Below are 72,089 nucleotides of genomic sequence, written 5' to 3' on the forward strand. Positions count from 1 at the left end.
ATATTCAGAAGCTGGTAACTTGTGCAAACAAAAGCGAAATCGAACTCTTCCAAAAACTGGCGGAAAAACTTCACCACAACTTATTTATTTCTTCAACACAACTTGAAAAAACAAGAATAGGTTTCTTTGCAGCTTAATGGCATTGATATAAGTAAATTACTTACTTTTGTAAGTGTAAACCAGGGTTTCCCGAAAAGATAAGTTTGGGGCCAATAACTAGTAAAGGGGCGAAAGGGGGGCAATTTTATAATTTTGGGCGGTCATAAATTTTTTACTTGCTATTTTACTAACTGTAGCTTGCTATTGAATATTTGACCCTGAGGTAAAATTTTAACAAAAATTGTCCATAAAATAACTAAGTGCTTAGGACTACTATTTATAAGAAAATTACATATTTTTATTCATATATTTCCTCATTTTACAACTACATAGGTCATAGATAAATGGAATCCCTCTCACCATTTCATAATGTGACATATATGCTATTTGAGATCATAAATTGTTTGTAAAAATCTATGTTATCTATTATAAACTATCACCTTATGATGTTTACAATTGTTTTTTGAAAAGTCACTTAGTTAGATTAAAAAGTATAACTTTATTAAAGTCAATTTTTCAATAGAATAAAAAAGTTGTTGTAATTAGTTAAGACATATTTTGTAAGTTATGTTTAGAAATTACTTTTTTTTTTGAGCTTGCACTAATAAATTTAAAAATGTAACTTTTGAATATTTATATTATTAATATATTACTTTGTGTTCATATGGTAATCAGATATTTTAAGTATAGGTAGGTAGTGTATATGCAAATTATTTATTATTATAAGTATTTGATAATCACAATAGTTTAAGTATACTGTGCGGCTTAAATAAGTTACTTAGCATTAACTACTAAATGTCTGAAATTCGTTGTATCAGAGATTATTATAATGTCAGGTTTCAGTTAAGATATCAGATGGGTATCGTACGGTCCAGATCCAGTCAAATTTCGGCCCGCTAAGTAACTTGAAAACTTCTTGTGCAAAACAAACAAAATTTAGTTTTTTGATACTTAATAGTTTGAAATACGTTTTCAATTTGGTTTTCAGTTCACAATAGCACTTCCTAGATCACAATAATACTAGGTTATTTTATTACAAATTTGCTCGAGTTTTTTTAAATTTCTTTTATGTTAGTTTTTTAAATACCGCAGCCCGCAAGTATATCTTTTTAAGAAGTCGACACGATAAAGAATTTTTTAATAAATATGACCTGCTGAATAAAAAAGTTGTCCACCACTAACCTAAAGGGTTAATTAGTTTCAGAACAATTCATATTTTAACAGAATTGATTACAGAATACATACGGCTTTTTAATAATTAAGTATTTTAAAACACTTACAAGGCTTGTAATAAAATAACTGCAAGCTATTTTCTCAAGCCCAGTAAATTGTTTTGAATACAGTCCAAAAAAGCGTGCCTAAGAAGTACCAGTCTAAATTACATTTCAAACACAATTTTTTTGGCTCAACAGTGCGTACTCAAGAGGAAAATTACTGTATAAAATCATAGAGACGATATTTTTTTAATTTCTGAAAAGGGGGCGATTTAGTAAATGAGTTTGGAAAACTCTGGTGTAAACAGTTGCTAAAGATGTCATTGTTCATCTTATAGTTCAAAATTTTGTAAATAACAGTATAATGTTAAGCTTATCGTAAAAAGAAAATTAAGTTCGTATTTTTAAAGCATTGTTACATTTAATTTTCTTTTACGTCATACAAGGTACAAAATTAAAGTTTAGTCATATAAGTGGCTTGAAATTTAACACTTTAACTGAGATTTTGTATAGGTAGTTTTTTTTTTTTTTTTTTCCTAGTGTTCAAATAAAATATTTAGACAATAAAATTGTGTTTTTACTAACTATTACTACAACTTTTACTAACTAATGGTATTATAATAATTAAATTTATAGGTTTGTTCTCTGTTGAAACTACATAAAACCTAAAATTAAAAACCCTGATCCGGCTATAAATTGTCATATATAGTTGATCCGGTCGATCAGTAGACTTAACATCACGAAAAAAAAAGAAACAAAATCATAGAATAGCTTAAGATTAAGGAAAACTCTATAATAGCCGGAGGTATGCAAAAACCTAAACTTAATACAAGCCTCGTTTTATATAAAATTTAAACTGACCTGAGAGATTTTAATATGATTGTATTTTAAAAGAGTTCAAGTCAGTAAGGTAAAAAAACTCGATTTAAGAAAAACTAAACATGTGTTTGTTTCTAAACAAAAATCTGACTAAACTATTTAAACTATAGATTTTTTACATTAAAAAATTATACTTTTTGAAGGCTTCTGGAATTTTATTTAATCAAAGAATTTGGTACAATAATTTTTGATGTCTCATTATTTCTTTTAAAACTTTAGTACTGTTGAAAAATAGTTTCGTAAAAACTGAATGATAGCTATTTTTAAATTCTTTAGCAAGATTTGGCAAGCTTAGCGTACAAAATTGCACGAAGAAACTTTTGCACTAGCAGACTATTTTGCATGGGTTTAATTTTTAATTACTTTCATTTTTTTTTTTTTACTATCACTGTTGCTCCTAACCCTCGGTCGGTAATTGTTTTTTTTACTATCACTGTTACCCTTAACCCTCAGTCGGTAGCTTTTTTTTCTTTTTAAGTAACTTGTTCTTTTTTTCTTATAATATTTTTTTTATTTTAACTATTACTGTTACCCCTAACCCTCAGTCAGTAATTTTTTTTCATTAATTTATCTTTTTTTTCTGTTTTTTTACTCTTGCGCAAAAATGACCACCCGTGCAAAATTGTCTTCGTGGATTTTTGCGCCCTCGTGCAATTTTGACCCGTACCCATGATTTTTAGCTATAAAAAATGTAAAAGAAAGTTAAACATTTCAAATAAAAGAATTTTACAGTTATGTTTTACAGTGGTACTTAATATATAATTATTACACACTTGCTCGTATAATTTTTTTTGTCTTAAGTAAAACTTTTCTAAAATAATATGATTTGCGAGTGATTCTTTATTTATGCAGCCAGCGAAGAACGCTTCTAAGTACATATTGCTAATTTATACCAATCGACCTGTTTTTGAAACTCAGAAGATTAATAGCAAAAAATTTCAGTTAGAAAAGGCGGAGACGTTTTATACTTTGTAAAAACTATTTTTTTATAGTTTTGTTGTAATCCAATTATATTTAGTCATAATTGATATGCTGAACAATTAAGTAGGTATATACATGTGTCTATTAAAAATAATTGCTTAGATTTTTATAGGTTAATAACAGATAAAATACTTAATGTTACATCCGACTGTTAAAAAACTATATAATATTTGTATTTATTAAGTCTAAATTAAAGTACAAAATAAAATAACAGATTATAATATAATTTATTACATGAAAATGAAGGACGTACTATTTCTAAATACTTACTGGTTACTAATCTTTGAAAAAAATATATCTAATAATTGCGTCACTATACATATGAACATTAGGAATAGCTAGTTAATTTATCCTACAAAGTTAGATAACTAATTCTTTATGTTTGGAAAAAGTAGTAGAGCGCTTTAATTTAAATAAGTAATATGTAACCTACTGTGAATAAAAAGTAAAACACTAATTATTAAATAAACAAATTAAACGATAGTAAAGGCAATAAAAGCCACAGAAACTTGGTATAATGTATATTTTATTTGTTGACTGTTTATAATGGTTAAATCTAAATTATAACAAGACTAAAGTTAGATACAATTAGAAAGCAGATTGAATTTAAAATAAAAAAACAAAGCACAAAAATAAAACTTGTTATTAAGCTTCCAAAGCCCTGACCAATAATTAAGTTACAGCGATATACATAAAACCACCACCACTTAAACTACATATACATTATATAATAAATAAAATAATTAATTATTGTTTTAGAAAGAAGCAGTCGGGTAAATAAACTAAAGATCTTATACAGATGTTTTAAATGGGTGGGTGTCACTTTTTCACGCAGGGTCATTTTTGCACGAGCGTCACTTTAGCACAAGGGGACACTTTTGCACGAGGGGACACTTTTGTACGCAGGGTCATTTTTGCACGGCGTCACTTTTTCACGATGACTTTTTCGCACGGAACATCAATTTTTGTAAAAAGATTTTTTAGTTAGTACCAAATCTGTAACATAAAAAGAAACAGAAAACTAAAATTACATAACATACTTATATTTAAGGCAAAAAATAAAAGATTTAAAATCTTAAAAAATTAAAGTTAAAAACAAACTAACGAAAACATAAAATTATTTACAAAAGATTCATACCAGGGACAAAAAATTAAATTTATTCAGAAACTAGGATAAAAAAATATTTTGAGTGTAAGTAAATTGTTCTAGTTTATTTTGAATTTAATATATTCATCAACAACTATGCCTTTTTATATATTTTACTATACGGTTATACAAGTTTATTGTCCATATGATGGACCTAGGCATCAAAACCTAGACCACTTAAAGTGAAAGACACATAAAGAAAAAATAAACTTAAATAGTTTATTTATTAAAACAAAGATAAAAAAGTAATTTGATATAAAATTTATAGGTTAACATAAAAAGCAAAATTTTTACCACAAACTTATATTTATTTACGCTTTGATGTAGAACGATCAACATCAAATATTTAAGAGCATTGACTAACAACAAAAATAAAAACCTAACGCTGCAAGGACATTAACAATAGACTGGCCAGATGAATAATCATTAAATACATTGAAAATTGACTCATCATTAATAGAGTAAAGGTGCTGCTAATAAAATTGAACTATAAACTAAGCTTAATCTTAAAATTAAATTCAACGGTCGATAAAAATTACTTATTATTAACTTTATACTTTTTATTAACTTATTAGTTATTAACTTTACTAACACAAATACAATTCAGACAAATTTTTTTAAATTTTAATCGAAATTCTTATAACTTTTGCAAGAAACTAATTCATTTGGTAGTTTGTTCCATATTTCAACTGACCGATAAAAAAAAAGAATTCTGCCAAGACTCATTATTGAAATATTGCAGCGGTTGAAGACTAATATTGTATAATTTTTTTGAACATAAGTTCAAACTTCAAAATGTTACTCTTTCATTGGCTTATCATGCAACATTATAGTAATGAAACAATCCAAGTTTAAATCATGAAACATGCGCTATTTTATTGCTCTTTTTATTTTCACGCTAAATAAAAAAAAACTAAAAATAAACATCAAGTAAAACTTGAAATACCTTTACACTTCATAAATTAATTTTATCTTTTTATTTAATCTTTTTTTTTATTTAACAACTGTTTGACATTAAAATAAATTAAAAATATTTTTTAACAACTATATAATGCTAATTTTAACATCAGATATAAGTAAAAAATAATACTCAAGATTCGTGTTTTAAAGCCTTACTAAATTAATTTTGTCTTTCTGTTTAAAAATTAACGAGATTAAGATTATTTTCATTTTAAGTATTCAACATTGTTTTTATTTAAAATAAAAAAATGTGTATTCATCTAGTTTATTTAAATTAAGATTATAAGTATGAATTAATAAACTGTGGTACGTTATTATGTTGTTCTACGTAAAACTTCAAATAAAAACTTTTATTTTAGAACTTTATTTAAGCACTTACGAGGTCTTTGACCGAAACATAGTTTTTAAAAAAAATTTTTTGAAAGAATAAATTTATGAAAACTTTACATTAAAATTTCATTAAAAAATTACCACATTTTATTCATTCCAAACAAATTTCGTTTAAAAGCGAATAATATTAAAGTTGGTAGAAAAAAATATTTAAATTTTTATTTGAGAAAATAAAAATTAGAAGCGTGCAAAAGTAAAGTTCCGTTCAAAATTGACTGATTGTTTAAAATTTTCGCAGTTCATAAGTATTTCCGTGAAAATATAACGCCGTGCTAAAGTTTTTACGTGTAAAAATGTCGCTGTGCAAAAGTGACGCCGTGCAAAAATGACCCTGCGTTCAAATTAATATCAAAATGAACAACTCAAACTCTTAATACATATATGTAAAAAATATATACGAAATTAATTTTAATCAATTATGTAACATCGATTATAAAAATAATCTTAAGAAAGTATCAATTTTATAAACTTATCTAACATCTTTGAAAAAAAAGTTATAAACATGAATTCACTAAGTTTATTTTTATTGTTCTTTGTTTATTTTACCTGAAATTTTTATAGTAGAACAAAACCTATCTGCTGAGCGTATTATGTGTAAGTTTAATTGATAAGACTTCTTTAAAGTTTAGTTGCTAATTTCTTGATTCTAAGAATTTAGTTAGTAATTTATTTAGAATTACCTTAATTACTTATATAACACTAAATGTTTTTGAGTGTGTAAATTTTTGGTATTTAGGCTAAGAAATTTTCAGCTTTTATTATACATTAAAATACAAGTATATCATCAAAAGAAATTTAATTAAACTACGAATTTTATTAATGCACATATCTTTGTAAACTCTTTATATTGTTTATAAATTAAAGATTAGTTTTTTCCTTTTCAAAATAAATTTTAAAAATGTTTTTAAATATTAAATAGCAGTAATGTAAACAACTATAAGTGTTAAAAATAGTTCAAAGTTATAAAAATAAGGCAAATTTCTGAACGAATACTTTTTTAGATAAACTAGATAAAATACACTAATTATATTGATCAAAATCATATTTAACGTAGGTACGATTTTAAAGTATACTTTTAAATTATAAATTTGTGGTATTTTTCTCAAACCATTCGTAAAAAAAAACCAATACTTTCAAATTTCAAGCTAAATACAGTTTTAAATTGAAAAATCCTTGTTAAGTTTATTACTTTTTGTTTGCTTTTCTGATAAGAGCCATGCGTTGTTTATGGGCTTCTGTCGATTGGAATTTCTGTTTTTGCTTAGAATCGTCACCTCCAAAGCCTGGCACATAGATATTGTGTTGCCTTTCTGAAAAAATATTTTTTGATTAAATTAAATAGCAAACAATTCATATTTTTTAATTTGAAAGATTCATCTTTTTGACGACAGAAAAACGTAAACTATACTTCCAAGGTTGAACAAAAACGTACATGTTAGAGACCTTTGGTGATTTAGGACTTTAAATTAAACAATTAATACTGATTTATTACTTTACAGATTTACTTTAATATCTAAGACGAAGATCTACAAAATTAAAGATCAGTATGTAAGGAATTAGGTGGTTCTTGTTCATCGTTATTACAATATGCATGGCTAACTTATTTTCAGTTTTAAAAACTAAATATTTACCTGTATTCTTTTAAATTATTTTAAAGTTTCAGATTCTTTTAATAACTAGAGTTAGAAACTTAAAAACTTTTTATATTTCTGTATAAAACTAACTAACTGAAAAAACCATTAGTTAAAAACAATAACAAAGCAAATTTTGATACTTCAACAAAAATTTAGGAGAGATATATAATATGACTCAGTTGAATCAATACATGCAGATAAAGTTTAGCGCATGAAATAACTTTTACTATTATGAAATATTATAAAAAATAAATAACTTCATAAGTATACTTAATTAAATTTTCAATAGACTTTTAAAGTGGTTCTGCAACATCATTTTAAATAACACAGTAGCAACATATATAGAAATTTAAAATAATAAATAAAAACAAATTGTAAAGTAATCTTCCTTTATTGTACCAACATATGTTTCTGTGTGTTAACGAATCAACACACTTCAACTGGGTTGTTAATGGTAAGAAATTTAAAATATAAATTTTAGAACGTCACAAAACTTATTTTTATTAAGTGTTTTTATCAAGTAAAAACGAACCTAAATGCAACTTAAGGTCTTTGACTTCGAGAGTGTTTGATTTTCTATGTTGAGCAAGAGAACACCCTGAAGAAACTGCCTCATCTACAAAATCTTCCATAACTTTTATTAATTGCTGCAATAATAGATATTATTAAAAATTTTTAGTATACTATTTGTTTAGAAGAAACGAATTATGAACTTGTAAAATAATTTTATTGATTAAAGAATTTCTCCAGCACGTGTAGTAGTATATTAGGATAAAAAAATATCCCTAGTACTTCTAAAATAAAGTGGTCACTTAGTATTGTTGTGCTTATTAAAATATTTAAAAAAACACGATTTAAAAAACTAACTATAAGTATTTTGTAGGTTTCAAATAATTGAAAAATTGTTATTATACTTAAACTTAATTTGATATATATTGTTTTCCTACAAAAACAACATATTGTATAGTTAATTTGTTATACAAAAACATCTACAAAATATTTGATATATTTTAATAAAAATATATCCATATTAACTTTCTATATAAAAGTTTATGATAAGCATGCATTAGCTTAGTTAAAAAATTATATACAATTATCACGAGATTTTCGTTATTAAAAGTAAATCACCCAATGCAGTATAAAAACTATAAAAAGTTTTAAGAAGATAGAACAAAAAAAAAGGTATCTAAAAAAACACAATAAAAAAATAACTTATTTCCCAATGTAGAACAAGTTATAGTATCTTTTCAAGTATGAAGCCAATTAAACCATTATGCACAAAAAACAATAAAACTAAAAAAATCTTAACAAGTTTTATAAAAAAACTAAATTAACCCCTATAAAAAACGGCTATCAAAGCTAATAGACATAGGTACAATTTTAATTTTTTTGAATTAAAGTATAAAACTTCGAATTTCTAATTTTGGCAAAATAAGTTTATTAAGCTAAATAAAAACTTTATCTAGAAATAACTAAAATATAAATTTTACAAACAGAACTCCTTTTATTGCAATTAATCAGTTCGTATCCATACATAAATTATGTATGTATTTTACAGTTAAGTCAAAACAACAGTTTTTTGTATGTATAAACCGAAGTTAACTAATGGTTTTACGCTCTAAAATATAAGTAGTTTACGAAGTCTGAAAACAATAACACAAGTTAGAAAAATTATGGAAAAAAGTGTATACAACGTGTAAATATCTTTAAATATGTATATTTACAATTACAATCAGAACACAATAACATTTCTAAAACCAATAGTCTAAACTAACAACAAAATCAAAATAATAACAACTTTAAAAAGTTGCATAATATTATAACTTAAATTTTTTAATGAAGTTTTAAACTAGATGAGTTTTAACTTAATTATGTATTAAAACTAAAAACTTAATACTCGTAGTAGCATAATAAATCAATTTTAAAATACTCACATCATTATCAAGTTTTAGGACACTTTTAAATGAAACAAGTTCTAAAAGACTTTTTGATTAAAAGTTACATCATAATACTACATTGACTTACTTTACATAACTAAATAAGCTACTTCTACTTTTATACGCTTGTTAAAACTCAAAATAACTTTTGAGATATAAGCGATCAAAGTTAATGCGTTCAATAAGTTCTTTAGGGGAGGGCAAAAATAGAATATTTAACTAAAAATCTATTTTCTCCTTCAGTTTTTGAGCAATTTCATAAAAACCTTTTCAGAGTAACCTTTGATAAATTTTTCTTTTATAAAAAATAAATATAAATTTTTATTTTATTTTAATTTTGATCATAATTTTTTTAATGGTTGTTTTTCAGAAACCCGCTTCTTTCAAGTTGTTTTTCATATTTAAAAGTACATTTGCAGAAAGTTTGAATAAAATTGCTTTAAAAATGAAGGAGAAGGCAGATTTTTAGTAAATTTTTGATTCCATATGGTTGTATAGTATTTTTTTTACAAAACTTATCATATCTCTAAAGTTAATTGCAATTTTTATGATCTAAAAAAATATCATTTAGTATATAATATAAGCTTAGAAATAAGAGCCAATGTTAATTTATAAAAAAAAAGAACTGGTTTACCTTAAAAATTAATCAATATTTGCATTTTATACCTTCTAAAATGGAAACTATTATGTCACTTTAAATTAAAACATTTGGCATAGAAAGTAAAAAATATTTTCCAACTTAAACTAAAAAAATATTATGATTCTAATTTTACCTCTTCTAGTTCTTCTTCCAGTTGAAGGTTGGGGTCAATTTCTTTTACTAAATCTTCTAATCTTTTTTTGGAAATCAACTGTTAATATAAATATTCAAAAATCAAGGAAACTTTTATTATATAAAAAACAATACCATCTTGTCAATAAAAAAAAAATTTTAAACTTGGAAAAAATTTATATATGTTTACAATTTCTATTCAATCTTCCTAAAATAAAAAAAATAGTTATGGTCAAACAGTGGGCCTAAATAGTGTAACTAGAAAAAGGGTATGAAGTTATGAACAAAATCACTGTTTGCAAATCTTTTCATTACAAACTCTTATTTATCAAAGAGAAAAAATGCAAAAACATATTAAGATAAATATTATAGAAAAAAAAAGATTTAAAAATATAAATATATCAATTCATTAAAAAAGACTCAGCAGAAAACCTTATTTGATGGAGGGGTGAAGTTATTCAACGGGGGATTGCCTAACTGAACTCTGACTGGGTTGCTAATACCAGTTGTGGTTCGATTTATTATCAGCTGTTGCTGTGGTCGATTTATATGTGGGGTTATGACTTTATTTGTTGGGTATTGAGTCAACATTACTTTTTGCTGAGGGTTTCTTATTATAGAACCTAGAAGTATAAAAAAATCATTAGGGAAACTATAAAAAAAACTTAGACTATAAGTACTTGAGTTTTTGCTAGTTTTTTAACAAAAAAAATTTATTTCAAAAAACTATTTAAAAAACAAATCTTAAAACATTAAGCATTTTAGCTTATCAAAGATAAATTGTAGCAGTCTAGTCATTCAATTACCAACCAATTATACAAGTTACAGTATATAAATAGAGTAATCTTCCTCTTGAGTACACTTTACACAGCCCCAAAAAGTTTACTCATCAGGAAGTGCGTAGCTAAGAAGTGCAAACTCAAGAGAAAATTACTGAAATAATTTGTTACTTACAATTAAGTGTTCCTGCATACTTGATAAAAATTACATCTCAATAGAAAATGAAAAACTTTATCCACATATTTAAAGTAAATTTAAGACTCACAGGGTTGCCACTCGTTTTTTCAATTTTTTTTACAGGTTTTCTAAATTTATTCCAGATTTTTAAAAGAAAACATTTTTGGTCTATTTTCAGTTTTAAGTTAATTACTATAAAAGAAACTGTGATAAATAGTACAAAAATATTCAAAAGATGCTGTAAAGTTACTTTAAATGTGTTTTTTAGTAAAAAAAATTTTGATGATGACAATAAAATCTTATTTATATGATGGATTTTTTGTGTCAAATTGAAATTTTAGTACTGAAAATGTTAAAATTATCAAAAATACCAGGTTTTTCCAGGTTTTTTGATCAAAATTCCAGGTTTTTCCAGGTTATTTTTGCCTAAAATGTCGAATTCCAGGTTTTTCAAGGTTTTTCCAGGTAAAGTGGTAACCCTGGACTTATCTATAAAAAGACACATCAATATTTGAAAACATATAGTTATCATTCTATGAAAATAAAATTAGGTAAGCTTTAAACTTAAACTTATAACAATAGGGGTCCAATCTAATTTTATTACAAACTATTTCAAGAACGGGTCTAAATTGCACAAGAAGAAAATTGCATGAAACCAAATTTGCACGAAGACAATTTTGAACTTAGTGTCAATTTTTCACAAGAGTATAAAATACAGAAAAAAATAAAAATTAAAAATAAAGAGAAAAACAAACTAAAAATTTATTTACTAAAAAAAAAGTTACTGACCGAGGGTAAGGGTTAGGGGTAACAGTGATAGAAAAAAAAAATAATAAAATAATTTACCGGCTGAGGGTAAGGGGTAATAATGATAGTCGAAAAACTAACTAAAAAAAAAAAAAAAAGTTAATTAAAAAAAAAAAATAATCTGTGCAAAATTGTCTGCTTGTGCAAAAGTGACCCTTTGTGCAATTTTGAGCACTTGTGCAATTTAGACAGCTACCCAACTATTTCATTATTTAGGGTTGCTACAGGTTTTTTTTGAAAATTTTTCCAGGTTTTTTGAAAGTACAAGTTTTTTAGTCCATTTTTCGAAAAGAATTAAACAAAAGCCCTTAAATGGTATAAAATTTTTGAAAAGATACTGTAATGCTAATTAAATTTAAAAAAAACTGTAAATAACACAAAAATAAATTTTTTATATAATAAATTTTTCTTATTTAGTTTGAACTTTGTTATTTTACATATAAAAATGGGTAGCTGTCAAATTTGCACAAGTTGAACTTTTTATTTTTATTATTATTTTTTTTTATCACTGTTACCCCTAGCCCTTACCCTAGGTGGGTATTTATTTTTTCTTTTAAATTAATTATGTTTTTTTTTACTATCACTGTTAACCCTAGATATTTACCCTTGATTGGTAGCTTTTTTTTTCTTTTTAATTAATTTATTCATTTTTTTATTAACGACTTTTATTAGTTATTTTTTTATATTTATTTCTACTATTACTGTTACCCCTAACCCTTGGTCAATAACTTTTGTTCTTTTTATTTTTTATTAATTTATCTTTTAGTTTTTTTTTCCAGATTTTTTTACTCTTGTGCAAAAATGACCCTCCGTGCAAAATTGTAACTTGTGCAAATTTGTCTTTGTGAAAAAATATCTTTGTGCAATTTTGACTCACTCCCATAAAAATTGTTAAAATTTGCATGTTTTTAGCAACCCTGATTATTTCGTGCCAGCTACTACATATTAATATTTATTTAAATATTAAGTATTAACTATACTTAGAATATCTAAAATAAAAACTGAAAAACTCTACTTATACAGATTAATGGTGTCTTCTTTTAAGTTTTTTTTTTTTTTTAAACATTGCAAATAATTATTTTAAGTACTTTTAAGAATTTATTTTAAGTACTTTTAAGTTTAGAGCAAAAAATTCAGGTATCTAGCTTTTAAAAATTGTGATTGATATAATTTTAGTTTTATACATTAATGCTTTATACTTTGTAGAAAATTGACAATGAAAAACTATTTTTAATTGTTATTTAAAAAAGTTCACAAATTAAATATATTGAAAGTAAAATAAGACACTTAAACTTTATAAAAAAATCATTTTATCCTTTTTTTTTAATTATCATATATTTAAACAAGTACAAGATAATGTTCGGTTTTGTAAATAGTTGCTTGGCCGGCTTACAGTAAAAAATAACACTTATAGTCATAATACAGATGGTTTAAGGCCATAGGGGGGGGGGGGGGGTAGGCCATGTTTTTTACAAGCTGATCTTATTTTATAGAGTTTTTACTAAGCTTCAAGTTGCTTTTTACCGTTTTTAAAAATTCGAATTAGTTTTTGAGATATGACCGGCCAAAGTTGGGCCGCATAACAGGTTCTTTATGGGGAAGGAAAAACTAAAACGGCGAAAAAAGACTAAATGCAATCAAAATCTATATCCTCCTTCATTTTTTAAGCAATCTTCTTCAAACTTTCACAGTCTATTCTTTATACAATAACAAAAAAACGTTTTTTGTGACTTTAAAAAATTTCAAGTAAAAATACATTTTTTTAAATTTTTGTCATAATTTTTTTTTTTTTAAATTATTAAAATTCACAAATAACGTTTTTTTCTCATAATGTAAGGAACATTTCCTGAAAATTTGAAGAAGATTGCTTGAAAAATGAAGGAGAAGATAGATTTTAAAGCCCGTTTTAAAAAACTTGAGAAAAACGGCTTTAAAGTTATCCTTTATATACCCTTTATATAACCGGTCATAAAAAAAAGTTACTTAATATTTTTAAAATCTAAAAAAAGCATCTGAAAGATTATGAAATTTACTATAATATAAGTCTATATGTTATTTTTGGTCAAAAAATGGCTTCTACCCCCCCTATGGCCTTAACTGTAAATAAAGTGAACTATTTTGTGAATTACACAAAATGTTTATTAAAACTTACTTAAAAAATTATTTATTTTATAACAATTTACTCAAATTATTTATGGCTTTTTTATCTTTTAAGTACTTACTTACTTTATTTTAAATAACTTGATCTTAATTATAAAAAAACTTTAAAATAATTTGTAAGAAAATTACAATTAATTAAATAATTTATAAAATGAAATTAGTAAAAAATACAAAATCAAAGATTTTTTGCAATAAAATTAGTAACTAAAATTTTTGTTTATTAAAACTTTAAGGGGCAGTAGTTGTTCAACACAACTTTTCACAAGATCTTTTTAGTATTATACTGCTTTATTTTCTATACCAGGGCTATAAACTTTTATTTTTGTTGTTAATGATGTCTATTTAAATGTTATTGCTAATGTCTTTTTAAGTTTAATGAAAAAATTTTAATGTAATAACTTACCTGAAGTTTTAAAATTAAACTTAGAACTAAAGATAAGTATACAACTTGTTCAAAAACTAGTTAGAAAAAGCAGCAGCTTCAAGGGCAGAGGGGTTACATCACTTTTATCACAATTTGATCTTATTTTATATAGTTTTTATCAAGGTACAAAATGCTTTTCACAGATTTTGAAAATTCAAAATAGTTTTTGAGATATAGCCAGTCAAAGTCGGAGGCAACAATAGTTGCCTTATGGGAAGCGTAAACTAAAACAATCTCCAAAAAAATACATTTTTTTCAATATAAAATTCATCACTTTCATCAAGCTCCATACTTCTTAAAACTTACATTTTGAAACATGTTAAGGGCATAGGGAACGTTAAATCATCTTTTTAACATTTAGTCTTATTTTATTGAGTTTTAACTAAGTAAAAAATTTATCTTACAGATTTTTAAAACTCAAAATAATGTTTGAGATATAGCTCACCAAAGTAGGAGACTACAATAGGCTTCTTATGTGAGCGGAAAACTGAAACCTTAAATAAGTAGAAATCACTAAAAATCTATCTCCTACGTTTTTTGAGATAAACTATTAGATTAACTTTTAGAAAGTGTTCCTTGCAATACTTAAAAAATTCTGTCAAAAAGAGATTGAAAAAAAAAATTATATAAAACTTTTAAGACTAAAAGACAAATAAAAAAATTCTTTTTTTTTTAATGAAATTTTTGTTTTTTAAATTTTGTTTTGACAGAATTTTCTAAATATTGCAAGGAAAACTTCCTGAAAGTTTGAGGTAGTTATCTCAAAAAAAAAAAAGGAGATAGATTTTTAGTGAAATAGTCTTATTTATGCTTTTTTAGTTTGTGCTTCCCATAAGGAACCTATTGTAGTATCTGACTTTGACCGGCTATATCTCAAAAATTATTTGGAACTTATAAAATTAGTAAAAAGCAACTTCAGGGTTCGTGCGCGAAATTCCTTTTCATTTAGACTGACAGAGACCTATTTAGCCTGACATTTTTTCAAAGTAGAAAAAATCACTTTCAGAAGGCATTTTGGGTATTAGGGGGTCTTAAATAGCAAATTAACACAATAAAAGTATTCACAAAACTACTTTTAAAGAAAATAAAAATATAAATGAATTATTTTTCAACATCTATCAATCCCTCACCCAGCAACTTGAATATTTTTAACTGGTCATTATAATTTCTGCTTCAATGAATTCATACCTTTATTAAATTTTGGGGCTTAGTTACATCCACCACTTATCACCCATATACAAGGTTCGTGTCAATTAGTACTTGAATTCGTCAATTATAAGTTACATGACTGGACCAAAAGCTTTTATTAATTAAAACAGAAATGTGAATAAGTCTGTAAAAGAAAAACAAAATGTAATTAAACACATCTCTCAAAAACTTTAATTAAAGCATCTTAATTTTTAAAACAACTAATTAAAATAACCATGATATTACAAAAGTAATTTTTTAGTCTTGTGAATATCTCTAATAACTTTGAATAAACAGAAAATAAAATATATGAACAAACTGCTAAGAGTATTAATCTATAAAGTATTTGGTATAAAGCCTTTATATTAGAAATTAAAACAGTTTAACCAAATAAGCTCTGAAAAACAAAGCTCATGTAAACAAATTCAAACAAACAGTCAAGTTGTTGAACTAAACTGTAATGTTTAAACTGTACTTTTTTATGAATTTTTATAATTATGACGTATATAATCTACTAAAAACAAAATAATGAAGATTCTTAAAATTATTTTAGAGATTCAACAAAAGGTTTTAAGCACTTATTTTTACAAATACTGACTGATTTTGTCTTTAATAACTAAATCTTTATTTAGAAATAAATTCACATCTCAATTTGATCTTAATTAAAAAAAATTCATACATTTGAACTGACAAAAACTGAGATTCTCAAATTTTTAAACACAAAAACTGATTTAGCCTGACGTTTTTCAACTTTTTTCAAAAAAACTGATTTAGCCTGACGCGCACGAACCCTGCAACTTGTTGCTCAGTTAAAACTCAACAAAATTAGTTCAAACTTTGAAAAAAGTGATACCCCCTATCAGAGTTGGTAAAATGCTAATAGTTACTATGGTAATTCAGCAATGAAGCGTATAAAATTTGGTTTGTTTTAAGTTAGTAATTTCACGCTCGAGTAAACAAAGCAGAGCTTTTTAACATGTCTGCCCCCTATGTACTTAATTTTGTTATTTTAAGTTTCAGAAAAAGAAAGACAAAATATTTTTCATTACTTTAGTTGTTAAAAACAGTCTTGTTTGTAAAAAATAACTATTTTATCACAACTATAAAATAACACATATAAAAAATAATTATGACAGTAAAAAAAATAGCTTGATTTGAAACCTTTTTTGAAAACACTAAAAGTAATAAAACAAAACAAAAAAAGTTAAAAAATTCGAATTTAATTAGTACTTTATTTCAGTTACATGACAATTCAAATTCCACCAATATAAATTCTTTAAGAAAAAATTAAAGGGACATAACTCAAAAAGTAATATATATTATGGAAAAAGAATAAGTATGTATGTATTATTATCAACAAGCCATTTTATTCTTTTTGTATAATTTGACATAACTCAAAAAGTAATATATATTATGGAAAAAGAATAAGTATGTATGTATTATTATCAACAAGCCATTTTATTCTTTTTGTATAATTTAAACTACTTTTAGAGATGTTTAAACATTACTAAAAATTACTATATTTTCAAACTTATTTTAATAATATCCAAAAAATATTAAAGTTTTGCAAAAAAAAAAAAGGTTTGAATATATTGATAAATTCTACACATGTATTTTTCCTTTTTTTTATAAAATATACCACTTTTTGAGTTAAGGCCATAGGGGGGGGTCCGACTTTTTTTTTTACAAAAAATAACTTTGGCTTTTATATGAAAGCTTTAAATACAAACTACAAGCCTGTTTTTATAGAATTAAAAAATATAATTTAACTTTTGAGATATTTTATTTTTTGTAAAAAGTTTCCAATACAAACGTATAGACCGCAAATTTTTTGGGGTCAATTTTCTCGGAAATTTAAAAATTCACTAAAAACCTATCTCCTCCTTCATTTTTTGACCTAGAGACTTCAAATTTTCAGGAAATGTTCCTTTTAATATTTTGAAGAATCTGAACGTTGGAATTTTTGAAATTTTGAAAAATAAAAATTTTATCCACAAAAAACTTAAAAAAAGGGTAGTTTTTTGACAAATTTTTTTTTTTTACTCAAAATTAAAAAAAATCCTACAATAGATCTCTTTAAAGTTTAATGATACACATTATGTAAAAATTTGAGAAAGATTACTCAAAAAATGAAGGAGGAGATAGATTTTTAGTGAAATAGTCTTTTTTTGCATTTTTAGTTTTTGCCTTCCATAAGGAACCTATTGAACGCCCTTTCTTTGATCGCTTATATCTCAAAAGTTACTTTGAGTTTTTTTAAGCAGTTAAAACTTTCTGATAGCTCAGATTAAATTATACAAAATAAGATCAAGTTGTAAAAAACAAAGTGGACCCCCCTATGGCCTTAAGCCCCTTTTTTCTTTTTTTTTTAAAATTTGAACTGTTGGAATTTGAATTGTCCGAATTTGAAGTGTCGTCCACCCCTTTATTTCAACTAAAGTCATACTAGACCAGTGCTTCTGAAATGTAAAATTAAAATTAGGGGTTCCGCAGAAAAGTTGAACTTTGGAAAAGGGTTCCGCCACTAGAAAAAGGTTCAGAAGCACTGTACTAGACATTCAAATTACTATAATTTACAACTTTATAAAACAAATGGTGAGATTGTGCTTACTTAATTTTGCTTTTATGGTGTTTTTGGAGGATAAAAGTCTCTTCACTTCTTCAGCCTGAGAAGGTGTATGAGGTCCACGACCAAGCTCATTTATTTTTGATTCTACATGCTTCAGAGTTGATTGCATGGATACAATTTGAGAATCAGACATATTAGAACTTGGTGTAAAATTGTTAACCTAAATTTTTTTAGTTCTAATGTTCACATGTATATGACAATCTAGGAAGTCAATAAAACGCTAAGTAATTAGCTGAGTAGTTGATAGTAGTACTAGGCTGTTAAGTTTACTAAAAATCAATTCTATGTACTCTTAAAAAAATTTTTTTTAATACTTAAGAAAAACAAATTATAAATTTGTAAGACTTACAATTAAACAAATACTATCAGAAATTTTTCCAATTAAATCTTCAAAATATTCATTACCAAACTAACAACAGTTGAAGTACTATTTCCACTTAGCTATATAAAATTAGCTAAACATATAAATTTTACAATAAAACAAAATTTATAAATGATAAAGTTGAAAACCAAACATTAAGCATTATGTTAGTAAATATCATTTATCCAAAAATATTTATATGTTTTGACTAAAAAAATATTTCTGAAGTTGCTAGTTTTATACTTTATGTTAACAGATCAAAAAAAACTAAAACTGGACATATTAACTATCAGCATATCACTATATAAAACTAAATTAAGGTTTAAAACATAAAGTTTCTTTTTATAACAAGTGATTAAAATATCTTTAAAATTCAGCAAATATTCAGTTATATACTTTAATTTAACATAAAAGCTAAGAAATAATTTGAATAGTAAATCTAACACTCGCACAAAGGTTTGAGCTTGTACAAAGTATTGAAATCGGACCTATTGCCCACCAAGCAAGAGCATGGAGAGGCAAAGCTTTTTTTTTACATTATGATCCCACTTTAAAGATCTTTAACTTAGCTAGCAGTTGCTTTTTTAATATTTAGCAAAATTAAAATTAGTTTTTAGATATGAGGGTATAAGGTTGTATAGTTCAATAGGTTCATTATGATGAAAAGGAAAAAAAAAGAGTATTTTATCAAAATTCTATATTGACCTACAGATTTTAAGCAATCATATTTATTTCACCTGCAGATTTTAAGCAATAATATTTATTTCACCTACAGATTTTAAAAAACAATTGAGAAACTTTCTTAGTTTAATCTTGATCAATAATAAACAATACTATTGTAGGATTTTTTATTTAATTTAAGCTTTTTTTTCTTAAATAATTATTTTTTATTATTTTTATTTTAGTCATTCTAACTTTTTTAATCCTTACACAGTAATTTCAACTATCAATGCAAGGAGTATTTCTTAAAAATTTTTGGTAAATTGACTAAAAAATGAGGAAGAAATAGATTTTTAGGTATTTTTTTAATTTCAAGAAAACCAGCAATGAAAAAAAAAAGAATTAAAATACTTTAACACTATGGTAAATAACTTTTAACACTGTTGCCAAGTGTTTTTTGTAAATTTCCTCCAGGAATTCTGAGTTTCTTCAAGGTTTTTAAAAACGCAATTTTTTGGTATTTTTTTAGTATAAAATTAAACTTAAGGTAAACTGTCTTAAATAGTATAATAATAGTGAAAAGATGCTGTAAAGCTACTTTAAATGTGTTATTTAATGAAAAATAAATTTGTTAGTTTTTTTTGTATACATTTTTTGTATCTAATCAAAATTTTATTAATTTACATATCAAATAGTTTAAATTCTTGGTTTTTTATTGATTTTGGTTAGAAACTTCATGTTTTTTTATTTTATTTTTTAAATTCCAAGTTTTTTTAATGTTTTTATAGTTAGCTGAATATTTGCAGCCTTACATTGTTAAATTTTTATCCTGGTGCATAAAACCTTCAGATAACGTTGTATAGTTTTAATACTCTTTATATGTATTCTTATAAGTCGTTTTTTAAACTTCAATGATATGTTTAGAGGACTTATAAGAATACATATACAAAGTATCAAAACTATACAATGTTAATTGAAGGTTTGGTGCACCAGGATAAAAATATAAGAATGTAAGGTTGCAAATGTTCAGCTAACTATAGAAACATGTTTTTTTGTCGCCTAAATTGTCAAACTCCAGGTTTTTCCGGGCTTCTAAGTTTTTTGGCAACCCTTGCTTAAAGACAAAAAAACAAGTTATATACATCTTATCGTTTGTAAATTTTTAGGTAGCAAGATCTGATGAATAGCAATTCTAGAAACAAGAGTTTGTATGTATTTTTTGCTCTAAATAAAAATTTAAATTTGCTATCTATACAATTCTCTGTACAGTTAGGATAAATGAAGAAGTGTTTGTGGGTGGATGATTGTTCTCCTTTATTCCACTTTTTAATAATAAATGAGTGATTTATGTAACAAATATTTTGACAAAATTAGTATCAACACAAAACTAATCAAAGGTATAAAAAAGAAATTAATAGTTGATGTAAAATCACAAAAAAATAAATAGTGTAAAAATATCAGTAAATAGTTAAAACTTCCTACTTTTTGTTTTATGTTTACTAAAATGATTCACAAAATTCAAAGGAAAAACTATTTGCACTTAAAAACTCTTTATTATGCATAACATAATATCTTACCTTAAAATGAACAACTACATCTGTTTTTATTTTTGATTTATTCAATTTTATATACCTTTCTGGTTAATTTTTTTATAAATTATGGTTGATGTAGGTACTTGTTTTGATTTTTTTTTATGTTATATATTTTTTTAATTCAACAATAATTATTTCAATGTGTTGCCTAAAAACAAAGGGGTAAGAATGAAGCTTTTGAAAACTCTCTTGTAAGATCAAAACCTAGTGCTTGACACATACATTAAAAAAAATATGTTATGGAAAGTAACAACCTAAAGTTTTAAAATATACACTAACATAAATAAAAGTGAGCTTTTTAAACTTTTTTTTTGAAAAGCTACATGCTTGTTGAATATTGACACTAGTTACCTTGTGGTCAACATATTAAATGATGTGTGTTTTACAAACTGCAATTGACAATTTAAATATTCTGTTCTGTATTAATAATATTATTTAGCACTTTGTTAAATTCAGTATTCACATATCACATATTCCAAATCGAAGCATAAACTTTATTATAGTTTATTGAATGACAAAAAAAAGATGCTCAAAAAATTTAGTCCTAGGACCAAGTGTACAAAGAACCTTTCGGTTATCGAGTCTTACACTACGGATGCCTTTTAATGTCTTTTCCAGGACAACATTGAGGCTTGATGTCATTTATGTCAGGTTTGATGAGTAAACATTTGTCAGTACTTAAATCTGAGATTTAATTAGAAAAATCTTTAAATTTTATAATTGTTCGTAGCTTAAAGAGTACTAAATTTCTTTAAAACACACATTTCAAACAAAAAACTGTCCTATTTTTATTTACATTAACTTTATATATAATAATAAGCTAATTGAAATGCAAACAAAAACTAAGATACTTAAAAATAATGTTGTCAAAGGATCTGGGTGCACTAAGCGATTTCTCGGTCATCAAGTCACAAACCTTACTTAAATCAAAATTATGATATGTTAAAAACAAATACAACATTTAAAACTTCAACTTTAAAACGAAAAACTACATAAAACTATCGAAAATTAGACTACGAAACTTAATATTTTTAAATACTTTATAAAACAAAAAAAAAAGTTTATCAAAAACTATTAATTTAATTTACAAAAAAAAAAAGAAAGCCTTGTTCAGCAAGGTTCTTTATTCAAAATCAGCCAATAAAAGTGTTTCAAACAAGTATTTTTAAATGATTATCTTAGAGAATAAAATTTTTTCACTAAAACTTAATGTAAAAATAACTCAGCGTTTTTTACTAACGTAATTTTAGTAAAAGAAACTAAGTTTAGCTTTGTTTTAGTAAGATATGTTAAATTTCTAATTTTTTTGTCTAAACAATCTTCTTTACTTTCTATTTAGTTAGCGTTTTCTATACATCTGCGAGTCCAAAACTGGGGTAAATTTACCTCTGGGGGTGAATTCTCTTCTTTTAAGGGGTAAATTTTCTGTATTACATCTTATGTAAATTAATGTTTATTAATTGTATTTGTAGTTTAATAGTTAGTGTTTAACTGTAACTTTTTAAAATAATTAAATTCTCTAATTTTTATAACTTTTTATATTTAATAAGCTTAAAGTTCAAAAAATATAGTTTTTTTCAACAAAATTAAAATTTATTTTGTAAGTTGGGGGTAAATTTGGTAATAATCTTCCAAAAGTAAGTGAAAAATGAAAAAATGTTTAAGAACCGCTGATCTAAGTACTTAAGAACCATTTAAACTTTTTTCACATTAACTTCTACAATTGTAATTTAGAGCTTAGATATTTTTTTTAACCTACCCGACATAAAGGTATTAATATTAAGTATACTTCAGATTCTAATTAAAAAACACGTATAAAATTTTTTAAGAAGGACACATTTTTGTCACATATCTAAATCTAAAAAGAAACGAAACTTTTACAATTCAAAAGTAAGTAATATAAAAGAGTAAGTAAAAAGATTTTAAAATTAATGTTTATCATGAATACAATAACTATCACATTAAGTGTGTTTTTTACAAATTCAAAGCAGAGTTTGCGATGATTCTTAAATAAAGACCTCCGAATACTGAATAAATATTTGTTTGCTCTAAATTTATAGTCGTATCTAAGTAATTGTGTGGCGATTTTTTAAGAGAATTCTTGCAAAATTTCTTCAAAATTGCGTTGTTGAAACGTGATGGGCAGAGGAGTCCTAACAAACAAAATAGTATTGATTCTTTTAATAGCAACAGTTGATATTTTAAAATTTATAATACTATGGCTGAAAACAAAATAAAATTAAAAACAAACTACCTATTTTTGTTGCAGAAGTATTTATTTATGATGTATCACTAAAACTAATTAACCTGCCGAAGGAAATTACTAGTTTAGTAAACTTTAAATTTGTGTAAGGTTTATACTACAACTGATAAAGTTCTTTTGAAATTTAAGTCTTATTTTAGATTTTGAGGTCAATTTACGTAAAAATGTATTGTATTTTTTTAGTAAAACTTTGATTAAAATAACAAAATACAAAACTTTAACTGAACAAATTGTAATTTTTTATCTTTTAATTCTCTTGGTTATGAATAAAAAAAACTACTTCAATGTATAATAGTCTCTTTTTTATTTTGTTGTTCTAAAACTTCTATGTAATATAAGCCTAAAAAATAAACGAATTTGTTAATACTAAAGTTACTGGTTTAATTCTAACCTACAAAATTAAACATACTAAGTTGATACTATAAATCAAAGTTATAAGTATGAAAAACTGTTTTAAGAGTTTTAAATTTGTATCTGACTTATTATAATTATTAACTAGTTAGGATGAATTTTACAACAACTATATTAGGACCATAGTAAATTATTTGACTTTTTCTTAACTTAAAACAAAACCAAACAGTCAATATTATTAAACATTTCTGATTAGTCAATATTTGTTATTTTTTTAAAAGCTTAATCTTAAAATATTTTGAAAATAAAACTTAAAGTAGCTTCATATTGATTTCGTCTACAAAACATACTCATTATAAAAATGTTATGCCAAGACACTAAAAATTAACTTAAGTGTTTTCGACAGCCTTAAATAAGTTTTTGTTTGTTTTTTAAGTTTATATAACGTTTTTAATTATTTCGACGCAAAGTAGAGTTATTAAGATTTTGAAATTCTAGTTATTTTAAAAGCATTTTAGTTATTTAAAAAAAAGCGTAATACAACTAAAAAAAAAAGTTTTTTCAAATATTTTTTTTTACAACTTAGATTATGAGTATAGCAGCGGTTCTTAAACTTTTATTCATTTTTTACCGTTTTTTGGAAGATTATTACTAAATTAACCCCAACTTACAAAATATTTTTTAATTTTGAGGAAAAAATCTAGATTTTTTGAACTTTAAGCTTATTAAATATAAAAAAATCATAAAAATTAAAAAGTTTATTTATTAAAAAAAAGTTACAGTTAAACACTAACTAATAAACTACAAATAAAATCATTAATGATTAATTTACATAACATGTAACAAAGAAAATTTAGCCCTTAAAAGAATCCCTTAAGTTTACCCCCTAAACTGGGATAAATTTAACTGAGTTTAAGAACTGCTGATTTAGGTATACAAAAACAATGATAACAAGTACTTGCTTTGTTTAACTTACGCGTGTTTCTAAGAGTTAGAAAACTTAACACAGTTTCAAAGAGTTCTGAAAAAAAATTACAAAACGAATAGAAGAAAGATTGTTTTAGATTAACTAAATCGCATCCAAATTTAAATCTAATGTGCTCAAAATAAACAATTTTATATTAAGTCAACTGCTAAAAAAACAATACTTGCGTTTAGCTATCATAAAAGATATATTCAAAAAAAAAAAAACTGATATTTCAGGCATTTGAACTGACAATTTGCCATTTTTTCCAAAAAAAAAAACTGATATAGTCTGATGTGTACGAACCTTGTAATACTTATTTTAAAAATGTTCAATTTAATGACTTTAAGTAGCTTGTAATTAAAATTTGTATTATTAGACATAAATATTTTTTTCCAAAACATTAAGCATCAAACAGTTTTGAGTGACATCTGTTACGATTAAGAAATTTTGCCTGACAATCAAAAAACTTCAAGATAAACTTTTATTTAATTGTGCTCAGCTAGCTCGCTGTGCAGCAACGGAAATCGCTCTCTCCCCAGGCACAAATTGTGTAGTAGAAAGAGGCATATAAGAAGATTGAAGAAGTACAAAAAACAATAATGAAATTTTCTTGTGTTTTGGTCATTTTATTCGTTTATGATCTACCTATATTATTGCTTCGTAACTATTGCAGATTAGTCCTACAGAAGTAAAGCTGTTATTAAGCATAAAAAACATTATTAAACTTTTACATAATAAAACTTGACAACATTTATAGTTCATATGCTGATACTTATAAAGATATTGTATAAAATTATTAAAGTCACTTAAGTTTGTTGAAAGTAGTAATTCGAGGGTAGTTCCCGTTAGCTTAAATCAAGTTCATTAACAGAAGCACAAAACGTTTAAAATAAAGCTATTATATAATTTTTGAAATATATTTTCAAAGACATCTGTATTTATCATTGGAAATAAAATAATTATTATTCGTTAAGCTTGCTTACAAATCCGATGACACATCAAACACTCAACTGCTGTTTGATAAAGGTTTTACAATATTTAGATGTATAAAAACTTATGTGTATTATAGCCTATAGTTATTCATCAAACTGTACAATGTACTGTACACCAACTAAAAATTTGACTCTTTTATACAGGCAGTTATCTTATATACAAAAAACATACCCAGTAGAAAAAAAAAACGTTGCAAACTCTTATCTGTACAACTTTAAGAAACAAAAGCTTTCCGTTTATATATATCAAAATCGCTTTTGAAACATCATATGGTTTGTTAAGCTAAATAATTCAAGGGTTACCTTTCTTCTAAACAAATAATTAGCTTGAGTTTATTTAATTCTCAGTCTACTTTTAGTCTAGGCTTCTAGTTACCTGTACTGTAGAGTTACTATGAGCATGACTTTATTTTCGGACATTTAATCTAAAACTAAAATTTTATTTACTTAACTTTTTTGAGCAAAATATTCATTATTGAAGTATTTTTTATTCTGTATAAAAAGTAAATGTTAAATAAAATGGTTGACAATTATTTTGCGTGAAACATAACGACCATATTCAAATGTTGCATTTTGAAATCTTACTCATACATGTATATATATATATATATATATGGGGCCTAAGCAGTTTATAACAAAAAAAAACACATATTATATTAAAAACACAAAAATTAACTTATGTTCGATCTATTTACTAGTTTTTACGCTTTAAGCGTTTGATCAGAACAATAATTAAGTTAAGAACATTTTTTTAAACAATTACAAAAATACACGTTATGACGTTTCAAATAAACTTGAATAATTTTAGTTAGCCAATCTTAAAAACAGTTTCTGTACAAGTTAACTTATGTTTTGTTTTTAGTTTTCTATTGTTGCTATTTTAGTTACTGTTCAATATTTTTTATTCTTTTAAAATACATATTTTAGATGTGAAGACAGAATTGCTGTCTTTCTTATCTTTTATTTAGCGATGACTCTTTTTTAAATTTTAAATTTCGTATTTTTTAAAGCTACATAAACTACATGTTTTGTTGTTTTGTTTTAGTTCTGCAGAGTATTTCCAATTTTAATTTATAGTGTTTGTTTGCGTCTTTTAGTTCCCATATGTAGTTTGATAACTGAGTGTTATTGTGAACTTTAATGTATACACATCTAGATAGATTAAAACTTACATTATATTTAAAAACTATGATAATAAAAAAACCTAAATATATTATTTGAATAAGACACATTTTAAATTCTCGATAATTTTTATTATCGAAACAAGAAAAGTATAAAACGAATCTAGATAACAACATTAAAAGTACAATAAAATTTCTATATATATTTTAAGTAATTTAAGAAGCGAATTTAAGCTGTAAATGGTTAAATATTTAAACGTATATAAATACGGCTTTAAAAATTTTTAACAAAAAATTTGTGAAATGATCATTGTAATTACATACAATAAAAAAACAATCATTATAACAACGATCTTTTATTTATGATAACAAACGTTCAAAGCTAAATTTATAAAGTAATTAACATCGTAAACTTTTTTATAACCTAAACAGACAAATTTTAATACAAAAAACATTTATCTCAAAAAATAAATTTTGAATGTTTCTCTTTTAAATTAAACTTTCAAACGTAATCAACAAAAAAATTTAGTCTAAAATATTTTTAGCTATATACTTCAGTAAAATATAAAGCAGTAGAAAGATAACAAACATGTAGTAAATTTGTAAGCGTAAATGTACTTCCAACCCTTTTAATATAAGCTTCTTATACTCTATTTATTAAATCTCGTAGAAAAGTTGGGACTCATAGGTTTTGTAAGAGACTTCTCACTCTTTGCTACTCTTATTGGTTTGTATTTGCGGATATCTAAATTAGTAAAAATAATTAACTAATAAATGAATTACATAAAACTAATACAACCGAAACTTGAAAAAAAAGTTAAACTTTTGTATACAAGAACTTAATAATTGATAATAAAATTTGAAAAGGTAGATAAATCTATTCTTATTTTTTTAACGTAAATCGAGAAATTTTAAATAATTTAAACCCTCTTTGGACACTACTTAGATAATTAAAATTAAGAAACACAGCTATTTAAAACTGATATTTAATTTTAACTAAATAAAAATTATTGCTATAAATTTTTTACGTAATGCTGTATCTACTAACAGCTAAAACTGTTTTCTAAATTTTGATTTTACTTTATATTCAACACAGGTATTAGGTTTATTACCATAATTGTGTATAAATTCATCATTTCAATTAAATAAACGTAATTTGCTAGTGATAATGAAATAAAAATAAAAACATTTAGGCTTGCCAAAAGTTTATTGATTTTTACTTAGGCTTACTGAATTTCTTCCAGGTTTTCAAAAGTTCAAGTATTTTTGTCCATTGTAAGTATAAAACAAAATTAAGGTAAGTAAATGTGTTAAACAGAATAAAAACATTGAAAAGATACTATAATGCTATTTTAAATATGTTTTATAACAAAAACATAATTGATAATATATAAAAATTGCATACATCAATATGATAAACTTTTGGTAGCTAAACTAAATTTTATTATTTTTATGTAAAACTTGTTTAAGAATCAATGTATATTAGTGATTCTGTTTCAAAATTCCATGTTTTTAATAAAGTTTCTCAAAATGTTAGATTTCCAGGTTTTTTCGGCAACCCTGACCCATAGATAAACCTATAGTGAAAACAAAACCAACAACTAATTTTTTGTAATATATTTCTTAATCAAACCTAGTGCTTTTAATAATTTAAAAATGTTCAAGCTTGACAAAATTTGCGTATACTGTTAGACATTTAAAGTTTTACAAAATTATTTGCATCTGAGGTAAAAACATCTAAAAATTAACTATTTGGAAAAACTTCAAGCACTAGACTGCACCTGAACGACCATCAACAACAACGCTATTTGATGATGCTAGGTGAAGTATGGTGCTTATTGTATGATGCCATAAACACCTCAGCTTTAATTAAGATAGCTGAAATATTGCTGTTAGTAATAAAAAGTTAGTTCATTAAACAGACTCACCATGTGCTTTTACATTCATTTGTTTCCTTAATTCTTTGGCTTCTTCAATTTCACGACATTTAGCTGCTTCATCTTTAGTAAATTTTTAAATATGAAAACTAAACACAAAAACTAGCTTAATTTTTAATTTATTTTTGTTATTTCAATAACTTTTTTCATATTAATTAGAATTTTTAAACAGTTTTGAAAAATATAATTCAGTATACAACTTTTATTTTAAATATTTACAAACTTTACAAAACTTTGACGCATTAGTCAATCCCAACTGCATAACTTTAATATAAGAATAGTTTTAACACAGTTGACACACTGGTTATAAACAATTATTCTTAAATAATTTATAATCAATTTTTTTATTTTAATTTACTTTTAAGTAAGGCTGTAACTATTCGGAGCAAAAAATTGGTAGAAGTCCGTTGGAGCTTAGGGATGATGTTAATAAATGTAAAATTCATGTAATTAGTGAAAAATAAGCAGAGTATTTAACCCTAAATTGAATTTTAATAGCACAAAAACAATTTAAGGTAATGGTAAAGCAAATTTTCGTCAAATATATCAAAGTCATTAAAATACAAATTAAGCTATCTTTAAGTGTTGTTGTATATTAATTGTGTTTATTCACTAAGAAAGTTTTAATATTAGTTTAGATCGGGGTTACCTAAAGTGGGCGATTTTAGAAGGTTAGTAGGTATAAGTATAAAATGTATTCAGGGTTGCCACTCGTTTTCTCAATTTTTTTCCAGGTTTTCCAAATTTCTTCCAGGTTTTTAAAAGTACACACTTTTGGGTTTGTTTTTAGTTTTAGGTTAATTTCTTTATAAGAAACTGTGTTAAATAGTATAAAAATATTGAAAAGATACTGTGAAGTTACTTTAATTATGTTTTTAAATAAAAAAATTTTTGATGATGACAAAAAAAAATTTATTTACATGATAGATTTTTTGTGCCAAATCGAAATTTTACTACTAATAATGTAAAAATTATTTAAAATTCCAGGTTTTATGATCAAATTTCAAGGTTTTTTTTAAAATTTCTCAAATTCCAGGTTATGTTTGCCTAAATTGTCGAATTCCAGGTTTTTCCAGGTAAAGTGGCAACCCTGTGTATTAAAGAATAGAGCGCTAAACAGCTAAACAAAGCAAATGGTTATTTTGTTATAATAAATTTATTTATATTTATATACAAATTATTTTATCAAATATTAGCAGCTTTATATAGTAAGAAGTTTAATATATAATAATTGCATAACTAAACATACTTTCAGCTTGAGCAATTGCTTCACTTTGGTCTTGTAATATTTTTCTTTGTTGATCATATTCGTTTCTCTTCTGAGCTCGTACTGTTGATTTTAAATCAACGTCTAAGACTTCTGCAAAAAGGTTGTAAATTATAAATAACAATAACAAATTATACAGTATCCTTCTTTTATTACACTAACACATGTTTCTGTGTGTTAACGGAATAACACACTTCAAGGGAGCTCTGTTAAAAATAAATAGTGTATGCAAAGAATAGAAGCTAAAGTAGGTCTGGCATATTAAAAATGATTGCTAAAATTAAAGTTAAAATACAAAATAAAATAAAAAACCAAAATATAAGCTTCTTACATGAAAATGAAGGAAGTATTAATTCTAAATTATTTCCAAATTATAAGTAGTCATATTAACAAAAACCTTGTCATCATTAACAGTCATGTTAGCAAAGTAAGATATCTTATTAAACATAACTTTCAGTATATTGCTTATGTATGCGTTTCATTAGTATTCTTAAAACTGTTTTGAAAAATAAATCATACAATCAAAGTAGGTTTTTAGTTACATTAAGTATTGTTTCACTATATTTAATATCTTTTAAGAGAATCATTCTTATTTAAGTTCACTTTACTTAGTTGATTAAGTCTAAAAATATTTTATTTAAATTTGTAATGCATATATTTAATGAGGTTTTTTGTTGGCTAATAATTTTTATGAAGACAAACGACCTTTGTCTATTGTAAAATGACAGTAGATATTAAAAAAAAGAAAAAAGTTAATTAACTTCATTAAAATGGTCTAAAGCAAGGTTTCCCAAATGGGCTAAAGGGAAGTGGAGCATGAGTTGTTAAGGGGACATAGGGGGTCATAATTTGAAACTTACACTAGATATTCTTGAGTTGATGGGCAAACAAACGACTTAAGCGTATTTAGGGGTTATTTATTGAGAAATATTGTCGGAGAGTACCATAGCTTTTTTTTAATTTCTGTAAAGGTGGCCTTATAAAAAATTTTGGGAAACCCTGGTCTTAAGTTTTAAAACTTGCCAGTGAATTTATGCTCAAGTTCCGGCTTCCAAGCTTCTTTCTTTAAAACTTTTTCATATCCAGTATTTGCTTTAAAATTTCTTTTTTCTGCTTCTAATTTCTCTTTTTCTAAAATCTGAATAAATCAAACAATTAATTATACAAAATTTTAAACACCATTTATTAAATAAACCTATAAATATTTTAATAAAAGTTAAATAAAAATCTTAAGAATAAAAGAAAAAGAGAGAAATTTATGTATTCAAGATTAGAAAAAAAAAGTTAAATCAAGCAGCTTAAAGTACCTAACAAAAAACTTTAGGACATTCAAAAAACAAACGTGATAAAAATAAATGCCTTTTTTTTAATGCTAATATACTGTTGAAAACTTTCTTGCTTTATTCTAGTGACTATATTATTTTTCAAAGCATAGTTTTCATCAATACAAGTTAATAAAAGTTTATATGTAAAAGGATATAAGTGAAATGTAAATCAAATTTATAATTTAAAACTTTTTTAGTTTTGTCTATTCAAGGTAAGAAACATATATAGGCCTCTAATGGCATATCATTAAAAATAAATACAACAGTTTTGAAAGTTTAAAACTAACAACGTTTCTCTATATTAAATGATAACATTAAAAATAAAGCTCTTTAAAAATTGCTGCTACTATATTCTAATGATATTGATTCATTTGAATTTGTTTTTTATAATTTTTATTAAAGATATCTTTTAACTAGTACAAAATTTAGAGTTAGTTAGTAACGTTGAAATCTTTTGAAATCGATAATTTGCTCAAAAACCAACTTATTATCAATAAAATTGTCAATAATTAATAACATAAGAAACTATTTTATATGGAACATTATAAAAAAGGACTTTTTAAGGAGGCAGACATATTTTTAACAAGTTAGTCTTTTTTAAACAAACTTAAATACCAGTTAGTTGTTACATTTTTTTGTATAATCTAAGTAGTTTTCATGATAAAATTAACTTAAGTTTAGAAGATCAATAGGTTGCGTGTTGACGAAATAAACTAAAAGTAGTGGCCATAGGGGGGGGGTAGGCCATGTTTTTTACAAGTTGATCTTATTTTATAGAGTTTTTACTAAGCTTCAAGTTGCTTTTTACCGTTTTTAAAAACTCGAATTAGTTTTTGAGATATGACCGGCCAAAGTCGGGCCGCATAACAGGTTCCTTATGGGGAAGGAAAAACTAAAACGGCGAAAAAGACTAATGCATTCAAAATCTATCTCCTCCTTCATTTTTTAAGCAATCTTCTTCAAACTTTTACAGTCTATTCTTTATACAATAACAAAAAAAACGTTATTTGTGACTTTAAAAAATTTCAAGTAAAAATACCTTTTTTTTGAAAAAAAAAAAAATTGATAAAAAATCACTTTTTTTTTTTAAATTTTTGTCATAAAATTTTTATTTTTCAAAATTATTAAAATTCACAAATAACGTTTTTTTCTCATAATGTAAGGAACATTTCCTGAAAATTTGAAGAAGATTGCTTGAAAAATGAAGGAGAAGATAGATTTTAAAGCCCGTTTTTAAAAACTCGAGAAAAACGGCTTTAAAGTTACCCTTTATAAAGACAACCCTTTATATAACCGGTCATAAAAAAAAAGTTACTTAATATTTTTAAAATCTAAAAAAAGCATCTGAAAGATTATGAAATTTACTATAATATAAGTCTATATGTTATTTTTGGTCAAAAAATGGCTTCTACCCCCCCCCCCCCCCCCTATGGCCTTGAGAAAATACAACTATTTTTTAATTTTTTCAATCTCATATTAAGATAATAATTTATACAAAATTCTTGTAAAATTTATCAACTTTTCAGTAACATCATAATTCAAAATAAAGTAACTTAATAATATTATGCTACTTTCGTTTTTTTTTAAAAACAACTTATTTTAACTCGTAGAAGAAATACTTATTTAACATTTTAAATTTATAGCTATACTGAATACAAAATTAATTATAGTTAAACTTAAAAATTCAAAGAAAACTAAAATTTTTCCATAACCATACGTCATAAATTTTGAGAAAGGTTAAAAATATAATAAGAAAAATTAATTGATTTTTTTATTGTATTTTAGCTTTAAAATAAAAGCTAACTCTAAGTTTGATAAATGTATGCTTGTACTCTTTTGACCTTTTAATATTAGCTTAAATAAGTGTTAAATGCACAATAACATAATAAACTTTGTTTGGAAGCTATTTTAAATTTTAGATAGTGTAACTTGGATAAAATGTTTTAATAATATATATAATTATGTCACGTAAACCTAAATGCGTTTTCAAATGTATTTTTGATTACTAAAACGCTGTAGTTAACACTATACTATTAAAGGTTTATTTGTTACAAAAGTTTTTTTTAAATTTCAAATCAAAACAATGCATAGTTCGCATTACAGATTTCTTTAGTTCAGCCTGATACCATTTATATTCAATAAAAGCTGTTCCGTAACAGTTTCGCCATTTGTTCCAAGTACAGATTTTTGTGGCAGTGTATGAACACTTTTGTTATTTATCAGTGAAATAAACCGGTTTTATTGATTTAGTGTTTACAGAAACACTGAAACTAGTTTATAATACGTTTTTAATATAAGATGTATAAAAAGCGTTTAGATAACTCGAATGACGATAAAAGCTATATTTATATCTATAAAAACTATATAGTTATTTGTCTTAACTAAAAATATTGCTCAAATACTGGTATTTAAAGAGCTTACTCAAAAAATAATATTAGTGCAAATTAATTATTTTATTCACTACGGTTTCGGTGGCAAAAAAAAGCTACCACATTGTCAAGTATAATAAAATAGTACAAGGTGGTAGTTTTTTTTTCCATCGAAACCTGGTAGTGAATAAAATACTTAAATTTGTACTAATATTATAATTTATCTATAATAATAACTAATAATCATCTTAATTGTTGGTACATTGAATTAGTTTCTATTGAGCTTAAATCACAGCATTTAAAAAGCTACAAAAACTATTCACTATAACCATTTAGATAATTTTTAAATTATGATAAAACGGCATAAGACTACTATACTACATGTAGAGTGTTATCAGCAGTTTAAACTAACAAAAAACTGACTAAGTATTGTATTTTTTGTACTAAATCTGTTTATACATATACTTTTTATAGTATAGTAGGATGAACACAATGATAGTATACGGTTTTGTTGTCCAATATAGAAAAAATATTATTTTTAACCTTTCGTTTGTGTTCTTCCACACGAGTTCCAACTCTTTCTTCAATTTCTAAATTAAATGGTTCAATTTTTGTCAAAGCGAACGAACTCTTAGGGGGTAGTCTTGATGGCGAGTCCATATTTGGTGCTTTGCGAGCTCGAAACGAAGATGCAAGCTGATGAAAAAAAAAGATATATATTTTTAAAAAGCAATTAAATGGCTAGAAGTTAACTTTAAGTTGTTAAATTTTGTTCTGAATTTGAGCATGTTTTAAAATAGTTGTTTTTTATATGATGTTTTTATGTTTCAAGAACATCAAAACTTAAGGTAAAACAAAATAAACAGCAAAAAAATTATTTAATAACTTATTCTATAAAATATTCATTTATTCTCAAATTAAAAAAATCTTGCACATTTCAAATAAGTATTTAATGTTTTAAAGCTATCTTGAATTTAGAAAACGAAAAGATCTAAAAATGTTTAGAAGTTTTCAGTATTTTTGCTATAAATTACGAAAACATACTTTAACCCGTTTCTACTTTATATCTACTTTATTTTAAAATAAATATTTATAAGTATTTTAAAGAAGTAATAAATAGAAAGTTAATTTAAATTTAAATGATAATAACAAATTATACAGTATCCTTCTTTTATAACACTAACACATGTTTTCTTCTAGATTATTTGATTTTCTCTTAGGCCGGTTAAAGTTATAAATTTTTGTTGCTTTTTAGTAAAAAAAAAACAAAATATTAAGAAATGTGTTCTATAAAATACTATAATGGTTATCTTGGTACCATTACTTAACGGTAAGTTTGTTTATAAAAAATAAATAAAATATACCCTTTTTTGTGAATTTCTTGTCAATTTAAAATTCATTAATTTACATGTAAAGTTGTTCAAAACTACATGTTTAAAAAAATATATAATTCAACATTCCAGAATTTTTTCAAAATGTATAAAACTCTAGAGTTTTCCAGGTTGTTTTTGCCTTCATTTTCAAACTCAGGTTATTTCAAGTTTAATTTCCACCCTGATACGTGTCTTATTTTTAAGCAACTATAAAATAATAAAAAACTTTTATTAGCTTTAAGATATGATAAATTACTTATTTTTACATAGTGGTTATGTAATTATTTAAATAGCTTTTAGGTTAAAAATAATAAGGATTACCACTTTTACATGCGAATTTAGCCTGTTTGAACAGAAACTAGCCTGAGTTTATGAGAAAACTGTTTAAAAACTAATAATAGTAAATACTAAAATAAAAACTTTTAACCAACTTAGAACAAATGAACATTGATAATAATAATAGCAAAAGGAGTTCGTATCATTAAGAACACATAACTATATTTAAAGAAATAATTGATATTGAAGTCTTAAAATTTAGCCTGAGGTTTAGAAAACTATTTAATTTAGCCAGAATTTTAAATTAAAAAAACTTCATTGAGCCTGGGTCAGCACGAGTTCTTAAAAAACCTGAAAATACTTCAAACTATCCTGAAAGTAGGGTAATCCTGTCCAGTATATACTATATGAACTCTCATGTACCTTCAACGGTTTTTCTCTTTCTTCTTGTAGTTTTTGCTCCTTTTTAGCGAATCTTTCTTTGTCCCTTGCATCAAATGCGAACGGCTTCGGTTGAGTAACACTTCTGGAAGTATTTGATTTCAGTTGCATAACACCAGTAGTTGTTTTCGGCGGTGGTTTGTAAAACCTCGGTTGTTCAACCTTTAAAACAATAAAAAATTAAGAGTGAATAAATATTTTGATAAAACAGTTAGAAAAAAGAGTGTATACGTTTACAGTAAAATGTAGTTTGTAAAATAAAATAAACTAAAACTAGTTTAAAATAATAAACAATTTTATTCAAAATTAAATTTTAAATTAAAACAAAGCATTACTAGTAGTATGTAGAAAAGAACTCCTTGGAAGTATATATAACATTATACTTTTTTTGCACACTTAAGATGCAAGCTTTTTGTCCATTTTTAGTATGATATAAAATTTAGGGTAAAAACTGTCTAAAATAGCATTAAAAAATGAAACTGTATTGCTACTTTAAATTTGTTTTAAAACTAACAAAACTAAATAAAACAATTTAATTTTATATGATAGATTTTTCATATCTTATTTAAACTTAGTCATTTTATAAGTAAATATTGTTTAAAATTAAAGGGTTTTTATTGATTTTTGCTCAAAATTCCAGTTTTTCTCAAAATGCAGGTAACTATTGTCTAAACGGTCAAATTTCCAGTTTTTCTAGGATTCCAGATTTTTTAACAATTCTATCAACTAGTTCAAGTGTCTTACATCTTTTTTTTTCTTTTTGCAAAAAATAAATAAATTCTAAACAAATGGCTAATTCAAACCTAATAGAAATCTCACAAATTATAGATGTTTATACATTTTAATATTGTAAAAAAATCTGACTACACAAAATAACTCAACTTATAAAACCTTTGTTACTTTAAAACTTAAGTTTAATGTCATGAGGGGAGTAAAACATTTTCTACAAGCCTTATTTTAAAGGTTTAAGTTTATATTAAAATAGGGTTGATCAACGTTTTTAGTCAGCGGATTCGAGGGCTGCGTAATTAAAAAAAATATATTTAAAAAACAAAAATTATAACTTAATAAAAGTATAAACTTATTGAAAATCATTTGTTAACAATTAATTTGTTCTGAAAATCAAATTTAAAGTTTTAAAATTAGTTCATACAACTTCATTATTAATATAGAAAGGTTTGAATATGATTATTTGAAAACGATTGTTCAAAAATTGTAAATATAGAATTTTAATACAAGCTTTTTTATTAGCGTTCTTAGTTTGCTCTTTCTAAAAGAAACCTATTAAACTTTCCTTTTTTTATTGCTTATATGTAAAAAGCTACCTTGAATTTAAAAGGAGGTAAAAAACAACTGGTAATTTGGTTTAAAAAAGACTAACTTCCAAGAAGTAATTTATTCCCCATTTGCATCGAACAGTATTAGTTTAAAAAAATATATTTTAAATTGTAAGGTAAGTTAAACTTGCTATAAAAGACGTATCATATAAAATGAAAATCCCTGTTTTTTCAAACTACTAAGTTCCATTTGTTTATTATAATAAACATTACAAAGTTATTTTAAAAACAACTATTGCAGATCTGTTTTATGCTTGTAATTTAGAAAACTTATAAAAATATATTAACCGTTTTTGTGGCTGGTTCTACTCTTTGTCGCTTTTTATGTTTGCTAAAATTCGGAGATACTGGCTTTGTAGATGCTGCTTTCTTTTTTTCTTTTACACCCTTAAATTAAAAATATCGTTTGAAGCTAAACGGATTAAAACTTATGAAAAATATGTTTTGGTTAATAAGAAAAAAAAAAACAACAACATTATAAACTAAAATTATCCCTAGCAGTAACAGTATAAAAAACATTATAATTCAAAATTGGAATAAAATAGTTGAAACTTATTTTCATACATCTTAAAGGAAAAAGTATTAATCTTCAAATGAAAAAAAAAAAAAAAGATACATAAACTGGGTAGGTGCCAAAATTGCACGAAGACACTTTTGCATGGGTTGATTTTTTTTTACTATCACTGTTACCCCTAACCCTCGGTCAGTAACTTTTTGTTTTTTTATCAACTTTTTTTTTTTCTGTTTTTTTACTCTCGTGCAAAAATGACCTTTGTTGCAAAATTGACCCTTGGTGCAAAATTGTCTTCGTGCAAAAGTATCTTTGTGCAAAATTGACCCATAGTGCAAATTTGACCCGTTCCCATATAAATAAGTAGTTTTAACAGAAGCTTAATTTTCTCCAAGTATTTAAAAAAAAATTAAGAAAAGTATAAACTTATAAAACTAGAAAAAAAAAATGAACCGAAGCTTTTAAAAACTCGAGCAGTCATTTTAGTTATGGACGTTAAAAACTAGGAAAACCTTTAAAAATATATATACATTCCTGAAGTAAATATACATGCAACCAAAAGTTAAAAACAAGAGTGTTGCACTCATACAAAAAATAAATAGTATACAACTTTATCATTTTAAACAATTAACTTTGTAAAAAATAAAATTTCAAAATTACCAAACTTTAAAATAACCAAAAAAAATGTTTAATAACTAATAAATAACGATTTTGTTAAAATTCATGTCTTTACTAACCGTAACTCCTTTAAGCATTCCCTGCGGAATCTGTTGAGCTTTGAAAACATAAGAAGCTCCGCCATCTTCCTTCTTATCTTTAGCAGGGAGATTATCACTTGCGAAGTTAAACTTTAAGGGAACAGTCACTTTCTTTTTGTTTACTTTTTTCAAAGTATCAGCTTTGCTCAGTATTTGTTTATTGACTGGTCTTGCTTTAAACTGGTTTCTGCACAAGTTTTAACAAAAACAGTATTAATTATTCTAAAAAAAAAGCGCAGTAAAATGCTTGATCATAAATAAATAAATAAGTTTCTGAACAAATTTTTTACGAACCTTTTTGTGAAATTTTTAGAATGTTGACAAGTAAACTTGTTAAAATAAAAGCAATGTCACTGACGTATAACTTTTTAATTTAACATTTAATTTAAACTCTTCAAGTTTTAGTTAACAAATTGTTTACAACTCAGTAGTTGTTTATTGTATTTTATTTGCACCAGTTCAAACAAACATAAACTCCTAGCATTTATAAATTATACGAATCATCATAAAATAAAAACCATCCCAAAATTAAAAAAGTACACATACTTTTTTGCCTCTTCAAATTCTTGCTCTAATTTGTCTTGAAAACTTGGTATATTATGAGTGACAGTTTTCGTTCTTTTTGAGAAATTTGGTGTTTTTGGTACAGTATTACCTAACCGACGAGAACTTGATCCTTTTACAACTAAAATATATGAAAATTTGTAAAATATTTATTTTCTCAAGTTATAATTTAGTTAAAGTTACTTTAAATACTACTAGTGGCAATTAATACAAATTTTACAAAAATTCTATATTTGTAGTTTCACAATTTTTTGAAACAAAAAAAAAAGTAGGTAAGTCAGAAAAACTCTGCTAATGCATACAAACTAGGCTAAACTAAATTGGTCTACTACGGTGTAGTTAAAGTAACTTTTTTAGTTATTAACTTATAAAAAATAAAATGTACTTTAGTATTCAATTGTAGTATAAATTTGAAGCTTTTCATAAGTTAATTGAATTGTTAAGTTCGACAAAAAAAGATATTTTTGAAAAAAGCATTGACAGTTTAATAATCATTGAAAATTTGGTAAAAATGAAGGTTAAAAAAAAAAAAACCAAACGACTACTATCGACTTTTACATAGCTTTGATAGACTAAGTAGATGATCTAACGTAGGTAGCTTGTATAGTCAGCAGGCCGAAACTTGTTAAAAGCCTTTTGAGAGCCGGACTTGTTGAAAATTTTTAAATCCCCATAAGTTAATGAATTTACATATCATATTCGTGTATAGAAAATCAAATTAATAGCACAAATCGAAAAAGTATAATTTAAAAACAGTTAAATTTTTATTTCTTTGCACAATTTGTTTTCAAGCAAAAATATTTTTGTGTCAAATATTTCTGCTTAAATGGCCCACAGGCCGTAGGTAACCTGACCCCATTCCATATCATATGCAAATATCAAAAACACCAACTTTAAAAATATGTAAAATTAAAAAAGAAACTACAGGACAATAAATAGCACAACTTGAATAGCACTACAAAATTAGATATTAATAGAAGTTATTGAACTTTACATATCTTTAAACAACATGTTTTTATTTGATCTCTGGTACTTTTCACAAATTCAAAAACACTATCGAACGATAAAAGAAAAATAGTACACAACCTAAGTAATTCTAGGCAGAATCAAAAAATGTACTCTGTTGAAGACTAATTACAGCTAAAAGCTAACTAGGTACGCACTTTGAACACAGCGCAAAAATGCTTACCCAACCGACAGTTCGTACCTAGGAAATTTTGGTCATGAATTATCTACATTAAGCCCAATACAAACATTTTTAATATTTTAGTATATTTATAACTATTTTTACATTTAGCCAACCAAGTTTTTTAATTCACGTCGTATTTCCTTGTACCTTAAGAATTTACATAGAACATAAAATTTATTACTAGTTCAGAAAAATATGGATTTATGAAAAAATTGATCATACTTTTATTAAATTTTGTTTATTTAAAAATATAGTTTACGGTTACAATTTTGCTCCTACTTACTTATTGTATGATATTTTTTTTGCATTTGAGTAATGGATTTAAGAAAGAGTTTTTTTATTTTTTACTATATTTGTTTATATCAGGGTTCGTGCGCGAAATGTTTTTCATTTAGCCTGACTGAGACCAATTTAGCCTGACATTTTTTCAAACTAAGGAAAATCCCCTTTAGAAGTCATTTTAGGTATCGGGGGGTCTTGATTAGTACTATTGTAGTCTCCGACTTCAACTAGCTTTATCGAAATATTTTAGCTTTAAAAATCTGCAAAAAGCAACTCATAGCTTAGTTACAACTCAATAAAATAAGACTAAACTGTGAAAAGGGTGATTATACCCCTATGCCCTTAAGATAATAAATTCAGTGATAAGTTTTAAATAAGTGTTATATCTAATATGTTACTAGTGTAAAAATTTAATATGTATTACTAAACACAATTGTTCAATTTAATTAAGCACTAAGTAAAAACATTATAACCAGAAGATTTTTAAAAAAACGACGTGCATTGTCGTGTTTTATTAAAATTTAAAATGAAACGCTTACACGAGTATTGAAATTCAAACAAACAGCTAAGTTGTTGAACTAAACTCTAATGTTTAAACTGTATTTTTTTTATGAATTTTCATAAATATGACGTATATAATCTAGTCAAAACAAAATAATGAAGATACTTAAAAAATTTTCAGAGATTCAACAAAAGGTTTTAAGCATTTATTTTTACAAATACTGACTGGTTTTGTCTTAATTAACTAAATCATTATTTGGAAATCAATTCACATCTTAATTTGATCTTAAAAATATTTCTCAATTCTTTTTAATCAAAAATTTTGAAGCATTTGAACTGAGGAAAACTGAGATTCTCATATTTTTAAATAAAAAAACTGATTTAGCCTGACGTTTTTCAACTTTTTTCAAAAAAACTGATTTAGCCCGACTTAGCCTGACGCGCACGAACCCTGATTATAGTATTTTGACTAATACTTTTAATTGATACATAAATATAAATCCTAAATTCTAAATAAATACAGTGACTGTTGATGTCATATCAGATTTAAAAAGCTTACACTTAAATTAAAAAAACTTTAAATATTTTGTTCTTGTAAATAAAAATGAATTGTACCTAAAAATTGTACTTCCACAAAACTTAGTATTTATATCTTAAGTTTCAGTGTTGTGAATAATCTCTAATAACTTAAAACAAACAGTAAAATATATGAATAAACTGCTAAGAATTTTAATCTAAAAAGTATTTGGTATAAACATGGTTGCCACTGATCAAGCTGAGAAAAATTTCCTGTCTTTTCCTGACTTTTTACCAAAGTTTTCCTGACTTTTCTAGATCAAACTCTTAAATTAAACTTATTCTAAAATACATAATCTAACACTTGAAACTATATAAAGCTTTAAATCTAATTTTAATACAGGTTAAAAACAACAGTTTTTTGCTGAATTCTATCATCAAACTTCCAGTACATCACTTAAACCATCTGCGTATGATTGATGTTTGTAATAAACAGCTCTATCAGCAAAATACTAGTAATATTACCGTATAAACACAGCTTGTCTGAAAAAAGACACAATTTTTTAGCATTTCTAGCATAAATGTATCTAGATAAACAAACGACATATAAGGAACTATTACAATTAAAACCTTGAATTAATAACGAACTTTCATTACTAAAATCTTAATACAATAACAAATTTTTACAGTTGAAACCTTAAAACAATAAAGAACACAATTTTTTAGAATTTCCTAGCATAAATGTATCTAAATAAACGAAACGACATATAAGGAATTTCTACAATTAAAACTTTGAATTATTAAGAAACTTTCGCAACTCAAACCTTAAAACATTAACGAACTTTTACAGTTAAAACATTAAAACAATAAAGAACTTAATCAAATACCGATATTTATAAATGTATGTACTAAAATCTATTTTCTTTGTTTTTTTATTAGCACTTCAACCTCTTCATCTAATGAAGATATAGTTTCCTTCATCTGAAGTGCATTCCGCTTTATTTTCTTGGCAGTTAAAATCAATTGCCTCATTTTATTTAAATCGCTCTCATCTGCTGCCCCTACACTTTTTGAAGAGAATCTTTTCTCTAATTCAAGCCACAACTTGTGGGCTTCATTTCTTTTCTTTTTGCAGTCATTTATTTTTACTTTCATTTAAAAAACATTTCCTCTTATCACTTAGTATAAAATTTGTAACAAATAAATATACTTTTATTTACTTTAAAAACTTAAGTTACTCTACAAATAATAAGTAAACTTTATCTTGGAATATACCTCTCTTATAACTTATTTTATAAATTTAAACAACTTTGAAAAAATTATAAAGAGGTAATGTATACACATTAACTTGTTACATAAAATACTAAACTAACTGCTTAGTTATAAAGAACTCAATTATTTACTTGAACAAAAAACACTTTGATTCTAAAATTATGCTAGATAAACTTTTGTGTATATATCACAGTTTCACTATGGAAGTGTCCTTGCTACAGATCATCAATACTAAAAAGCTTACAAAATATGCTAGTTTAAGTAGGGTACTTGTTCAATATGTTAATGGAAAATTTTTGCAGTTTTGTAAATGATATTTTACTTTTTTATACGAGATAAAGGCATTGGAAATAAATTTAAATATTTTTGTAAATTTCTAGGAAATTTTTGGAATTTTCTTCTGACTTAAAAGGGCATTTAATTCATTTTTACCATTTGAAGGCTTTGGAAAACAAGGAATTTTGTAAATTTAAACTGACAAAATCTGACTTTTTTTTTAAATTTTATCAAATTTCTTGACTTTTCCTGACTTTTTTTCAAAGCCCCTCAAATTTTCCTGACTTTTGTCATTTTTTTAAATTTTTCCTGACTTTTCCTGATTTCCTGACCGAGTGGCAACCATGTATAAAGCTTTAAAATTAGAAATTAAAACAGTTCAAACAACTAAGCTCTGAAAAACATAGCTGATGTAAACAAATTCAAACAAACAGCTAAGCTGTTGAACTGTAATGTTTAAACTGTACTTTTTATTTTCATAATTATGACATATATAACCTACTCAAAAAAAAAAGAAAAACTCTTAAATTTTTTTTTTTAGAGATTCAACAAAAGGTTTTAAGCACGTATTTTTACAAATAGACTAATTTTGTCTTTAATAACTAAATCCTTATTTATAAATAAATTCACATCTCAATTTGATCTTAAAAAGATTTCTCGATTTTTTTAATCAAAATTTTTCAAGCATTTGAACTGAGAAAAACAGAGATTCTCAAATTTTAAATAAAAAACTGATTTAACCTGACGTTTTTCAAATTTTTTCAAAAAAACTGATTTAGCCTGACGCGCACGAACCCTGTTATATGTATTAACCATGGATACCACAATCTCAGGTCACTTAGGCTAAACGTTAATTGCACTGTTCATTATTTTCTTTATCTGAATTTTCAAGTACGTTTTATTCCTGTTTTAATTATGGGGTATGCAAAAATAAAATGTACTATTGATTATTTTCTTCATATAAATACTTTAGTTTATTTATTTTAAATATTTAATTGATATACAATTTAATTCTTTTCTGGTTCCTTTAGTTTTAATTTGTTAAAATTTTATACACAATTTGTTATAGAATATAATAGGTTTGTATTACTACATCAAGGTTTTTTTAAGTAAAACAAAGTTGCGTTTTAACACAGCGTTTTTCAGCTAAAAAGTGCGTACCATACCGGCAGGGCGTACCTAGTTGGCAGGTTACTGTATATGACAATACAAGTTGGAAATAATCTGGATTATGAGCAGTTTTTATTTGTCGATAATTATTACAATCATGTTTGTCAGTAGAAACCTTTTTTTTTTTACTATTGTTCCTCCTTTTGCTTAAAGTTTAATATCACAATAAATATCCAATAGAATATGGGTGAGCAACGTATGGCCCGCTAAGTGAAAAATACCGGCCGGCGAGCGAAGTGATAGTCCCTTTAAGGTCAATATTTTATGTTATATTTTTACCAAACAAAACTAAGAGTTTGACTTTAAAAACTTTAACTTTGAAAACTTTGACTTTAAAAACATGTTTAAAAATGGCTTTTCAAATTAATATTTACTGATAAAAACACCATTTCGTCCAAACATTTGGTGTTGTTCTTAATTATTTGGAATATCTTTTTTTCTAAAATTAAACCAAGCAAAGTTTTTTTTTTAACTGATATTTTACATACCTACCTTTGTTAATTCTATTTATAGACATTATATAAATGTTTCAATCTGCATCTTAAGTTGTCACACTTGAGAATTTGTTTAGAATTAGAAGGATTCAAAAGAGTGACCAACCGTATCCATAAAATTAGATTCCGGCCGGATCTGAAACTTTTACTAAAATTAAAATATGACCGGATCCGGTAAATCACTTATTCAAAATGCTCCGGCCCGTTAAAGACTAAATTTTTCCGGATCCTGCCCACTGATTAAAAACGTTGCCTACCCCTATACTAGAAAAAGCTGCTAGCCGTTTGATTAAAAGGTAAAAATGGTTAACTAATTAGGTTCAACGTATTAAGACCCAAAATGTATAAATTGGTATTTTAATTATGTTCTTATATTTTCATTATAACATTGTCATTTTTAGATAATTGCTTGCGCATATTTTATACATTACTATATTTTAGTTCTTGTTAATTTATAAGTATTGTGTGCTGTTATAATCTTATATAACCAAACTAAATATACTTTAAAATCAGCTTTTTGTTTCAAACTTAAGACATATTAAACTTATATGCATTTTTAGTAGCTATACATGATTGTATCTTCAAGTTGGCATATAATTAAACAATAAAATATTTTTTAATGTAAAACAAGTTTAGAATTTTTTTTTTCAAATATATGCAGTTGCAGGAGGTTTGTAGGTAATTTGTAAACACAAATACCCTTTAGAATTGTACTAATAATAATTTTACTTCAATCTCCTTAGCTAGCTAATTTATCACTTCTACTAGCTACACTAGAATAAAATGCTTATTTACCTACTGTTTATCTTTTTTTCAAACGTTTAATAAAAAAAAAGTTTGAAGTACTAGTTGCAAAGAATTAAGTTTTTAAAACTCATATTTAACTATTTAAGGCTAAGAAATTGATTAAATTACTTTATAGCTCACACAATCTAAAAATATATATAGTTACTGAAGCATTTTTAAACTGAAGATTAGAGATCGATTGACTTATTTTTGATTAGTAATTTGAAAACAATATTTTAATATTGATTTAACTTAGTACTCACTTTCACTACAAAATAGTTGAAGAAAGTTTTAGATTAAAAAGATTGTCTTTAGAATAAAAGCAAGCAAAGGTCATCATAAAGATAAGTAAGGATTTAACTATATTAGCTGCATTACAATACTAACAGTTCGAGTTTTTAGCAGCTTTATGGAACCTTGATGGAGTTTTATTAGCAAACTTATTGACCATTTCAGCAGTTGAAACATATTCGGCATCTTCTGTGGCTGGCCTTTTCCGCTGCTTACCAACGAAACTGAACGGCTTAGGTTGAGTCAGTTTGAGGTTCGCCTGTGTGTGATTACAATGAATTTAACTGACTTAATATTAAAAACTGATAAGAAGCAACTGAAAACAAATAATACTTTTTATTGTAATTGTGTTTAACAATATAATAACAAATATTTGAATTTAACTAAATTATGCACAACTAATTCCTAAAATTAAACACAATTTACATCATTTTTATACATATTTTTACTACCAGAAAATAAAAAAATTAAAGAATATTAAAACACTTTTGTGCTAAAATAAGACGGATCAAACAAAAAATGACCCCGGGGTCATTATCTTTACTTGTTAAAAACTGGGATCATTATATTTTAATTGATCAAATAAATCTATGAAATTGGGGAACGGGTCTGAATTGCACGAAGACAAAAATTCACGAGGTTACTAAATTGCACGAGGCGACTAAATTGCACGGGAACAAAATTACACAAGTAAACAAAATTGCACGTAGACGATTTTGCACCAAGGGTCAATTTTGCACGAGTTTAATTTTTGCACATGAGTAAAAAAAATGAAAAAAATTGAAATTAAACAGAAAAAAAAAACTAAAAAATTAAAAAAAGTTACTGACCGAGGGTAAGGGTTAGGGGAAATAGTAATAGTAAAAATGAAAATAAAAAAATAGCTAATAAAAAATATAATAAAAAAAAAAGCTAGCGACCGAGGGTAAGGGTTAACAGTGATATTAAAAAAAAATTGAAAAAAATATTATATATTAATAAAAAGAACATTTAACCCGTGCAAAATTTTCTGCTCGTGCAATTTAGACAGCTACCCATGAAATTGAGGCTTTTACTATGATGAAATCATATTAAGTACTACACAATATAAGATCAAAAAATAAACTGACAATAAAAAAAAATTTATACTTGTTTTCGGAACATTATATCATTGTTATTTCCATGGTTGCCACAGATCACGCTGAGAAAAATTTCCTGACTTTTTACCAAAATTTTCCAGACTTTTCTAAATCAAACTCTTAATTTTAACTTATTCTAAAATACATAATCTAACACTTGAAACTATATAAAACTTTCAATCTAGTTTCACTACAGGTTAAAACAACAGTTTTTTTTGCTGTATTCAATCATCAAACTTCCATTACATCACTTGAACCATCTGTGTACGATTGATGTATTTACAATAAACAGCTCTATCAGCAAAATACTTGTATTATTACCTTATAAACACAGCTTGTCTGAAAAAGACACATTTTTTTTAGAATTTCTTAGCATAAATGTATCTAAATAAATGAAACGACATATAAGGAACTTTTACAATTAACAGGTTTGCCACTCGTTTTTTAAAAATTTTTTCCAGGTTTTCCAAATTTCTTCCAGGTTTTTTAAAGTACACATTTTTGGGTCTATTTTTAGTTTTAAGTTAATTTCTATTCAAGAAACTGTGTTAAATAGTATAAAAATATTGAAAAAATACTCTAAAGTTACTTTTAATGTGTTTGTTAATAAAATTTTTTTTTGGTGATGACAAAAAATCTTAATTATATTATAGATTTTTTGTGTCGAATCAAAATTTTACAACTAAAAATGTTAAAAATATTAAAAATTCCAGGTTTTTTGATCAAATTCCAGGATTTTTAAAATTTCTTAAACTCCAGGTTATTTTAGCCTAAATTGTCAAATTCCAGGTTTTTCCAGGTTTCCAGGTAAAGTGGCAACCCTGAATTAAAACCTTAAACTAATAACGAACTTTCACAAATAAAGCCGAAAAACAATAAGTATAACGAACTTTTACAAATTAAAACCTTACAACAATAAAGAACTTAATTTTTTAAAGCTTTTAAAAGTAAACTTTAGTCAGACTTAGTATAAAAGTTGTAAAACAACCTAGAAGGTAAAAATATCTAATAAAAATGTCTTGTTTATAGAGCTACCGTCAAAAACGAAAAAAAAATTATATATGTACTGCTGCAAACTATGTATGCTGGAAAAAATATAAATTGACAAAACCAAAATTTTTAATTAAAAACAAAAAGACATAATATATGCATACACTACCAAAAATTATTTTTAAAAAATTTAACACAGATAGACTTAAAGTTTAACACAAAACTATATGGTGAATATAAGCATATTTATTAGATGTTTTATTAAGTTCACTAAAATTTATTAAGCTTTTTGTTTAACTATTTAAAACATATTTTCCATATTTTTATCAAAGTACTACCAACTTTTATCAATTTTCTCAGCCTGAAACAAAAATATAGTCTTTAAATTAAAGGCATAAGAGACGATCCAATCTCTTGTTTACTTAATTTAAGGGCATAGGGAGGGGGTTAATCACTATTTTTCACAATTTGATCTTATTTTGTTGCGTTTTTACTAAGCTAAAAGCTATTTTTTACAGATTTTGAACATTAAAAATATTTTTGAGATATAGACGGTCAAAGTTGAGACTACAATAGGTCCCTTATGGTAGGCGCAAACTAAAACACTTAATAACTAGAAGAAATCACTAAACATCTATCTTATCCTACATTTTTAAGATAATTACCTCAAACTTTCAGGAAGTGTTCCTTGCAATATTTAAAATCTATCTGAATAAAATCAAAACAGAATTCAAAAATTTAAGTTCAATAAAAAGATAAACAAAAAAAAATTTTTTTTGTCATAAAACTTTGCTTTTTAAATTTTGTTTCGACAGAATTTTCTAAACAAAATTGGAGTTGAAAAACATTAATATCTAAACAATTGTAATTATAATGTTTAATTGTTTATTTAAAAACTTACGTAAGTATTATTTTCAGTTTTGGTTTTTCATATACTCTATATACATTAACTTATTTAAATCTGTTTTAACACAAAACGCCAAGATTCTGTAATTTTTATCTAAGTACAAAAAGTAAAAGTTTTATGATATTCAAACTAATTTAATTAAACAGATGTAAAAATTTAGGCAAATAACATAAAATAATGGTATCAAGAAGATAAAAATTGAGTTTGTTGTATTATAAATTGAACAAAGGGATCTAAAAAAAAGTACCTGATTAGCTGTAGTGCTGCTTCTGAGTTGCCTCTTAAATTCATTTTTTTCAATATACTTGTCATTTCTGGTCTGCATTTCATGGTTTTTATTAACACGTTTATCAGTAGCAAACTTAAATTCTGAAAAGTATTAATTAAGTAAACCAAAACAATAAGCAAAAAACAGAACTGATTTCAATTTAATACTTTTACTTAAAACACTATATTCAGGGTTGACATGTTTTTGGCAAACTTTATCCAGGATTTCAAAACTTCCTCCAGATTTTTAAAAGTACACATTTTTGGGTTTATTTTTACTTTAAAGTTAAGTTTAAGGTAAGAAACTGTGTTAAATAGTATAAAAACAACGAAAAGATACTGTTAAGCTATCTTAAAATGTTTTATAATATAAAAACTTTTTTGATGATAATAATTTTTTTTTATCTATATATATGATAGATTTTCTGAGTCAAATCGAAATTTGACAACTAAAATTGTTAAAAATTCCGGGACTTCCAGTTTTTTTTGCACCCTGTGTATTTTAAAAAGACAATTGAGACTCCGGGACTTCCAGTTTTTTTTGCACCCTGTGTATTTTAAAAAGACAATTGAGACTAAATTTAAATATATTCATAAACTATAAAGTTTATTCACATAAAAAACAGCCATGTATATAACACAATAAAAAATATTAAAAGTGGTAATAATTATTTTATTTGTAACTTCTTAACTTGTTTCTATAAAGACCGAACTTTTGCTAATAGTAAGAAAAAACAAATAGTGATATGAGATTAAATAAATATACTCTTTAGCTGCTGAATTAATTTATATTATTGTTTCTTAAAAAACAATTGTGTACACACCTTTAAAAAACTTAATACTTTAAATACATTTTTATCAGCTTTTGATAGACTAACAAATTAAGATACTATCAAAAATTAAAATTCAATCTAGTAGAGTGAAGAAGCCTAATTTTAATCAGGATTGTCTCTCCTTTGAATCCAAAAAACTATTCTGATTTTTTTTAATCCTTCAAAAAGTTTTTCACCTCGGGCGCAAACTACTTATACAACAATCATACTCATTTTTTTCTAAATCGAAAAAAAAAAGTTGTATAAACGTATATGCTTCTAAATTTTATGCATAAATAAATATAACTATATAAATTTACAAATACTGAAACCAGATTAACTAGATCTCACTCATAATCTACAAAAAATATGTGCTGAGATTTTAAAAAAGCTTAAAAACTATCCTGAGTTAAAAACTAGCTTTTTTATAAAATAACAAAACTATCCTGAGTCAGCCTGAGTTTAAAAAATCATAATATCTAGAGCTATCTTGAAATTTTAAAATATACCGAGTTATCCTGTGTATACTGATATTGTGGCAACCCTGTTTAACGCTTATTTTGTGAACAGCTTAACAAAATATTGAGTATACTCAGTTTAACAATTTCAAATTAATAGTATCAAATTATAGGTATGAATATTAATCTGACAATTTTTGGTGTAGTATTCTTATATACATTATAACTTATACCCAAACTTTAAAAAACATATATTTTCATACCTTTAACATTTGTGACTTTTACTTTAAAATGTTTTTTGGCAGGTGGTTCAAGCTCTAGTAGTTTGTAGGACTTTTTACTTTCCATTTTTAATCTTTCACTTTCTTTTTTAGCTCTTTCAATAGAAAGTCTTTCCCTCTCTTCATGAGTTAAATGTTTTCTAAAAAAAATAAATAAAAGAAGTACACTTAAGTCAATAATGAGTGTACCATATAAAATACAATTAAAAAACATTTATTATATTATATGCAGGGTTACCACTTTTAAAGTAAAAATAAAACTATTCTTAGTGACCAAAACTGTCCTTAATAATCTTCAAACTTTTAAACTTCAGAATTTTTTTCTTTTGAATTAACAATTTAAAATCAATTAAAATCAAGTTTGTAAACAAATTTAGTTATAAAACATAATAATATTGAACCTGGAACAGCTAAATCTTATTAAACACCAAGAAAAAACTGGACGAGATTTTCTAAAAATTCTTAAACTGTTATTAGTTAACAAAAAAAAACTTGCCTGAGTCATATTAAGTTAAAAAAAAATCAAACTAGATTGAGTTATCCTGAGTGTAAGGGTAACCCTGATGTTTTAGTGTTTATCACTTAGATATTTCAAATGCAAAATACTATTGAAAAAATATAGCTTTAGGATAAGATAACAACTGTTTTTACAACTTTATTGGATTTTTTTATTTAACTCTTGAACATATTATATAAAGTAAATCATGATAGTTGTTTACCTGCTTTTTATATTGTAAATTTAAATTTAAAACAAGAAAGGGTGTTCAGGTGTAAATATGGGTTGCCACTCAGATTCAAAAATTTTTCCAGGTTTTCCACATTTCCTCCAGGTTTTTAAAAGTACACTTTTTTTGGGTCTATTTTTAGTTTAAAGTTAAGTTTAAGGTAAGAAACTGTGTTAAATAGTATTAAAACATTGAAAATATACTGTAAAGCTACTTTAAATATGTTTTTTAGTAAATAAAATTTTTGATGATGACAAAAATGTTTTATTAATATGATAGATTTTTTGAGTCAAATCAATATTTTAAAACTGAACATGTGAAATTTTTTTTAATTTTAGGTTATTCCAGGCTTTTTTAGTGATTTTGTTCAAATTTCCAGGTTTTTCCAAGTTTTTTTTCAAAATTTCTCAAATTCCAGGTTTCCAGGTAAAGTGGCAACTCTGTTAATTATATTTTTTCTATTTGACTTTAATTTTTTGCGATTTAACTAAGCTTTAAGTTGCTTTTTACTGCTTTCAAATATTTACACTAATTTTTAACATATAGCCACTTAAAGTCAGCAAATACAATAGGTTCCTTATGGGAAAAGAAAACTAAAACCGTAAGTAAATAAAAATCACTAAAAGCTATCTACTTCTACCTTATTTGAGCAATTTACTTTATACATTTTCGAAATGTTTTTTTTAATATAACTTAGAACCTGTAGGAAGAAAAATATTGAACAAAACATTTAAAAATTTTTGCAATCAAAATTATTAAGGAATTGGTGGATTTTTCAAAAAAATTGATATCTTTTTTTAATCGGTTTCCTACTAGTTAATTGTCATTTATAGAGGACTATATTAGTAATGTTTGAAAAAAAATGCGTAAAAACAGTAAGAGAAGATAGATTTTTAGCTAAGCAGTCTATTTTTTAGTTTGTGCCTCCTTTAAAGAAGTCTCTAATTTCAATTGTTATATCTCAATATTTAGTTTGAATTTAAAAAAACAGTAAAAACAAAATGGTAGCTTAGTTATTTATCTCAAGACTGAACCTGTTAAAAAAAGTTACAATGATTAAACTTTTTTAATGATTAGACTGTCAAAGTTTCAAGTGATTGCACAAAAAATATGGAGGATATTTTTAGTGAAAAAGTATTTTTAGTTTGCACCTTTCTTAAGGAACCTTCTTAACTTTCCAACTATGATTGCTTACATCTCAAAGATATTTTTTTTAACAATAAAAAGCTACATATATTTTAATTTTTATTGTAAAAAAAGTACTGAAATTTTTAAAAGTGATAGCCTTTAACTTAAAATACTAGTCTTATTTTTTTTAACAACAAATATTTATGTCTTACTTATTACCTATAACCAGTAGCCAGTAGCCATAGCCAGTAGCCATAACCTATAAACAGTATATCCACATTTGTAGCTTATACTATAACTTGTTTTTTATGTTATCTTTTCTGGCATCAGCAGAAGTTTTAAAATGAAATATAATTTTGCTTAAAAGCACTATTTTTCAAATTATGTTATAAATCAGAGGTTGGCAAAATGCGGCCAGCGGACAAAATGCAGCCCTCAAAGCCAAAATCTGCCGCCCACAAGCTACCTTTTGGCCAAAAAAATTCTGTTCAAAAAATATAAAATTAACAGTTTTGCAATGAAACTTATTATTAGGTTCTTAATTTAATAAATACTATTTAAAGGTGCTACTTGACTGCTTATTTTGTTATGATTTTTGGTTTAAAATAGCATTTTTCTACTAATTATTATATTTGTTTTTAAATAAATGCGGCCTTCAACAACTTTTTTTAAAGTGCGGCCCGCAAGCAATGTTTTCTGAGAAAATTGGCTCGCAAGTAACAAAAAGCTGCCAACCCCTGTTATAAATACTGCTTAAGTTATCTTTAATTTTTATAGCAAATAACCATACTTGTTAGACTGGGGTACATCATTATTAACATTAAGTTGTTCTTCTGCTACATTTATTAATGTTTCATCATTATTTGATGTTTCCATAAAGTTTGACTGTGCACTTGATAAATCAGATACATTAAACTCATCATTATTTTGCTGATTACTAACGTCTGTTAAATTACAAAAAACTTTGATATAAAACAAACTTACTTTTACAGGTTTGTTAAATTAAGAGCTTACTAAACGCTTGCCATAGGTTTTAGGAAAAAAAAATTCCAGGTTTTTGAAAATAGAAGTTTTTTTGTCTATTATTTGTATAAAATCAAATGTAAGATAAAAATCTGTCTTAAATAATATAAAAACATTGAAAATATTTTGTATTGCTACTTTCAATATGTTTTATAATATATAAATTTTATATGATTAAAAAATGTTGCATAAGATAGATTTTTCATACCTAATATAATTTCATTATTTTACATGGAAAAATTATTTATTCAATTAGGTTTCTTAATGCTTTTTATTTAAAATTCCTTATTTTTTTTGGCTTTAATTTTTAAATTCAAGAATTTTTGTATTTAGATGCATTAAAGAAAATGCTAACAAAACTGCTGTAAGTACCTAAATTGTAGGCCTAATATAATTAATTACTCAAGTTACAAAATGTTATCTGTTTTGTTAATTTTTTTTCATACTTTTACTAATTTAGCAACAAGAATAACTAATAACCTATTTTTTAAATTATATTTAAGGTAAAATTTAAATAATGTAAATAAAACTAAACCAAATTGAATAAAAATAAATATCATAATGCTCTTTTGTACATCAGGTCCTTAGACCTGACTTTTTAAGCGCTTTTCTTTTATCGTTCAATAAAAATATACTACACTACTATAGCTATAAGAATTTAATAAATATTTTCTATACTAAAATAAAACAACTTAAAATATTAAATATATTTTAAAAACTAAATCATATACTTAACTTAAAAAATATGTAACAAATTTAAAATAGAAATTTATTTTCACACTTAATTTTAGCCTTAATAAATTTTCTGAAATATTAGCACAGCAGAACTTATTAAAAATGTATGTTTATATAATATTATACAGGACAAACATCTAATTCATTTATTAATTTTCACATTTTAAGTAAACTTTAATTTAAATGTCTTCTTACCAAAAAACTGGTTTAATTGTTGTTGATCTACTTCTTCATCAATTTGTTGGAAGTTTACTTTTGGAACTTCAAAACTATAATCATCATCCATTTTAAAAACAAATCAACTGTACAAAATAAACCTATGGATATATGTTTAATGTTTGATAATAATTTATGATTGACACTTTTACAAATATATTTAAAATTTCAGTTAGAAATTTTGTGTTTTAAATTATTAATATTTCATAGATTTAATTTTAAGTAAGTGATATATAATGTTTCTGCAAAAAAAAATTTGAAGTATACTAATATAACAAATTAAAATTTTAAATATATAAACAAAAATTGTATATAAAACTAATGTGCTTTATCTTAATGACAATGATATTTAGGAGATTTTTCTATAATAAAATAAATTATAAATTAGTACTAGTATTTACCTTCACTGAAACATTTTAAACTGATTCTTTACTTTTAGAGAACCTAGTTATTTTTTGTTTTTATTTCAAGACTTAGAATTTTTTTGATTGGAAATACTACTTCTTAATAATTTTTTTTAAAGCCAATAGTTTTGAGATTTATATATTGATAGCAATATTAATATTTTACTACAATAAAGAACGTTGCAAATATTTGACGTAAAAAATATGTCTGAGTGACTATAAACTGGCTTATGTCAGCCTAATTAATAAATATGTAATAAAATGTTTAAAACAGAGTTGACATTCTTTGAGCCAAAAAACTGTCTTGAGTGACCTTAAAACTGTTTTGAGTCATGCTTATAAGAAAAATTATTCTAAGTAAAAAATACTAGCCTGAGATCTAGGAAAAATATTCAAACAAACCTTAGTTTTACAGAAATAATTTATGCCTAAGTTTTTCAAAAAAAAAGTTCAAACAACTAGCTTAGAAAAATTACAACAAATAATCTGAGTTATCCAGAGCAGCCCTGCTTAGGACATTTATTGTACTTAACATTTTAAATCAACACTATAAAATTCAAATATGAAATAGTCTAAAAAATTTAACTAAAGAACATTTAAAACTAAATTAAATTGGTCTTTTAAATAATGACCCAAAACTATCTATATTTTTCAAAAATTTTTCAAGTAGCCTAAATTTTAAAAAATAGAATGAGTCATTTAAAAATACTAAAATTAGTCTGATTTTTTTTAACTTAAAACTAGCCTGAGTGTGTGACAAACCTGATTTAGCAAACTTTAACTTTAAGATTTTTTTTCATATGGTTTATTTAGATTTAAATAAAATTGGTCTTGAAAATTAAGACTAATTGTATTTTTTAATTTAAATCTTGTTTAGTCCAGAAATATTGATATCTTTATAGTTAACCTAGTAAATTTTATTTAGTTTTACAAATCTTAAAAAGTTTTTGGATGTCATTTAGCTTCAAAACAAAAAGTAGTTAGAAAATGTTGCAAAAGATAGATAAAAAAGAAATTTTTTTTTTTATTAAAGAAAATAACAACTTGTGTTAGACAAAAGAACAGGGGTTAGGGGTTGAAAAAGTAAAAATTTTAGTATGCTTAAATAAAAACTTTTCATCAACTTTTTTGATCTAAATTTTTTTAAGTAATTATGCTTTTAAAATAGAAACAAAAATTTTAAGTACTTTTTGGAAGCTATACTATACTAAACAAGTTTATATAAAAGAGTGGAAACTTTTTGATTAATTTTGTATACTTTAAAGAAAATTGACAATTGAAAATTAAGGTTCATAAATTTTTAAGGTTTGCCACTCTTTGAGTCAAAAAACTACTCAAGTAACCCTGAGTTTATAGATCATATAAAAAAATCTCTGGTGCAAGCTACATGTTATACATCATGTTAATTTTTCTTCATAATAATTAAAAAGAAGGTTGTCTGTATGCTTCTGCATTAGATGTTCACTAAGCTTAAGAGAAATACTGTTTTTCAAGATTAGAAAACACTAGTCTATACTCTCTTTTTTTTACTGAAATAAAGTAATGTTAAGGTATAAGAAACAACTTGACTTATGAATTAAGGACATTCATTAAAAATAATGTTCTTGAACAAAATCGGGTATATAAAATAACAAAATATTGAAACTGGATCAACTAAATCTTGTTTTAAATCTGAGTCTGCTCTGAGATTTTAAAAATATCAAAACTACTCTGAGTTAAAAAAAAGTCAAAATACCCTGAAATTTTCTATAATTTCAAATTATCATGATTTTTAATAAAAACATAAGAAAAAAACTATACCCAAAAGTTAATTAAAATATTTGTACCTTAGAACAGTTCTTACTTATAGCTTACATATTAGATCCAATTTTAATTTTGTAAAAAATGCATTTACTCTCTATAAGTCTATATCCTTAAAAAGCAACTTAATATTAAAGCCAATTGTCATTGTTCCCTTATTGTAGATTTTATAAAATATTCTAAATTAATAAAAGTTTAAACTTACTTTCAATTTTTCAGCCCAAAAATATTTTATTCTTTAAAAAAAAAAAAATTGTCTTAAAATTTAAATTAATTTGTTTTGTATATGAATTATTCTAGGAATACTACTACAATTTTGAACAAATGAACTTAATTTAATTATACTTTTCTTTATTAAGACCATAGGGGGGTCCAACACTTGTTTAAACTTTGACTTTTATATGAAAGCTGTAAGTACAAACTAAAAGCCAATTTTTATTGAATTAAAAAGTCTTATTTAACTTTTTAGATATTGTATTTTTTTTAAAAAGTTTCCGATACTAAGGGTAAAGGGTTTCCACTAGTTTCTTCCAGCTTTACTGAATTTCTTTCAGAATTATTCAAGTACACATTTTTGATTCTATTTTTAGTTTCAAATTAACTTAAGGTTAAAAACTGTGTTAAAAATTATAAAATCATTGAAAAGATATTGTAGAGCTACTTTAAATGTGTTTTTTTAATTAAAAAAATTTGATGATGACAAATTTATTTTATAAAAAATTATATAAATTTTTTATCTTCTTTATAATATATTTTTGTGTCAAATCCAAGTTTTACTACTTGACATTTGAATGTTGTTTAAATTCTACGTTTTGTTCAAAATTTCTCTAATTCCAGATTTTTTAGCCTAAATTGTCAAATTCAAGGATTCCAGGTTTTGTGGCAACCCTGAAAACAAAAAATACTAACCAAGGGTAAGTTAAATAATAAAAAAGAAATAATAATAAAATATTAACCCATGAAAATTGATAGTGTGCAAAAATGACCCAGTGTGCAAAAGTTTCCCTTAGTGCATTTCTCACACCTACCCCTTCTGGAAACTATTAATTTATTTGAAAACAAAAATTTTACAAGACTTAGCATTGTCACACTCCCTTATAAATTTTTTCATAGTTTAATTTGTATCCCTTAATTAAAAACTCACTACTATTTTCTTTCGGCCAGACAAGCCTTCAACAAAAACTAGATTTTTCCTTTTAATTAGTTTGTCACTATTCTTCTGACCACTTATAAAAGGCTTTACTAGAAATACTAAATTTTTAAGGACTTTGTTTTAACTTGATAATTGATAGCTAGGTGAAAATGGTAATGTTTATTAGAAAATCAAAAATTTCTTGTTGCAGAAATATAAGTCAGCTTTGCAATGATTTTGATTTAATGCAGAACAACATTAAATATTTATCAAGAAATTTCCTTTTTTACCATACTACATTCCATAACTTTTGAATGTATTAATCATATTCCCTCCATCTTACTTAAACAGTTTAACATTTGTTAGTTACAAGTCTTTCTAAGCATCCATTCGTGCTAATCAAAACATGTAAACTAAAAAACTGTTTCGAATTAAATAAAATTCTGTCTGCTGCAAATTTAAAGCGCTTCTGATTGGCTAACACTTTTACTTATTTTTATTTAAAAAGTAAAATTTGAACATATTTCTCTTTTATAAACTCAGATTAGTTTTTTTCTCATATTGTAGACAGGAAAAATCTAATTTAAGTAATTTTAAACTTATTTTGAATAAGTTTTTGTATACATATCAAATTTATGCATAAACGGTAACTTTCATTTTTATTGCTGCCTAAATTAGATTTTTTTTACTTATATTTTTTTAACTTCTTTTTTATTTAAAATAAAACTATTTATGTTTAACTTATATTACGATCTTTTTTATAATCAAAATCCTATCTAAATTATGAGACATAACTTTTTCTTTTAGTTTTAGAGTATTGTGGATATCAAAAAATAAATAAAAAGATAACAATTTAAATCAGTTTTTTTTTTAATTTAAAATTTTAGTTTACAGTTTAACCTAATTAGATATTAACTAAAATAAAAGTTAAAAATGTATTTTGTTAATCATAAGCTTTGACACTTTTATTTTGCAATAAGCACTGTAGAAACTTCAAAAAAATCTTTTTTATAATATATTGATTATTGAACGAAAAAAAAGCGCTCAAATATTTGGTCCAAGGACCTGGTGTACGAAAAAACCTTTCGGTTATCAAGCAATACACTAGGATACAGTTTAAAGTCATGTCCAGGACAAGACTATATATAAAAAGTAAAAGATAAATACAAGTATGTTATAAATTACAAGATGTCTAAACCCCACATACATGAGTAAATAAGAATCAAGCGTATAGAATAGAACAATGGTCTTAACGATAATGGAAAATTGTGCACAATAAACTAGAATTTTTTAAATCGGTGTATCCGAAACGAATTCAAATCTCTTTAAAATTAAATAATCTTTTAAAATAAATTCTCACATAACTAAATGGTCTCTTAAATATTTTTTTCTAAATTTGAATCGTCCGAATTTGACTTCTCATGTATCCCTTTTAAAACTCCCTTTGAATATGCCGAAGAACTTTTATTGCTCTTCATCATAAATTTCAGAATATATAATGAAAATTTCAAAATAAACTTATGTGATTTTAATGCATTCTAAAATTCTTGTACATCGCAAAAAACATTTTGTTTGTACCATAAAGACTGCTATTTTTGAACTGTGGAAACGTTGATATGTTTGACCTACGTAGTTATTTCCGCAATAAAATTTAAATATGTATACTACATTACTTAAATCATGGGTGTTGTGTACAAAACCAACCGCCCGCTTAACGGAATTCTGAAAAATGCCACACCTACCCATGATTTAAAATCATAATTTAGTATACATATTTAAATGTCATTGCGGAAATGACTACGTAGGTCGAACATTTCAACGTTTCCACGTCAGGCGAGAGCAGCATGTCACGAAAAAGCTAAAAAGGTTTATTTTCGATGACGACATTAAGCCAAAAGGTGAACAATCATCAATCCATGATCAGCTCCTCAAAAACCCTAGTTGTGCGGAGAACTACCAGGATAGTATGTTCAAAATTCTATCCAGAGCGAGAAACTCCAACAATCTCTCAGTTCTAGAATCTTTGTTTATTAAAACTCTCGAGCCGATAATTTGCAAACAAAAAGATTTTTACAATTTAAAACTTTATAAATAGCGTGTTTTTAGTATTATTGTTGTCGCTTTTTGTAATGTACTTTTTATTAAATTTCGTTTCAAGTAAAACTTTCCACTATCTTAAATGTTTTTGTTTTATAATAAACTTACACATAGCTAAGTATAACTTAACTATAATTAAAACCTTTTAAACAGACTTTTATTCTTTATGACGTAACTATTTTTAGCTATAATTTTCAAATTCATTGTATATAAGTAGTTTTACACCATATTATTATAAGTTTTTAGCAAGATTATTCTGATGATGCGCTAAAAGAAATTTACTTATAAACATTTTCTTAAATGAGTGACTTTTGATTAAAATTTTTAGTGAAAAGCTTTACATTGTACTTTTATTTACAAAAGTTCGAACTATAAGATGAACAATAACTTCTTTAGCAGTTTTTAAAATAAATAAAAAATTACTCATATCAACACCATTAAGCCACAAAGAAACCTTCTTTTTTTTTTCAAATTGTGATGAAGAAATAAAAGTTTTTCGCCGGTTTTGGAAGTAATCGATTTCGCTGGTGTTCGTACACGTTACGAGCTTCTGAAAATAACCTTTTAGAATAAACAGAAGATGGTGGTGCTGAGAGATACCTTCTTGCAAACCTGACAAGAAGTGTGTATTTTTACATGTTTGAGTTCTACCATGACTTCAGCTCCTAAACTTCTTCAGGCAAAAAAAATATGTCTTAATCTCCTGATCAACTAAATATTTTACACACTTTCGTGAGTGTTTGCACTTGTTTCCGATTTAAAATAAGAATAGAACAACATAAAATTTAGGAACACCATTTTTAGGTAAAAAGTCAAGTCGTTACCGTGGATCAATAGCTGTTGTGATTGAAATTAAGTTGTTATCATGAAGGTTTATTTCTGTATGTATGTTTACAACAAGTGATTAAGTTATCTAAACTTTAGTTATTCTGTTTCGCTTGACTAAATTTATATACATTAAATATTCAAAACACAATAATCTAAGTATACAAATCTGAAAGAAGCTGATCGCAGAAAACTAAGTCTTTTCAAACTAACTGGATCCAACCAAATTTCAGCTAGGACCCAGATCCTAGCAAAAAATGACAGTATCCGGTAGATAACTATACTTAAACCTTACGAATATATTTTTATAAGTATATTTAAGAAATCTAATATTTTCAGGGTACGGTTGTTTTTTTACTAGCTTTTTCACTTTTAATACTATATGGATATATCCATATTTTTTTAAAAATTAACCTATTAAATGGGCCCTCTGCAACTAGAAAAATTTTAAAAATTTGGTTTAAAAGCTAAACTTATTGAAATTATAATTTTCTAACCACTAATTAATTCTTATTTACAGTTGTGGGTCCACACTGTGTATGAACTACAGTATAAAACTCTCTTAAAAGCTAACAACATTTTTTAGCGTGTAATTTTTTAACAATTAGCATAACCTAGTTATTATATAACTTAACGATACATTTTAACGGTTTTTTTTTCACTATTATATAACTAAGAGAATTGTAAAAAGAGTAAGAGAAGTATCAAAAACCGACCATATAGCATTTTTTTTTCAACTAATTATTATAATATCCATATTATTTTATAAAAACTTCTGAAACTTATAAGCTAGGAGCTACAGGTTGTAAACACAGGAAGAAACAAATGTGTACGGCGATCACATCTTTTGTTAAACAAATTGTTAATAAACCAAGTCTATTAGCGGAAATAGTTTATAACTTATTAGTAAAATAAGTATGGAAGTAATTAAGATAAACAATCTCTGCTTTTAAATAGTTTAACATTCATTTGTGCTAAACCGTTTATGTATCTTAACCAAATATAGTTTTTGTCTAAACTTTGTTTGTTGTGTAGTGTTCGTTTTAATAATCTAAGCCTGTTTTTGTTTTAGTTCGCGTTAACAAACTGAAATATATCATCTTCAATTTAACAATATAAGATGGTTGCTTAAACAAGGGCACGCAGATCACAATAACCTCTTCTATCTATATATTCCTATTATTTTAATCATAACACTTCCAGTGCTTTTAATTTAAAAAAAAAAACATTAATTGATTATTTATATTGGTTTTACATTTCAAAACTATATTAGCTTTTAACAGGGCCGGACACGAGCATATTGCGACTTAGTTGGCATTATAAGCAAATATTCTACTTAATTATTATGTTAATTAATTCATTTAGACTCAAGTTTAGTATTTATTTGTTATAAGCAAAAAAAAAATTGAAACTTGTAAAATTGTTTCTGTGCTTTTGAAGGTACTTAAAAATATTTAAACTTAAAAACTGTATTTATTTTACTGTTGAACAATAACATATAAAACCACTAAACATCAGTTTAAAATATGTTTTTGACAGAAAAAAAATCATACAATGTCTTACTTCACGTAGAAAACTAAAATAGATAACCTTGCTTGTTTATACAATTTCCTAACTAGTATTTAAACAAATCTCTTAAAATAATATCCCTATAAATTAAAGAAATCAGTATATCATGCTTAGTCATCAAAACATTTTCTCATATTTTTTGTGTAAGAATCCATACGTTTTCTTCTCAACCGATTCTTGCTTGCTTTTTCAATGCTGTCATGAAAAATTGAAAATTATTAAAACATAATTAAATAAAAAAAAATAGAAAAAAATAAGTGCATTCATTATCCTAAGTAAGTCGTAAGAATTTTATTAGTCAAAAAAATATACAAATTCAAGAGTTTTTTTCTTTAATTTTCACATCTTAAGTCTTACTAAACTTTTATCATTTCAAATGAATAAGACGAGCATAAAGTTAATTTTATAGGCAAATTTATAAATTTTTCAAAAAACATAAAACTTTAATGTCAATTATTTTCCTTATCTTAAAAGCTATCTAAAAATTTTTTTTTATCTTAGAGAACGCACCTTTGTCTTTAATTTAAGAAAAAAAAATTTGGTTTGGGGTTTGAATTATTTCATGGAGTCCCTCCAAAAATAAAGGGTTTTTTTTGTTTTTTCTATTAAAATTGCTTTATAACCAAAAATATTTTTTTTTTTTAATTTTTTTTTTTTTGATTTCCCTTAGTTTGCATGTTATTTAAACTCTTAAATAGTTATTTTATAAATAATGTTAATATCTTTTACGATTTGGCCCCAAAACAAAATGATGTATATTACACTATCATTTGCCTTGGCCATTTCCTAAATAAAAAATTGATAAAAGGAAAAAAAACAATTAATAAGAATGTGAATTACAACAAATGTAATTAAATTATTATAGTTTAATTAAATTTGTTGTAATTTACATTCTTATTAATTGTTTTTTTCCTTTTATCAATTTTTTATCTAGAAAATGGCCAAGGCAAATGATAGTGTAATATACATCATTTTGTTTTGGGGCCAAATCGTAAAAGATATTATCATTATTTATAAAATAACTATTTAAGAGTTTAAATAATATGCAAACTAAGGGAAATCAAAAAAAAAAAATTTTTGGTTATAAAGCAATTTTAATAGAAAAAACAAAAAAAAAACCTTATTTTTGGAGGGACCCCATGAAATCATTCAAACCCCAAACCAAATTTTTTTTTCTTAAATTAAAGACAAAGGTGCGTTCTCTAAGATAAAAAAAAAATTTTAGATAGCTTTTAAGATAAGGAAAATAATTGACATTAAAGTTTCATGTTTTTTGAAAAATTTATAAATTTGCCTATAAAATTAACTTTATGCTCGTATGAATAAGTTTATTGATAAATATAGATTAACTTTTTTTTAACCATAGTTAGGAAATACAATTAAGACAAACTACGGAAGTTTAATACAGTAAAAATATTTATCTGTGTAAAAACTAGTTTATCTTTTTGTTTGTAGTTAAATTACTTAAATAAACTATGGTTTGAAAAACAAACAAGAAGCATCAAACCCAATTAAAATTTTGTTAAACAGTTTAAATCTTATTTAGTTGTTTATATGTTAAAAACAACAACCTTATTCTAACGTCTTCTACTTTGTAAATTTTCAATTTATTTAAGCGTAATCTAAATTTTTATTTATGCTAAAATAAAAATGTAAAGATCAAATAAAGAAAGCATATATCAATTAAAACAAAAACTAATAGTTTAATAAAAATCAACTAAATTAACCTTATATTACAGTAAAATTTAAAACTGAAAACACACTATACTACAACTTACATAGAAAACAAGTTACAAAAATAAAGGAAGTGTAATAAGAATTTTTATGTTAACAAAGGTTAGATTCTCTTTAAAAAGTTTAAATGGCTTTCAACTGAAATAAATCAAAAACACATTTATAACTTTTAACTATTTCAAACCTATTACAACCACAATTTTTTGCACATCAACGTTTTCTACTATATTTTCTCAAATGGATGACCTTTTTAGAGCATTAAAGACTCTGGTAGATTTATTTTATTTTTCAATTGTTTTACAATAGTTAAGAAGTCTAGAATATTACTTTCGATTTTCCTGAGTAGTAAGAAATATGGATTAAATGATGATTTTTTTTACTTATCTTGAATTCTTATTAATAAACAGCAAAAATAAAGCGACATAATATTTTTTAGTCAATGTAACTTTATTTTGTGTTAACCTTAAATGTAAAACTAAATCTACCGTAGTCCTAAATGCTAAAAAACGATAATCTATTTTAGAAAACATAGTAAAAAACCGTGAATTTGCAAACAATTATCGTTTATATTGATACCAGGGGCGTAGCGTGGGGAGGGTCACTGGCGCATGCGTGCCACCCAAAAAAAGAATGTAATATCTTTATTCTTTATTTTTTCTGCTTAATTCGCCTTTTTTCAACTATGTTTATCTAGTATTCGAAATATTAGACGAATTTTAAATACCAATTAGTGACAAGTTAGGGAAATTAACTAATATACTGATTCGGTGCGCAAGCGAAAGTGCGCATCGATATTGATTAAAAACTCCATAAGGAAACATTTTATAACTTCATTATTTTCATAAGAATTAGGATTCAAAAAGAACGCAACTAATTAGTGCACCGCAGTAGTATAACCTTATGACAGATTTTTCTACAAAAAGTTTACAAAAATAATTACGCTTAAAAGAAAATTAAACAATTTTGCAAGGTACAATAAATGGTAAGACTACTGCTAATTTTCTGATCTTTATTTTTGTAAACATACAAGAAAAAGCGTTTCGGCCTATGAGAAATAAACTTTGTTTGTGATTTCATTTTAAACAAATACAATCAGATGAATTAAATTTAAAAAGTATGCTTTTAACTATTTTACAAAGTTGTAATAAATTGTAGTAATAGTTATAAAGTTAGTCTATTTTAACTTCTGTGTAACTTTTTTAAATTATGTGCAATGAGGTGTTGTTGTCACTGTTGTATTGTATATTAAAGAGATTGATATTTTTTAGTAAATAAAACAGATACTTTCGTTTTATTGAATATATTAATTTTAAAAGATATAAAGTTTACTGTAAGTAATAAAAAAAAAATTTATTTAGTAAGTTTACATTTGTGCAAGTATAAGTAACTCTAATGAAACTAATACTTTTTTTAATTGTTTAATTTTGTAATATATAAGTATTAAAAAAAAAAGTAACTTCGAACTTATTTTACTTTATGAATTTATTTCAATTATATTACCTATAAAAATATCGTTTTATAGCTAATTACACAAGTTTAAACTTTGGAGAATTTTTGAGAAAAAAATTTGCGCACCCCCTGACCAAAATACCACGCTACGCCACTGATTGATACTAAAAACTGTAAAAGTAATTTTGTAAAACTAAATTGGAAGCCGTTATTTAACAAACCAAACCTTTGTTAACATAAAGATTTTTATCACAACTCGTTTATTTTCTTAACTTGTTTTACCTATAAATTGTATAGTAATTTTAATTTGGACTGTAATTTAAACGTAATTTTGTTAATTTTAAATTAAATTTACCTCTCGCAAATCTACGCACTCGTTTGGTTACGCACCCTCGTTTAGTTACGCATTTTAGAACTTTCAAAAAATACAAAAAAATTGAATATTTTCTAACATTTAACATTTGTTGTATGTCCTGGACAAGACGATAAACTGTATCCAAGTGGTCTACAAACAGGTAAGCGAATGTTTTTCTCGTACACTAGGCTCTAGGACCAATTAGTTTAAGCGTTTTTTGTGTCGTTCAGTAAACAATATATCATATCATTGGGAACGGGTCTAAATTGCACGAGGTTTTATATTGCACGGAACAAAACTGCACGAAGCCAAATTTCTACAAAGTCAAAATTGCACCAGGGCTCAAAATTGCTCGAGGGAACAAAGTTGCACAAAGACGATTTTGCTCCAAGGGTCAATTTTGCACGAGTTAAATTTTTGCACGACAGTAAAAAAATACAGAAAAAAAGTTACTGACCTCGGGTAAGGGTTAGGGGTAACAGTGATAGTAAAAATAAAATACAATTGATAAAAAAAAAGCTACCGACCGAGGGTAAGGGTTAGGGGTAACAGTGACAGTAAAAGAAAAATAAATAATAATAAAATAACTTAAGGACCGAGGGTAAGGGTTAGGGGTTACAGTGATAATAAAAAAAAAGTAATAAAATAATTTAAAAATAAATAAACCAGTGCAAAAATTTCTGCTCGTGAATAAGTGTCTTCGTGCAAAAGTGACCCTTCGTGCAAAAGTATCTTTGTGCAATTTTATCCACTCGTGCAAAAGTATCTTCGTGCAATTTAGACAGCTATCCCATATTGTCATGTAAGTAATATATTTAATTTTTTATATATCGATTTAAATGCTAGTAAAGAAGAAGGTAAGTTTTCAAGAAATAGAGATTTTTCAATATTTAGTTTGTGCCTTTTATAAAGGAGCCTATTGAACTCTATGGACTTCTTTACACTTTAAGTGCCCTAGCCCCCCTTTATACCTTTTAATTAAACAAGGCACAATTTTTTATTTACTCACAATATTTATGGCATATAGTTTCGTTTCAACTTAATAAATATCTTATTTTTAGGTTATTTATTCCTTGCTCACTTAAAATTAAAATTTTCTTTTATAGCATAAGATAAAGATCTTTCACCAAGACAAGTTTAACCTTAGGCAGGCAAGAAACATAGTAGAAAAAAATACTTCGTATATACATAGTTTTTTTTTTTAAATATATATGTACAACTTGAATGGAAACTGTTTTTGTATTTTATATTACCTAACACTCGTTTAGTTATGTTCTTTCGTTTAGTTACGCACTTTTGCTGTTAATACAATGTGCGTAGATTCACGAGAGGTGACTGTGACTGCTAGTTAATGTATTGAATGATGTTTTCTATTTACTTTTATATTAAACCAACTTATTTTATATACATATTGGACTGTATAAGTATTGCTACTTATTTTGTTGCTATTTAACCAACTGATAGCAAGAACATTTTTTATTCAAATGAAATTAGAATTTTATTGTACCTATAATTCATTTAGTCATATTTATCTGTATCTAAATGTGTGTAACTTAAATCGTGATGCACCCGTTAAAAGATAACTACATAAAATACAGAAGTTTTTAGTAAAAAAATTAGGTAGCGTCTTAAAATCTTGAACTATTTCTTAATGATTCGAATGTATCTGATAAATAGTGATCTACCGCATCCACTATTTAAGATCCTAATCTTTTAGGTTAGATGTAGTTTCAATAGAGAACAACTTAGAATATTTAATCATTATAATACCATTAATTAGTATAAACTATTTAATACAAAATTTTAGTTAAAAAAACACAATGTTATTGTCAAATTTTTCTATTTAAACACTAGGAAAAAAAATGTTGTAAAAAAAATCTACCTATACAAAATCTCAGTTTAAATGTTAAATTTCAAGCTACTTATACGACAAAACTTGAGTTTTGTACCTTGTATGACGTAAAAGAAAATGAAATTAAAAGTTACAATGCTTGAAAAAATAAAAACTTCATTTTTTATAATAAGCTCACATTAAAGATGAGATAAGATGAACAATAACTTCTGTAGCAACCGTTTACATAAATAAAATTAAGTAATTTAGTAAATAACATTTACTCTTATCAAATTTTAAGTCTTAGCATGCTATATCTTAGAAAACTAAGAAATAAACTATCCCTGATAACAGAACTAATCAGGTAATTTTTTATACACTAGTTTTAAAGAATAAAACTGTGTTAAAACTTTACAACATTTTTTAGACTTTTTGTCGATTTGTTTGAAAAGTAATCTGTTAATTTGGTTACTATATTCACTTTTATTTGGTTCTCTACAAGAACATCAACAAAGTAAAATAGCTTAATAGTCAAAGTAAAACCATCTACTTTAGCAGGTGTAGCATACTATTAATGACTGTATATACAAGACTTAGAATTACAAGTAAATATCTTTCTTCAAAAATACTCAACAAACCTAGCAACATTGTGAAGTTTTGCAATTTCTTGTTCTTTTGTGCGATCTGGTTCTTTTTGAGCCAATTCAACAATTTCTTTTATTTGATCGATGCAATCCTTTCTATTTTGTAACTGATATCTACTTTTACCACTAGAAACTATCAGTTCACCTTTCCTTGTGATTCTTTTCTTAAACTAAATAAAAACCTTATTCAGCGATTTAACGTATGATTTGGTCTTATTTAAAGCAACAAAAAATTTTAATTTTAACTGTTTTTAGTTAGTAATGATTGATTATATCAAAGACTGAATCATTAAATATTTAAACGCAATAACAACGAACTTAACTACTTTTATAAGGCAAGAACTAGGAATGATTTAAATAAAAAATCTTGTGAGAATTTTAATAACTAATTTTTTACTCAGTTATTTGTCGTTTACTTAGTCTAAATATTCATTTAAAATGAATTTCTTTGATTCATTTACCACTCACAATAACTTGAAATATAATAATACTATTTCATTTATAAAACAACAACATATCACAAAACTTACGTACTAAATTAAATGTTTAAAAATATGATATTTATAAACTTGTCATAAACACTCTAAGAACTATTCTCAAAGAACTAGTATATGTTAACTTATCATTTACCTAAAAGTTTTCTATTAGTGTAAATCTATACAATGAAATACAATATTCAAAACTTGTTAAAACAACTAGGTACAATTTTAGTGTATATTTTTGAAAACTGATTTATTAGCTTTCTTTAAGAAAAAGCAAAGATGAAAAATTTATAAAGTTTCTGCATCTATACATGCATCCAAAACAAAATTTTAACAATCTTAGCTTGTTGTTGAAAATGAAGTTAGTGACAATGTTGAGTTTTAGTAATTTAAGTAAAATTTAAAACAAACTGCAGTTGATTTGTTAACACTGATACTTAAAATAATTTGTAAAAACCTTTTCATAAATTTGACTTCTTGTATTAACTGGTAACCAGTCTGCATCCATGACGTTGAACCTCACTGTTACTCTTGAGTAAGCTGTTTAAATAATAACTGGTCTTTTTAATGTTTACAAAGAATAAGGCATAATATTTTAAGAAATTATGTGCGTTAAATTTACAGTAGTCATAATTTTTACATATCTTAAAAATAAATTGTTTTTATAGGCATAGAAAAAATGTATCAATACTAGTAGTACAAGTTCTGCCCACTTAATAATTTGTAATTTATCTCACTTTTGTTTGCATGCTGGCCTCCAGGTCCTGAACTTCTACTAAAAGAATAATTGAGTTTTTCTGAAATAGAACAACGACATTAGTAAAAGCTTGGTTAATTATAAATTATTGATATATTTAAAAAATAAAGTATCAAAAGATCAGATTAAAAACTAAGAAAATTAAGGTGGTTAAATTTTATTTTTTTAATAATTATACATTTTTAAATTAAATTTATTTATTTTAAGCTTAAATAATTTTAAATTTTTGAATAGATATACTTTTATACCATACTATTTTTTTTAAATTTCGGTACTTTAATTTTATAATAATTCTATTACTTGTGATCTACTGAACTCAAGATTCGGACTCGGACGAATCCTAATTTCAAACTAATTACGGCAAAATCTTTAACTTTTTGAATTTTACTTAACTGTTTGTCAAAAGTTAAATAAAATATAAAACTAGTTAATGAATTCACGCTTGAGTGGATACAAAAATGGTTTTTCATACTTAAAAAAGCCTTATCGACTTGATTATTAAGATGATTAGATGATTAAGAGTTTTGTACATAGTATAAAAACTATGATATATTATTTTGTTAGACTCTCAAATAAAATTAAGTACATATTTAAGGCTGGGCATTTAATATCAGCTTTTTGGATAACCGCTCTTATTTATTTCTAATATGTTTAGTTTTTTTATGTTTGCTTGTTGTAATGAACTACTGCATTAATTATACAAAGAAGAAAAAATACAATTTTAATATGTAACATTAAAGTAGATGCTTGCAAACTTTTAGCTATATACTTTTTGTTTATATTTTATTGTTAATTTAATTGATAATTTTAGTTTATGACATATTATATGTTATTACTTCCAATATTTTAATATTTTATTTTAAAAATAATACTATAAAGAAAAAAAATTTGTTCACAATAAACTTTAATTAATTTTTAATGAACTGCTGCAGCTACTTGCATTATTTATTTTTGAACTCTGAATATTAAGAGGATAGTTAGAGCTTGCTGCAGTCATGAGAAATAAGGCTTTAATCAATGATCAAACATTTCATCAACAAACTTTTGCCCAGTGATTTATAAAAGTTTTTAAAGCAGCTTATACTTATTGAAAAAGAAATTTGTAATATTGTTATGTAGTTTTTTGTATAATAGATACATCACTCAAACTATCTTGTCTTATTTATATAGAGTAGTCTAGAATAGTCTTTAGTTTTGATAGATAAAACTCACTGATACATTACAATAAGTAAGTATGAAAGAATTTTATACTCAGTTTAAGAAATACAGATACCAAGCTGCCCGCAGAGTGTCCTTAGCACAAACGTGCTACAAAGTCACTCTGTCTGCAGGGAAAGTATGGAAAAAAACGTCAAGTTGACAATCTTCCCAAAAACAGTCAACCAGACCCAACTGAGACTTTGCTCACAATTCTTTTAAAACTTTTCATTTCATTTGATGTGCTAGTTTTGCAGCGAAAGATTGTTATAAAACAAAGTCTTAAGATAATTGAAGTTATACCATTCTCTTTACAGGGTTGCTAAAAAACCTGAACCCTGGAACTTGACAATTTAGACTAAAAAACCAGAAAAATCTGGAACTTGAGAAATTTTGAAAAAATAGAATTTTGAACAAATTCACTAAAAAATATGGAAATTTAAAATAAATTTAACATGTTAAGTAGTAAAATTTTGGTTTGATACAAAGAATCTTTCATAAAGATAAAAAATTTTTGTCATCATGACAATTTTTTGTTATTAAAAAACACTTTTAAAGTAGCTTTACAGTATCTTTTCAATGTTTTTATACATTTTTACACAATTTTAACTTTAAACTAAACTTTCAATTAAAAATAGACCCAAAAATGAGTACTTTTTAAAACCGGGAGGAATTTTTGAAAACCTAGAGAAATTTGCTAAAAACATTTGGCAACCCTGTCTTTAGCAATAAGTAGAAACTTGCGACCTTTATTTGCTATATATCTTTTAAGACAGCAGCTTTAAATAAGTGATTAGGCTAATTTTACATTGTTTTTAGTGCATAAGTATAGTTTACAAAAACCATTAATTTTTTAATAGCTTGTTTGTTAGCTTTTATTAATTATGGAAATCAAGGGTTGCCAAACACTCAGGTTACTCAAGGAAACGCAGAGTATTTTTAAATTTTAGAAATACTCAAATTAAATGTTAAAAAGCATATCTGTGAATACAATAAATTAATTTTTGTGATCTTTTTTCTGTTTTAGGCACTTATTAAAGTCTATGATTCATTTTTTTGCATAACCAAAGTACAACTTCATTGTTAGTGTTGCTTTTATGGACATCAAAATATAAAAACTAAGTTTTGTGTATGTAGCTTTTGTTTTTTCAGCAAGACATTTAAATAAATTTCGCTTTTAAAATAAAAATGTATTTATTTATTAACACGCTAAAAATGTTGTTCAGACTTTTTTACGAAATAAATTATAATATAATACGTAATTTTTATTTATAAACTAAATTATATTTACATAACAAGCAGATTAAATCTTTCAGATTCCAATTATTAAAATACTTGGATTCGGACTTGGTTTCGGCCGGATCCAAGTTTCAAAATTGAGAATCGGATTCGGCCGAATCCTAATTTAAAATTAAGGCTCAGATTCGGCTGAATCCAACATTTTTGGACTCAGTAGATCACTAGTTTTTAATTAAAAAAAAGTTCGATGATGACAAAAACTAATCATCTATAATTCTGTATGATATATTTTTCAAGTGGAATCAAAAATTTTACTACTTAACATGTAAAAGTTATGTAAACTTTCAAGTTTTTTTGTGATTTTTGTTCAAAATTCAAGGTTTTTCAAGGTTTTTTTTTCCAAAATTTCTCTAATTCCAGGTTTTTTAGCCCATATTATCAAATTCCAGGTTTTTCCAGGGTTCCAGGTTTTGTGACAACCCTGAATATAGTTT

At 25.0% G+C, this 72,089-nt stretch overlaps 3 protein-coding genes across 4 annotated transcripts in view; all 3 read right to left on the reverse strand.

Moving 5' to 3' along the window:
• Nucleotides 1–6,408: 6,408 nt before the first annotated feature.
• Nucleotides 6,409–18,334, reverse strand: LOC145849991 (transcription initiation factor TFIID subunit 12-like). The gene is made up of 5 exons (XM_082955122.1): nt 18,161–18,334; nt 10,446–10,636; nt 10,015–10,092; nt 7,837–7,951; nt 6,409–6,980 (listed from the first exon to the last, which is right to left on the reverse strand). Exons 1-5 carry the CDS (start codon nt 18,309–18,311, stop codon nt 6,856–6,858), a joined length of 660 nt encoding a protein of 219 aa, XP_082811248.1. The 5' UTR covers nt 18,312–18,334; the 3' UTR covers nt 6,409–6,855.
• An 8,411-nt stretch (nt 18,335–26,745) lies between these two features.
• LOC145829595 (targeting protein for Xklp2 homolog) lies at nt 26,746–54,182 on the reverse strand. Of its 2 annotated transcripts, XM_082937435.1 has the most exons (14): nt 54,060–54,182; nt 52,897–53,050; nt 50,236–50,393; nt 48,683–48,804; nt 45,517–45,679; nt 38,626–38,764; nt 38,059–38,266; nt 37,099–37,197; nt 35,456–35,635; nt 33,927–34,079; nt 30,713–30,827; nt 29,672–29,782; nt 28,414–28,485; nt 26,746–27,230 (listed from the first exon to the last, which is right to left on the reverse strand). In XM_082937435.1, exons 1-14 carry the CDS (start codon nt 54,148–54,150, stop codon nt 27,136–27,138), a joined length of 1,860 nt encoding a protein of 619 aa, XP_082793561.1. In that variant the 5' UTR covers nt 54,151–54,182; the 3' UTR covers nt 26,746–27,135. The 2 variants fall into 2 exon arrangements, with proteins under 2 accessions (XP_082793561.1, XP_082793562.1); XM_082937436.1 differs by lacking the exon at nt 52,897–53,050 and having other exon boundaries at nt 54,060–54,177.
• Nucleotides 54,183–61,705: 7,523 nt separating this feature from the next.
• LOC145829782 (large ribosomal subunit protein mL62-like) overlaps nt 61,706–72,089 on the reverse strand; it is a 14,910-nt gene continuing 4,526 nt past the window's right edge. Inside the window, exons 3-6 of the mRNA XM_082937651.1 lie at nt 69,140–69,199; nt 68,860–68,942; nt 67,915–68,090; nt 61,706–62,102 (exon numbers count right to left, since the gene is read on the reverse strand). Coding sequence (XP_082793777.1) covers nt 62,018–62,102; nt 67,915–68,090; nt 68,860–68,942; nt 69,140–69,199 — 404 coding nt within the window. The 3' untranslated portion in view covers nt 61,706–62,017. The remainder of the gene's footprint in view (nt 62,103–67,914; nt 68,091–68,859; nt 68,943–69,139; nt 69,200–72,089) is intronic.

Source organism: Thalia democratica, chromosome 2 (genome assembly GCF_965202585.1).
Source record: "Thalia democratica chromosome 2, ktThaDemo2.hap1.1, whole genome shotgun sequence".
Taxonomy (NCBI): domain Eukaryota; kingdom Metazoa; phylum Chordata; class Thaliacea; order Salpida; family Salpidae; genus Thalia; species Thalia democratica.

Bases quoted from the DNA above. Each gene is read 5' to 3' on its own strand.
- LOC145829595 (XM_082937435.1), bottom strand. From the start codon at position 54,150: ATGGATGATGATTATAGTTTTGAAGTTCCAAAAGTAAACTTCCAACAA. The intron at 35,636-37,098 runs GTTAATATATTT...ATTGTTTTAAAG, and splicing joins TAGAACCAGCCACAAAAACG to GTTGAACAACCGAGGTTTTA. The intron at 30,828-33,926 runs GTTAAAAATAAT...TGATTTATTCAG, and splicing joins TGGAAGAACACAAACGAAAG to ATTTTAGAAAAAGAGAAATT.
- LOC145849991 (XM_082955122.1), bottom strand. From the start codon at position 18,311: ATGTCTGATTCTCAAATTGTATCCATGCAATCAACTCTGAAGCATGTA. The intron at 7,952-10,014 runs GTAAAATTAGAA...CTATTATTGCAG, and splicing joins TGGAAGAAGAACTAGAAGAG to CAATTAATAAAAGTTATGGA. The intron at 6,981-7,836 runs GTTCGTTTTTAC...ATATTTTTTCAG, and splicing joins AGACCTTAAGTTGCATTTAG to AAAGGCAACACAATATCTAT.